Source organism: Anabrus simplex, chromosome 1 (assembly GCF_040414725.1).
Source record: "Anabrus simplex isolate iqAnaSimp1 chromosome 1, ASM4041472v1, whole genome shotgun sequence".
NCBI classification, from domain to species: domain Eukaryota; kingdom Metazoa; phylum Arthropoda; class Insecta; order Orthoptera; family Tettigoniidae; genus Anabrus; species Anabrus simplex.
Window position 1 is genome coordinate 329,610,873 of NC_090265.1, and position 72,089 is coordinate 329,682,961.

Below are 72,089 nucleotides of genomic sequence, written 5' to 3' on the forward strand. Positions count from 1 at the left end.
AAATTTGCTGGAGTTTTCGTCCCTGGTTCAATCCGGTGGTATCTGAATGTACTGTGTCGGTAGTTTACTGACACGATAAAGAAATCCTGCGAGACAAAATTCCGGCATCTCGGCTTCTCCGAAGTCCGTAAAAGTAGTTAGTGGGACTTAAAATCAATAACATTCTGATTGCCCAACTTTAATTCCTCTCGAAACAGTCATTTTTTATATTATTACTTGCGGTCTCAAGTTGGACTCACGCACTTATGCCAGGTGCCCTTGTTAGAATAGCTGCATATCCTTACTTCATAGTCTCTCACACTTCGAAGAAGGAAAGAGGCATTGTTTTCGGAGAAAATGTCGAAATCTATTATTTATTGAATAATAATGGCCGCCGGCGAGGCCTGATGCAGGTAATTTTTCTAGTAGACGGCCTATAAGCGACCTGTATGTCGGTGAGGATGGCGACCTACCTAAGATGATTACTAACGATAGAGACGGCACACACACCCATTCCCGACCCAGACGAATTAACCAATTAAGGTTAAAATCCTCAACACGTTCGGGAATCGAACCCGGTACATTCTGGACCAAAGGGGAGAACAGTAACCATTTAGACATGGAGCCGGACGTTTGTTGAATAACATTGTACCAGTGTAAATCAATGCCTGTAAGGACATGCGGGAAGAACCGAGAACGTGTTATCTCTTCTAGCAGCCGTAGGCGAGGTCATGGGTGGGTGGGGCTCCACAACACCTGCCAAGGTTGCCTGTCCACTTCTTGTAACCACTATCGAGTGTGCGTAGCCAGCAGAATGTGCTGTGTCACATCTTGTACGCAGATTCTCAGCCACAAACAGATTAAGAGCACCAAAAGAGTATCAAAATTTCAGCAGAATTTTTCTTTTACCTTGTATTGTCCTGCTCCATTGCTCAATGGTCCCTCGGTGCCTTGGATTCGATTCACAACTGGGTCGAAGGATTTGTATCTAGCAGAATAGATGTAGTGGTATGTGCAGTTGTACAACTCTCACAATAATATTTTCCACCACAATAACACGCCGCCCACCCTAATCGCAGGGTCTGCTATGAAGACTGCATATAGGCCGAGTTGGCTGTGCCGTTAGGGGCGCGCAGCTGTGAGCTTGCATCCGGGAGATAGTGGGTTCGCGTCCTACTGTCGGTAGCCCTGAAGATGGTTTTACGTAGTTTCCCATTTTCACACCAGGCAAAAAAAAATGCTGGATTAAGGCCACGGCCGCTTCCTTCCAACTCCTAGCCTTTTCCCAACTCATCGTCGCCATAAGAGCTATGTGTGTCGGTGCGACGTAAAGCCACTAGCAAAAAATCCACATAATTTAAAAATATTCTCCTTCTTCTGCTTTCTTTTGAATCCGTTTACCCTACAGGGTAGGTTTTTCTCTCGGACTTAGCGAAGGATCCCACCTCTACCGCCTCAAGGACAGTGTCCTGGAGCGTGAGACTTCGCGTAGTGGGGATACAACTGGGGACCAGTACCTCGCCCAGGCGGCTTCATCTGTTATGGGATCGGAAGATCGGAAGGGATGGAGAAGGAAGTGGCCGTGGCCTTAAGTTAGGTACTTTACAGAGTTGAATAGCTGCAATCACTTAATGTGGGGCCAGTATCCAGTATTCCGGAGATAGTGGGCACGAACTCCATTGTCGGCAGCCCTGAAGATGGTTTTCCGTGATTTCCCATTTTCACACCAAGCAAATGCTGGCTGGGGCTGTACCTGCATCTGGCGAGCCGAATTTGTCCCTCGGATACTTCCGGCACTAAAAGCCATACGCCATTTCATTTATTTACCATTCTTTCCACTTCCTCAAGTGTAATTTCACTAACATCATTGTCCTCCTCCCAACGAGCTCGGTTGTTCGCAATGTCAATGAGAAGATTTCCTTTCACGGCGAGAATTTTCAAAATATTCCTTCCATCCGCCCATTATTCACTAAGATCTACAACGAGGTGTGTAAGTGCCTAACTCCAAATAAAACTTTCCGTCATTCTCTGTTCTCCCTACTATCATTTTCGGCTGAAAGCCACTAATATCTCGTCCAGTATTGCCGATGAAAAGGCACTTAATTACGAGATTTAAATCACCAGAATAACACCAGAAATTAATATGTGGTATACCTGCTTGTCCAACATGCTAACAAAGAATTCTCAGAAACCAGTAGGAGTGGTATAAAGGTGAACGGAGAGTGCTCCTACAGAACAGTCCGTTTTGCAGATGGCATTGCTTTGCTGGGAAATGATGGAGAGATGCAAGCCGTACTATACCTTGTGAACAACATACTAAAGAATAGGCCTAAATGGCAAAAAACATGTTATGATTTCGTGGGCATATGTAGGTTAAAGAAGAACATCTTCAGACACTTCCCAGAATTACAAGAAAAAAAAACAAGGATTATATAACATGAAGGAGGTCCAGGTCGCACCAGTGGCGTATACAGAGGGCTACTAAGGCTATCAGTGAAGCCCTAACCTCACATGGGAACGATGGAAATCTAAAGCAAATTATAATGTAAGCATTTGACACATTGTTCCATTTACAAAACTGAACGTAATGAGATAAAACGTCGCTCATATTGCTGAGTGCAAGGCATTGGAGAAAGATATTGCAGCCCAGGCTCTACGTCCCTCTCCCCTCGACCTCCTCAGCCGGCTTGCTGCTGAATGAATTATAGGTGCGCGGATCGGGTGGATAGGTGTGGTAGGCTTCGGTCTGTCAGATCGCCACTGCTAACGAAGGAGAGATAGCTGAAAGACTCGAAGTTCTCCGGAAGTTTCCAAATTGACACATGCGTTCCTCATCCTATGTACTGTACTTCCTCACCTCATAATTCTGACTTAATTATACAGATAACAGAGTGCTGATATTTCACTCTCATTTGCTTCTACATACTTGTTGAAAGACACTGCAGGGCTACTCTTATAGGAGTAATATAGTTTTCCTTTTATAGGCAGAGCCCTGCACGGATGTGGATATCCGCGGATTTATCCGCGGTTATCATCGAAGTTAGTGTCTTCGCGGATACAAACTGTATGGCAGTGCGGGTAATTTTGCCGATAGTTTCTAAATAATGATGTTTATTGATTTTCACTCAGGTATGTTACTGTTTTTGCTTGTGGTTACGCGACCCTTGATGTTGGCATGGAAGAATAGTGATATACGTAGAGCCTTGAGACCATAAAGCCGTAAATCTGACCTAGGCCTAACTGTCTCCTGCTCCCAATTAATAGAAGGAAACAACAACGGTCAATACGTCAGTATTTGTCGCACGAGAAAATCCCTCGTAAATCGGTGACTGTAAGGGTTCTGGTGCCAGGTGTCAGGCCTATTGTAATATGTTAATAGATCTATCCGTTTCAATACCTTCAGTGTAATATACTGTATTTAAATATTTACAATATCCGCGGATAACCAATTTGCGGATGCGGAGGGGATGCGGATATAATTCTGTATATCCGCTCAGGGCTCTATTTATAGGTAGATCTGTTAAAACGGAATGCGATCTCCCAGGTTCGCTGTTCTCTTTGGTTGGGTAGGACACCACCACTGATCTCCCGAGGAAGCTAATAAACCAGTGAACGATTGGTACGACTGCCGGTGATGCTGTAAAATTCAAAATGTTAATTTAATAATAGTAATAATGGTTCAAGGCATCTGTATAGGCTTGGTGGTGACGTGATAAACACCCAGTCCCCAAGCCTGGGGGAGAAAAGAGTACGAGCGTTTCGAGTTTGAGAATTGAACAGGGCAAGCATTCTATCCACTTCGCCACAAAGCCGGACTTGAATTTCTGATCAGGTGTTGATTATTGCCAGTAGCAGAGGCCAGGGCAGTAGCTTGTGAAGCAGTCTTGACAACACAGCAAGTTACTCCGTTGGCTATTGCCTGCAGCTCATAACGCTTAAGGCTTGACATTCACTAAACCAACCATCGAAAAGGTGTAACCTATGCCTAGTGGTAGCCCACGTCTTGATCCCAGCATACGACACTGGTTCACACCGTGCTTTACAATAATATTCACCAGTCCTTTTTTCCAATAAGGAATGTTAAGTCCCCGATAGTTCGTTGTAATTCAAACACATTTATTGTAATTGCAACTCACCAAAGCAGGATCACCTAAGATACTGTTTCTAATTCGGGTAATTGTCCTCTTCCTTAAAACCTTAACTTTTTAAGGAAAGAGTCGATAATCCCTAATTATTCCACAGACGTCCGCCTCTGTGGTGTAGTGGTTAGTGTGATTAGCTCCCACCCCCGGAGGCCCGGGTTCGATTCCCGGCTCTGCCACGAAATTTGAAAAGTGGTACGACGGCTGGAACGGGGTCCACTCAGCCTCGGGAGGTCAACTGAGTAGTGGAGGGTTCGATTCCCTCCTCAGCCATCCTCGAAGTGGTTTTCTGTGGTTTCCCACTTCTGCTCCATGCAAATGCCGGGATGGTACCTTAAGACCACGGCCGCTTCCTTCCCTCTTTCCTGTCTATCCCTTCCAATCCCCCCCCCGCAAGGCCCCTGTTCAGAATAGCAGGTGAGGCCGCCTGGGCGAGGTATAGGTCCTCCTCCCCAGTCTTATCCCCCGACCCAAAGTCTCAAGCTCCAGGACACTACCCTTGAGGCGGTAGAGATGGGATCCCTCGCTGAGTCCGAGGGAAAAACCAACCTTGAGGATAAGCAGATTAAGCAGATTATTTCACAGACTCTATGTTGCATTTTAGCTGCAAGATTAATGTATCCACAAACGTTAAAACATTGCGATCATGTATCCTGGACGGTTATTCCCTTAATTTATGATATGCATGTTTAACTAGAATGTTTAGTCAGAAGGGAGGAGTTGAACGCCCTCTTCTTCCGGCTTAAATATATCTGCCTCTATGTTGAAATGAAATGGCGTATGGCTTTTAGTGCCGGGAGTGTCCGAGGACAAATTCGGCTCGCCAGATGCAGGTCTTTCGATTTGAAGCCCATAGCCGACCTGGCCGTCGTGACGAGGATGAAATGATGATGCAGACGACACATACACCCAGGCCCCGTGTCAGCGAAATTTACCAGTTACGGTTAAAATTCCCGACCCCTCCGGGAATCGAACCCGGGACTCCTGTGACCAATGCCCAACACGCTAACCATTTAGCCATGGAGCCGGACTGCATCTATGTTAACAAATAAGAATATCATGGAGTTACCTACGTTCATCTGTTTCTTAGTATATCGTCATTGCGCCTTCAAAAACGATGCTATTATGGCGAAATAGTTGTAATTAGACAGAGCATCATATTCTGTCGTATCATTTTAACTTAGTGTATATTTCTGTGCTTTTGGAATGGTGCTTATTTAAGAAAAAGCTGAAGTTTCCCCGGAGGAAGAGAAGAAACATATCCCACTATATTTTAATTGTATTTTAACGAGCAAATACATGATTTATAGTATTGAAAAGGTGGAATTTCTATCAAATATTTGAAAAAAATAATCACTGTCAATACGGGTCATTAATAATGAAATTTATTTCATGTAATTCATTTTCAATCAACCAGTGGTTCTGGTTCAATCCTGGTCAATGGAAATGTAATATTCAGACTGAAAAGTCATGCTCCAGTAATGCAGATTTCACATAAAACCGTAAGCCTCGTACCTTATGATAAAATATGAAGAGTTACAAACAATTCTTAGTTTTCGTTCCTCATCACTATTATTCCAAACGATCTACAGAATGTAATCTTGCAATTACTGAACACAGAGCATGTATACTTGGGGACAAAACATGACGGCCTCAGTTCGTGGAAGCCAGCTGGAAGTGAGAAATCAATAACACCCTCCACCCTGCTGAGTTCTAAGTGATACTTGTTTGGTTTGGAGAGGTTGCCAAACCACTTTCTTTCACGCTCTCTTCAACCTTTACCCTTTCTTCGTGTCGAGTGTAGTAGAAGTGTTGGCAACTCCGGCTACAGTAAACGCAGTAAATCCTATAAACCGCTAATAGACATTGGGCTGGCGCTGTAGGGTAGTGGTGTGAGAGGAGGTCATCATGTTTTGTCCCAAAGTATAACAGTCTCTAGAGCAGGGCCTCTCAAACGCCCAAAATCTCACGCGTGCAGATAGAGGCGCAAGAGCTCCGTGCACTGTGCATCGCTGCCGCTCGGCATGGCTCGGATCAACGCTTCGTCTCTGGGCTACTCGGCTAAGCTCGGCTCAACTCGCCTATACTCGGCTCAAGTCAGCCCGGATTTGGAGCGCTACGGCGCAAGTGGGGCAGAGGGAGACAGGCGGAGCGAGCGAGACAGGCGTGAGGAAAGAGAAAGTAAGCGCTATTGCTCCAGATCGAGGAGTGGGGGGTCTGCACTCTGGTCAACCAAGCCAAGTCGTCTTTTGCACCGTGCACAGTGCATGCACCACGCGCATAGCACCCTGAGAGGCCCTGCTCTAGAACTTAAATTACTGTCTACTCAAATTTATATTTTTGAGGTTCTTACAGAATATGTTAGTATATAATGTAACATATATACAATATATGACCGTAAAGGGCGATTAATAGTAACACATTTAAGGTATATTAAATTTGAATTTATAGTTAAAAAGGAAGTATAAAATTTGGAACTTTAAGTACTGTACATACAAGTTGTTATTCTATCGTCAGTATAAGAGTTTATAAAAATGTATAACTTAGAGCTAATTTAATACGTTATTAATTATGGAACAATTGTAGATTTATAGAGATTTAAATTGGTATGTTGGTAATTTATGTTATTTTGATTTTTTTACAAGTTGCTTTAACTTACGTCGCACCGACACACATAGGTCTTATGGCGACGAAAGGACAGAAAAGAGCTAGGACTGGGAAGGAAGCGGGTGTGGTCTTAATGAAGGTACAGTCCCAGCATTTGCCTGGTGTGAATATGGATAACCACAGGAAACTATCTTCAGGGCTGCCGACAGTGGGGTTCGAACCCACTATCTCCAGAATACTGGATACTTAAGTGAGTGCAGCTACCGAACTGGGTAATTAGAATAATGAAACTTTTTTTCGCTAGTTGCTTTACGTCGCACCGACACAGATATGTCTTATGGCGAAGATGGGACAGGGAAGGGCTAGGAGTGTGAAGGAAGCGGCCGTGGCATTAATTAAGGTACAGCACCAGCATTTGCCTGGTGTGAAAATGGGAAACCACGGAAAACCATCTTCAGGGCTGCCGACAATGGGGTTCAAACTTACTATCTCCCGAATACTGGAATAATGAAACTAGGTAAATAAAACATAATGCAGTATAAACGTTATATGATGAAGCAAGCTTCCTTCACTAACATCATTGAAGAACATCACGAAAAATGTATTTTAATGAGATGAACGAGAAAAGTTCGTTTGATAAATTTGAGAAAAACTTAAAAATGAAGAACATTTACTTAGCCGCGCGATAGCTGAGTGTCACCAGAACCAACTAGAGTCCATCATCATTCAAGAGTTGGTAATCTTACACCATGTGAGACGTACCTGTTGATTATTGAACCTCATAACTTAGAAAATGGTCATCTCCTGCTCTTCAATTGCCATACTTGCCTTGCAAATGAGCTCCACTTCTTTCTCTCCCTTGATCTTGCAATATTTTATTTTTATTTCTTTTAAATTCAGCCTGTCCTCGCCTGAATGTATCATGATTCTGATTACAACACAGTTTAATTACAAGGACTCACAAAAATGATATCTTAGTGAACTGTGTAATAAGGAATGCATGCTCATACCTGATGAACCCGTCTCGATTCGAGGTCTGAATACATAATGTTGTACGTACCACTGAAAGATCCACACATGTTTAATATGCAATATTAGTTGCTAATGGAAAATTTTATCAACGGGATTGCATTCGGGAGATAGCGGGCAACCCTCAAGATGGTTTTCAGTGCTTTCCCAGTTTCACAGCAGGCAAATGCTGAGGCTGTACCTAAATTACAGTCACGGCAGCTTCCTTCCCACTCCTAGCCCTTTCCTATACTATTGTCTCCATAAGACCTATATGTGTCGGTGCGACAAGAAGACGAGTTTCATTTAACTGGTGCAGTGTCAAAATATCCGAACAGGAAATTGACAGAAATCAGTATCAAAATAACCGCAAGAAATATGTAGCCGAAGTAAATAAGCTACTGTGTCTCAAAATATCTGAGAACTGCACGTAGCTGCACAGGCTTAAATGGACGGGTCAACAAGATCCTCCACTCAGTATTCGTCCTACACAGTATACCACTGATAACACTCTGCCACCGTAATCAGTTCCAACACATCCGCAACTATGTTAGTACATTTTCTTGCTTGTCTTACGTTGTTGGTTCCATCGTGCGAGCACTGGGGCGACCAGCTTGGCGGCAGCAGCTTATAGCTATCTGCCGAACTCTAACGACATGTCAATAATAATAATAATAATAATAATAATAATAATAATAATAATAATAATAATAATAATGTTATTGTTTCCAAGTCCCACTAACAACTTTAACGGTTTTAAGAGACGCCGAGATACCGGAATTTAGTCCCGCTGGAGTTCTTTTACGTGCCAGTAAATATACCAACATGAGGCTGACGTATTTGAACACCTTCAAATACCACTGGACTGAGCCAGGATCAAACCTGTCAAGTTGTGGTCAGAAGGCCAGCGCCTCAACCCTCTGGGCCACTCAGACCGGCAGACGACATGTCGAGTGCTATTTTGCACGCTCTGATTTTTCACTGGTGTATTTGTTTAGTATGCAGATGAAAACTGAGTTGGCTGCGTTGCCAACGGTATCGGTTCTATTTATTTGTTATAACCAGGAATACTTGCATTCTTATGATTTTTATCTAAATAAGTGACTCCCTAAATATTAGGATGGGAAAATAATGATTCCCTAAATCAGCGATGGCCAAAACTTGCACCCCTTACGTGCTATCGCGCTCCAGGAATATGACCATGTCTAACTATACTCCGGGCCACCTTTAGAACAGAATAAAGCGGAAGTAACGTCATTGCCCCGTCACACTCGCCTTGCTTGCCCGATGAACCGGGGCGCGATTGAAAGTTGTACTTCAACACTTCAACACCGCACAGCTCACCAGTTGAAACTTGAGCACATTTAAAGAATCGAGTAGAATCGAGTAATGTGCTAGAATCGGTATACTCGACTCCAGACTCGAGTCCAAGCTACTAGTGTCGCTATCTGTGAACATGTCTTAGAACTATAATCTATTGTACTGGATTCAGGGTCACTCTCAGAATATTTTTGTGATGTGGATTGCAATATGTTTGCTGCTGATGGTTGGTTTCATTGAGTCATCGGTCGTCAATAATTTGATTGTTACGATAATTATTATTATCATCATAGGCAAAATATTTATGACTTACTAACAATCCGTCAACTTGAAAGATAGACACGTAGGACCGAAGATGAGCGTGTGGTGGGGACCTTTTCTAATGTCGATAACGGCAGCGTCCTATTATTATTATTATTATTATTATTATTATTATTATTATTATTATTATTATTATTATTATTATTATTATTATTATTATTATTATTATTATTATTAACTTTATTACTGTGCAGCTTGAAAGTAACCACCAGGGATTTGTTGATAGCTATGAAATATTATTCCCGCGACGTCCTTGTAGGAAAACGTGTAATAATATTGCGCGAAATAATGACAATATTACTGCCAGATAATTTATTGCAAAGATACATGTGTAGGGCGTTCAGAAACATACATGTGCTGTAGTATCACTTATTGTTATTGTCCAACTCGTTGGCTGAATGGTCAGAGTACTAGCCTTCGGATCAGAGGGTCCCGGGTTCGATTCCCGGCCGGTTCGGGGGTTTTAATCGCTTCTGATTAATTCTCCTGGCTCGGGGACTTGGTGTTTGTGTCCGTCCCAACACTCTACTCTTCATATTCACACAACACACTACACTACAAATCACCACAGAAACACGCAGTTCGGTTAGGGGCGCGCGGCTGTGAGCTTGCATCCGGGAGATAGTGGATTCGAATCCCACTGTCGGCAGCCCTGAAGATGGCTTTCCGTGAGTTCCCATTTGCACACCAGGCAAATGCCGGGGCTATACCTTAATTAAGGCCACAGCCACTCCCTTCCACTTCCTACGCCTTTCCTATCATCGTCGCCGTAAGACGGTGTGTCGGTGCGACGTAAAGCAAATAGCAAAAGGAAAAAAAAAGCACTATTTACATCCCACCGCTAATCTTCGACCTTCGCCCAACTTCTAAAGACTACACTCGGTTTTGTTCCTTTGCACAGTCATGTGTTGCAATTATAAATGTCAAAACGGAGGGTGTATCTTGTTCATTGCGTTCATTGTTTAGCTAGAACAGAATGACGTTCTGTCTGATGATTTGCTTCATGTACATACATCACATTCCGGGCGCCTAATCTTAATACCCTACATTATATCTGCCGAAAGTATGATTAAGTATAAACTATTCACCTGTCCCCTCGGACGATTTTAGGCATACCGTGACAGTAAGAAAATGAAATGGCGTATGGCTTTTAGTGCCGGGAGATCCCAAGACGAGTTCGGCTCGCCAGGTGCAGGTCTTTTGATCTGACATCCATAGGTGACCTGCGCGTCGTGATGAGGATGAAATGATGATGAAGCAACACATACACCCAGCCCCCGTGCCGGGGAAATTAATCAATGATGGTTAAAATTCCTGACCCTGCCGGGAATCGAACCGGGACCCCTGTGATCATATCCAACACTCTAGCCATTTAGCTATGGAGCCGGACACCGTGACAGTGATTTTAAATAATAATAATAGTTATGAGTTGGATTCCTTCCTTTTTTCTCTCTGATTAGTGTTATATAGAGGATGGTTGCCTAGTTGTACTTCCTCTTTAAACAATAATCACCATCACCACCACTTTTGCGTCCAACTACGTATATTTTTATGGTTTTAGGAGATGCCGAGGTGACGGAACTTAGTCACCCAGGAGTTCTTTCATGTGCCAGCAATTCTACTGACACGAGGCTGACGTATCTGAGTACCTTGAAATACCACCGGACTAAACCAGTATCGAACATGCCAAGTTGGGCTGAAGGCCAGAGAAGCTATGCTATCATTATTAGAATATAGGGCATATTCAGTGGAGTGGGTGATAGACGCCGTGAATGGATATTTTCATATTTTATTATGCGTATATAGTTGTAGTATTATCTTTCGCAAGTCATCATCAAATTCAGATTATTTATTTTGCTCACTCGTTAAGAATATTTATATCGTACCAGTCTATCGCAGTCCCATAAAACCTCGGCGACCACTTGTACAAATGCTCCATCCATCCAAGAGCAGGCGAGAGAGCGAACGTGTGACGTCATGCTGTCATCGAGTCTTCGCAAGCGAAACGAGCCCGAGCCTGGACTCGAAAGAGTCGAGTACCGCGATTCCAGGCATCACTCGCGCACATCACTAGAATTAATGCATTAACGTGTTCGTATTAGTGGAGTTGCACACCGCCACTGCTGTTTTAAACATAATATGATAGTAACTGCACTCACGTGGTCAAGACGTATACTGAATAAGTATGGCAACTCCGCATTGGATACACCATTGCCGTAACTCGTGCTGACAGAAAGCATGAAAAGCGCACTCTCTTGCCCCTCTCCTACCACGTGACAACACCGTAGACGCAGCCCCTCTCACCCGTGTTTTCCCCTGTAATATACCCTCCCTTCCGTTTTAGTCTGCTCAAAAGGTGTCCCGGAGAAGAGCTCGCCGGCTCTCGCCCCCTCCCCGTTACCTCCTAAGTAAGATTAGATGAAAGTGTGTGAGAAAGACGCAAGTATGCTGATAGTCGCAACAGGCAGAACTAAGAGGATGGCATCTTCCGAATTCTGTGTTGTGAAATCGGAATGATGAAGCAAAACCAGTCTTAACAGCCTTCGTTACTAAAATATCATGACGACAATCTTTTTTTATAGTAACAACACTTTGCACATACGCGCATAGTATATTCACTCCTTTCAGCAAAACAGTCAACACTGTAACATGAGGTGGGACATTTGTTAGTTAATTTACATTACATTTTGATTACACAATACGTTCTCTGGTTGAAACAAGAGGTCGCGATGTACTGTAGTCAAACTCATTGAATTGCTCCAGTTAAAACCGCACGTTTCCAGGGCTTAGACAGTTTCATAGCAGAAACGAAAAAAAGCTCGCACACATAGAATGATGGAAGCGAATATTGATAGAACTTAGCAGTTTGTCTGTGCAGTCGAGGATATTGCTACTGAGGAAATATTTTGTAAAAATCGTACACATTTTAGAATTGCAGAAATATGGCTTTGATCCGGATGTTACGCGGATGATCTATCAGCTGTAGTTGGGAATAATGGGAGACATCCTCATCGAAAAGATAGAAAGGTCTGATAATAAATGGAAGTCAGTCTTGAGTCCTTCGAAGTTCTGGAACCTCTTTGTAAACGAACGGGCTGGCAGGCCGGCAAGGTGACTGAATGTTCTGCTGTTGCGCGACCAGACTGATGCATATGATGATGAAAAACCAGCCTTCACAGCCATCGTTATTAAAGATAACATGATGTCAAAGAAGCGCGGTTGAAAAGGGGGTTTCGCCAGGGTTGCCCTAAATGTTAAACCAGTAGATTAAGGGACTTCCGTAGTATTAACGTAAATAAATGACTCAGTTAACAGTAAGACAACAAAAGAAATGTCACATCTTTTAGGAATAAAACAGATAAACAAATATCTTCCTAAATGTTGAGGGAGGATGATAAGTGACTTTAAATATTGTGGCAGGAAATTAAATTACTCACTAAATGTTGAGGCAGGAAAGTAAAAATCATCTTAAAGGTTCAGGCAGGAATAAATATGACTCCTGAGATGTGAGACAGGAAAACAGCTCTCTAAATAAACCGGGAAATAAATAACCCCTTAAAATATTAAAGCGCCGGGCTGAGTGGCTCAGACGGTTGAGGCGCTAGCCTTCTGATCCCAACTTGGCAGGTTCGATCCTGGTTCAGTCCGGTGGTATTTGAAGGTGCTCAAATACGTCAGCCTCGTGTGGGTAGATTTACTGGCACCTAAAAGAACTCCTGCGGACTAAATTCCGGCATCTTGGCGTCTCCGAAAACCGTAAAAGTAGTTAGTGTGACGTAAAGCAAATAATAATATTATTATTTTTTAAATATTAAAACACGAAAAATAAATTCTTCAAAATTTTGACCTCATTTATGTAAATTCTTGACAATCTGCAGGAAAACTACACGTTTTGTGAAGACCTTGCATAACTTTCTTAGAACTCAACACGTCTTCCTTCCGAGAACGCGGCGCAAGGTCTTCGTGAATCGTTAATTTTTCCTGTTGTTTGTCCTATTTCACATACCATGAACTCTAAAAAGACCATCATGCATTGAAAATCCTTTTCTCTGCATCAGTGGTAGTGTGTTGACCTTCTGATCTCAAGATCAGGGGCTCAAACCCGGCAGATGCAGTGGGATTGATGAAGGATACAAGAAATCCATTCGGTACTCAGCCGTACATCGCCCAAGAGAGCTCCGATTTGTATGTAAAATGGAACATCGACACTGACCCGCAAGCATTCTAAATGGCATCAAATAAAGATGTCTGCAACACGGGAGCTGAGGCATTATTATTATTATTATTACATAGACTTACATCGACTATATTAAGGATACTCATTACATAATAATAATCTCCACTGAGAGAAAAGTAAGTAAGTTAGGGTGTATTCCGCCCGAAGGCAGGTGCGAACCTCCGCAGAGGTGTGCCTGAGCCGGAGTTTACGTGCGGTACGGTGACCAGTTCCTTTCCGCTCCTCCATTCCCGTATTCCCACCAACAGCGCGTGGCAACCCATCCAAATCTTGTCCACGCCCAATGTTGCTTAACTTCGGAGATCTCACGGGATCCGGTGTTTCAACACAGGAATTGAGCCAACGGCACGTGGTGTTCCTAAGCGGTCACCCATCCAAGTACTGACTACGCCCAATGTTGCTGAACTGCGGTGATCGGACGAGAACCGGTGTATTCAACACGGTATGGCCGTTGGCTCCACTGACAAGGGGGCATTCCCTACTCGTCACCACCGATATCGCTCAAATTTATAGAACACGCAGAGCTTGGCTAGAAATGAAAGTACCCGAAGTGGGAACTCCAGATGGCCAAGCGTATGGAAAATAAAAATAAAAATAAAAATGTTGACGCGGCTCTCGCACCGTATAAGCCACTTATGTTAGGGCGCACGACGAGCAGTTGTTGGCGTAGCGGTCAGAGCTTGGGCTAATAATTCGATGGTCGTGGGTTCGACTCCCCGTCTGGAGAATTTTTTTATGTCAACTTTTCTATTACTCACTTTCCAATAACGCAAAGAGGTGAATAATTCATTTTATTTATTTATATGCAAAAGGCATAGAAAAGGTAAAACATTGGGATTTCATTGTCAGACTTTTTTCTACCTGCGCCGTGAATCTATTGTTTGTGTACAGCCGTCAGGAGCAACCTTCACTTGTCAGGTGAAAATGAATCTTACAGCGAAACGGCTATTCACGTTTATGGCACATTCCCCAAGAAGGGGAGATGGCCAGTAACGGAGAAAAAAGAAGAATTTCTGTTTGAACACGTCGGGAAAGTTCGCAACTCCAAATTTTCTACAATTGTGCGCTCTTTATAAAAATGACGACCTATATGCCTATACATAAATATGAATAGAATGAATAATATAAAAATTGAGAAAAATATTCTCCACTCGGGGAGTCGAACCTACGACCATCGAAATACTTGCCCAAGCATTTGCCCCTACGCCAACTACCGCTCGGGGTGCGCTCTTACGTAAGTCGCTTATACGGTTCGAGAGCCGCGTCAACATTTTTATTTGTGTTTTTATTTTCTATGCGCTTGGCCGTCTGGAGTTCCCACCTCGGGTACTTTCATTTCTAGCCAAGCCCTGCGTGTTCTATAAATTTGAGCGAAATCGGTGCTGACGAGTAGGGAATGCCCCCTTGTGAGAAAACGTTGCCTAATATTCGTTGAGTGCATTCAGCGGGGATATCTTTAACGCAACAGTTGGTATATTCCTGAAAGTGTGTTACGATGACAGGGACGAAGCCGAAGGGGGGCTACAGGGGGCTAGAAACTTCCACCACCATGGATTTTTTACGAAAGAAAGTAAACAGAAACTGACAATAAACAAGTGAAAGTCGACTCAAAGAGTTGGCTCTTTTGATTATTCATAGAGACAAATTTGTAAAATCAACAGTTCTTGAATCTATTATCTAAGAAACTTTGAAAGTTGGATTTTAGATTGTAATATGAACATATCATTCGCCGTAAAACTATTTACTTTGATCATATTGTTCTTGTTCTTTATTTTAATGTAAGATTTTTTAATGTACCGGTACTGCAATCTGAACATAATTCACTTGTATCAGTGTCGTGCATGCGCGCACCAGACCCGCACAAGCACCTTCATTCTGTTCTATCATTATTTTGTAACAATCCCCCCCCCCCCCCTATCGGGCCACTGTACGTTGACTATCTAGCTCATCACCCCAATGACGAGTTCGGTATAAGATTACCAGGCACTTCAACAAATTAGCAGTTGTCTATTGCCACAATATTATTGTTTTCGGATTATCACACCTACGTGCACTTGTCTTCATTCAAATTCATCAGAATAATGCATCCTACTTTATAGCTCCTTTCCTCTAATATCGTGCTTCAGATGTCTTCAATAATATGGTACAGTGTTTTTCTGTTGAAGTCGGCAACCGACATATTTTGTAGTCTGCAACCCAAAGAGTTTAACTGCACAAAGTAAACAACTATATTTCCGCGCAGAAAGTGTTGTTCTCGATACAGGTTACTAGTACGCATCTATTTGATTTTCAAATAATAATAAAAATATCGTCGCCATAAGACCTACAGTATCTGTGTCGGTGCGACGTAAAGCCACTAGCAGAAACAAAAATTAATAATAATAATAATAATAATAATAACAATAATAATAACAATAATAATAATAATCACAGAGCTCGATAGCTGCAGTCGCTTAAGTGCCGCCACTATCCAGTATTCGGGAGATAGTGGGTTCGAACCACACTGTCGGCAGCCCTGAAGACGTTTTTCCGTGGTTTCCCATTTTCACACCAGTCAAATGCTGTGGCTGTACCTTAATTAAGGCCACGGCTGCTTCCTTCCCACTCCCAGCACTTTCCTATCCCATCGTCGCCATAAGACCTATCTGTGTCGGTGCGACGTAAAGCAAATAGTAAAATAATAATAATAATCATGTCCACCTCTGTGTTGTAGTGGTTAGTGTGATTCGCTGCCACCCCCGGAGGCTCGGGTTCCATATCTGGCTGTGCCACGAAATTTGAAAAAAGTTGTACCAGGGCTGGAACGGGATCCACTCAGCCTCAGGAGATCAACTGAGTAGAGGGGATTTCGATTCCCTCCTCAGCCACCCTCGAAGTGCCTTCCCATGGTTTCGCACTTCTCCGCGCAAATTCCGGGATGGTACCCCACTTAAGGCCACGGCCGCTTCCTTTCCTCTTCCTTGCTTATCCATTCTAATATTCCCATCCCCTCACAAGGCACCTGTTCAGCGTAGCAGGTGAGGCAGCCTGGGCGAGGTAGTGGTCTTTCTCCCTTGTTGTGTTCCCGGACCCAAATTCTCACGCTCCGGGACACTGCCCTTGAGGTGGTAGAGGTGGGATACCTCCCTCAAGCAGGCAACGGAAGCGGATGTGCTGAGTGGAGTGTGCAGGGTAATGATTGGAGGAGAACAGTATAGGGCCGCGATACGATGGTGGCAATGGCGAATGAAGATGAAAACAACTGAGAAAATGGAGTGTAAGGGAGATCTATGGACGATGGGAGAGATGGTTTTGGTGGCAGCTGTGGGAACGACGCTGATAGTTATTGGGGGCGTGGAACTATACCCCGCCCCAAATGCTAGTGGCAATATGAGCTGGCACGATATTGAGACTATTAAAGAGAAGGTGAAAGAGGCGGTGAAGGAAGTTTGCCCTATAGAGCAATTAATGGACCTGATCCAGAACCAGACCAAGGAATCTGAAGATATGAAGAGATGGATAAAAGATAAAACAGGAGAGACAATAGCAAAGATAGGAAGTAATGAAGCAGAAATAGTGAAATTGAAATATAAAGTTAACAATTTGGATGTGGAGGTGGAGAAATTGAAGAAAGTAGAGGCGAACTGCTGTCAGGAGCGTATGAAGAAAAGCATATTCTTATATGGAGTGAAGGATGATGTAAAAGAGGCTACAGTAGATCTCATATATAAGGCGATTGAAGTTATACAGAATAAGATGAAGATCAACTTCAGCGAAGTGGATATCGACGATGCTGAAAGGGTAGGACAAGTGAAAGGGAATAGGCCTGAGCCATGTATTTCATATTCCCTCCCCTCTTATACTATTTATTGTGCCTGTTTTAATGTTTTTCAATTTTTATGCATTATTGTGTTTTTCGCCCGTTGTCCCTTTGGGCAAATAATAATAATAAATTATTCCTAAAAGATGGTCCCAGGGTAAAGGAACCTTTTCCGCCCTGGGAACGGCCCGACCTGTGCTGCCTCCCCTTTGCTTTCCCTCCCGTACCCCTGCGGATGCGCCGAGCTCTTTCACGCAGCCTGTCCGTGTCGCCTTGCGTCACGTGGTCTCGCGTCACGGCTACTCTTGGCCAGGCCGTGCGGCCTGGCTGGGAGCAAGTGTCATTCTTGCCTCGCTCTCTGACTTGAGCATCTCACGCACCCGCCTTCGAACCCCGGACCGCTAGGGGTATGGGAGGTAAGCACCTAAAACTTGCTTAACAGTTACAGACGATGGGAGGACATTATTTGATTGTAAACCACTGAATAGGCGCTGGAGTTGTTTCAAGGTATTATAAAGCAGAGTTGCTTCCAAATCGTAAAGTATGTGTGAACCCCTTGGGACTGTTTATTGCAGTCTTACTGCAACTTAACTTATTGGGTGTTTGTGCCCTTAGTGGTTGAAAGTATATAGACGTATATGGTACCATGGTATGTCATGTTAAGGGAAATTTGCGCTCCTCCTTGAGCCACCTGAAGTGGCGCTTTATAAATAAGCCTTATCTAGAATTACCTTTTACACTGTTCTTTGGTGATGAACTGTGAACAGGGCTGGATCCCTGTAAATTACAATAGGGCACGTGTCGGAGGAACCTGAGTGATGTTGGTTTTTAAATATTTTAATCTTTTTTTACTTTTCTTGGTGTTTACCTATTTTGTTTAATAAACTTGTTAACCTGATTTCCTCGGGTATCTGTGTTCTTGCCCTCTGGGTGGTACTATATCCTCGCAAAGTCCAGATCCTATGGAGGCCGCACCTTCTGTAGGTTTTGCCAGTGATAATTCACGGTACAAGGCCAATCAGAGTGAAGTTGCTATCAACTTTGATGTCGGAGTTTATCGTGAGGAATGCGGACAATCTGCAAGGCGAAAACATACGGGTGAAAAGAGACGTGGGGAGTGAACGCAGTAAGGGCATTAACACTTAAGAAGGCATCTATGGAGAGCAAGACACCAAGGAATAAGACCGCGTATCAGGGGCCAACAGCTGAGTGTATCTAACGGCAGATGGGTGAGACGTTGGCCGATAGTGAAGCTGCAGCAGATTGATGAGAATCGAATCGAAAGCGAGAAGAACTTATGGAAACAAGGCAAGACGACAGGCGGGCTGCTGAGCATGCAGAGCGGGGCGGCGAGGCAAGAAGTAAAGTAAAGCTGTTGAGGATAAAGAGGGCAAGGTGCGCTCCAGAGTACAAAACAGGAAGAATTGGAAGTAGAAGAGGATAGGGCCACAATAAGGAGAAGCAAAAGTAGGGGAGAAAATGGGGAGGGGTGGCAGGGTAAGTTATAGACTGGAAGATAGGATTCATAAATATTGAAGGATTATTAAATAGGTAATGAGGAAGTTATAAAAACGGTGTGAAGTTTCGACATTGTGGCGTTCCTAGAAACGCGGCTTGAAAACGGGAAGGGGATAAAATGGGAAGGGTATGAGGTTAAGTATAAATCCAAAAGAAAATTGCACGGAAAGTGTAGAATAACGGGAAGAATAGTGTTATTAATAAAAGAAGAGATCAGTGAACTAATAGAGGGCATCGAAAATCAAATGGAAGAGGTACTCTGGATCAGGTTTGGTATGGGGAAGGTACAAGCGAGAGAAAAAAGATATGTTTGGCTTTTTCATATAGTCACTCCCAGAACTCTGCTTACGCTAACGAAAAATTCTTTAAGGAATTATTACTAGAAAGAAGTATCATAAAAGGGAAATTTGATGAAGATGGAATGTTGCTATTTGGGGAATGGAACGCTAGAATAGGAGAACTGTGCCCGGTATACAGCAAAGAAGACGAGATGACAATGAGGGTAGGAAGACGAAATGCAGATAAAGAAAGGAATGGTTATGAATCAAAGCAGTTGGAATTATCTGCCGCAGGGAAATTTTATATTTTGAATGGTTGTTGGGAAGGAGATAGGAGGTAAGCTGACATTCACTGCAGGACAAGGTGGGTGTGTGATGATTTCGAGAGACATGTTAGAGAAAATCAAAAAGATGGAGGTGGGTGACTGGGTGAAATCTCTTCATGCGCCGGTATGGGTGATGAACGAGGATGGGGAGGAAAGGAGGTGTATCGAGAAGGGCAAGAGTTATACTAAATACAGATGGACGAAAAAAGGCAAAACAGAAATTAGAAACACTCATAGAAAAAAGAGATGGATTTAATTAGGTGTGGGTGGGAAGAGGCCTTAAAAGAAGGTAATATTGACAGAGCGTTAGAATTAATTGAATACCCAATTAAAAGGGTAGCACAGGTGGATAGATTCACGAGGAGAAAGAAGAGGGGTGAAGAAGGTTGGTACAACAAAGAGTACAAAGAATTAAGGAAATTAGTTATGGAGGCAGTAAAATAATTTAGAAAGAATGGATGGAGTAAAGAAAGAATAGCGTTTTGTAACCTACGAAATGAATACAAGTTGAAAAGTGCCGAGGTGAAGAAAATTTGGATGAAAGAACAAGCCGAGTTAATAAATAGAGTGTAAGATGAATCAAACTGAGAAGGTATGAGACAGAGTAAATAAAATTAATAAGGGAGGGAAGAGGGTTGCCAAACCAAATATTGATTAATGATTACGACCACTGGCTAAACTGTTCCCGAGAATTATTAGGGTGAGAAGTCAAATGGAGTCAGAGGGAGAGGGAATTGGCCTTAGGGAGAATCATAAAGGTTCGAATTCAGGAACTTGATAAAGAGATTTCAAGAGGAACAGTGATAAGGGTGATGGGTAAACTTAGAAGTATAAGCGGGAGGAAGTAGTGGTATTAACCACGTTTTTTTGGAAGGAAATAGGCAAGTACGAACAGATGATAGAGGGCCTAGTTAACCTTTCTAACAGGATCTTCAAAGGGGGAAAGATATCCAGTATTCGGGAGATAGTATGTTCGAACCCCACTGTTGGCAGCCCTAAAGATGGTTTTCAGTTGTTTCCCATTTTCACACCAGGCAAATGCTGGGGCTGTACCTTAATTAAGGCCACGGCCGCTTCCTTCCCACTCCTAGCCCTTTCCTGTCCCATCGTCGACATAAGACTTATCCGTGTCGGTGCGACATAAAGCAACTAGCAAAAAAGGGGGAAAATACCCAAAAGAATGAGAAGTTGGGGTAATATGCCCAATATATAAAAAGAAAGGTAATAAACATTTATCAAGGAACTATAGAGGAATTACATTATTGGACTCAATGAGTAAGGTGTATGCAGGAGTATTAGCGAATAGGTTAAGAGACTGGGCCGAGGGGTAGTTGATATTGTTCATTTTTAAGGTGGTTTTAGGAGGGGCCGAAGGACAATAGGCAGTTTTGAGCCGTACCCAGTCGACTCATTTGGTACATTTAATTATATATTTAACGTGGACAGCAGTCTGATGGTTCAAACGTTGCGAGTTGGAGTCAAGACCGGAAGTCAAGCGGAGTGACAAGTGTGAGAGAGACCAGCCAGTAATTTCCCACAAGCCGCATGAAGCTACGATTTTGAAGCAAGCAAGTATCGGTACGCACGTATAAGGATATATCACACTACCAGTTAAATCTAGCCAATGAGAAGCTAGGGGTGTGGCTGAATTGAATGTTGGGAAGCACGAGGCGAAGAATCCAGAATGAACTTCATTTTGTTAGTGCTGTGATCGACGTAATGTGGTATTTAAATCCGTAATTTGTAGCTATTCCACAGGTGTGAGTGTAATAAATATCTGAGAGGAAATTATGAAATCCAACTGAGTATTTAAACTGAGCCATTGAGCGTTTTTGCTATTTATTTAATTGAAATACTGAGCCGTTAATCTAGGCTAGAGCTGATTGGTTATCTGTTCAAACGCTAGGAATAGAAAGGGGAATAGTAGACAGAGAGCGATTTTAGGGAGGGTAAAGGACATCCAAAAACAGCGTCAGATGGAAGAGTGCAGAGAGAAGGGTTCTCTCGGTCTTTATAATAAAGTTATACAAGTCGCAAGGTTAAGCCTCAATAACGTAGATAGATCAGAGAGAAGAGGTTTTTTATGGTGGTTTATGGGACTGTATAGAAATAAGGGATGGACAAGAAGTGCAGGCAAGTTACGGTATATATTATGTGGGAATGCGAACACTGACCTACACTTGGTTAATGAATGCATAGCATGAAAAATGTGAGAAGTAAGCTATTGAGTTTTAGGGAGCAAGAATTGCTTAAAAAGGGGGATGAACGGAAAATTATGGAATGGCTGACTAACGAATGGTTTAGGGATGGAAATTTGAATAAATATTTATGAGCAGTAAAAAAAAAAAAAAAAAAAAAAAATGTGTGATCAAAGTGGAAGGTGAGAATTGACAAGTAACTTGAGAATTCTAAAAAGAAGGCGAGTGTAGAATTATGTGTTGTTAAATAATAGTGAAACAGTGGAACATGATCTTTCAAAGTGGTAAGTTAGAGTATTGTAACTTAGGTAGGCACAACTCAGCAGACTGAAGAAACAATGTGTTTGTGGCAGCAGCCCGGGACAGAAGAGGAGGTCACGATTATGAGGAAGCAGACAGGTCAAGCATATTGTAACAGTGGCGTGACGTGAGAGGAGGAATAGAATAGACGGGTATTGCTGACACAACAGGATGGAGGGAAGGTTATGAACCTCCACATAGTGCCGGTGTGCTATTTTATTTTATTTTGTATTGCCGAAAGACATTTAATACTAATACTAATAATAATAATAATAATAATAATAATAATAATAATAATAGTAATAATAATAATAATAATAATAATAATAATAATAATAATAATAATAATAATAATAATAATTGTTACCGTTTTTTTTGTGGTAGGTAGAGGTGAAAGAAGGTGCGGTGGTGAACGGGTCTCCAACTACGAAATTAAAGTTAATGTAAAATTTAACAAGGTTATATTCTCTTTTCAAAATCAAGAAATAACAAGCATGGAAGGTACAGAGTAGCAAGGCAACAAAAGAGCAACAACAGTATTTACAGGCTTTGGGCTTCGAGCCCCGAACTCACAATTCTTGGGCAGTTAGCCCAAGCTTACATGTACATAAGGTTTAACAAAGGGGCAGAAAACCCCAATCACGCCCAGGAGCGCTTGCTCCAAATTACACAGTAAGACCTCCTAGAGGCACGCAGAAACAAATTTCAAAAGAGCGATCCGCTCTCAAAATTTTAAGCCTATCAAAAGGCCACACCTAACTCGACCTTCAAGTTGTCCTCTAAGGACATAGACACAGGGGTAAAATACCCAACCTACTGAGGCCTATTAAGTGAGGAAAAGGTTAATTACATGACCTCTAAAATAACAATTTGAGAGGAGGCGATCTGCACTCCTAATACATTTTGTTTAAAACCTAATCTGGCTCTAGGCCGCTAATGCAAGGGCTAATCCCATACTACGGAGGTGACTTTAGAAAAGAACAATTTACATTACATTAAGGAAGAATCGGTTGTGAGAAATAAGTTCACCTCAAAACAATATGAGTGGGAGCTCGAGAGGGTTAAGCACTCTCTATCCCAATACGTAGCTTAAAAGAGAATAGATACTAAGAGTCTTTACATTTTAGGGAAAGGTTACATGGTGAAAAAGCTTCGGACCCGCCCCGAAAGTTAAACTGCTGAGCTAGCAAGAAAAGAAGTTATTATACGGCCATTACCTGGTTGTTGAACTGCTGTCCGAAGAAAGAGGCACTTCCCGCCCCCTGCTATGTACTTTACACACTGAAAGATGGTAGAGAAGTGGCGCAGAGACCCTAAAATCAGCAGTTTATATACTCTCGCGGAAAGTTCGAGGCGTTTCAGGAAAGAAAACACCCGCCCACAATCATTTATTGGTTAGGGTTAAGCAGCATATCCAATTTGAAGAAGAAACCCCTTATTGGTCGTAAATTAATTAAAGAAATTCGGGATTGGCTAAATTCAAAACAAGGGGAAAGAAAGGGGAATACAGCCAACTTAAACAATACCAGAAAGAAATTTAACAAGAAACAAACTTTTGAAATAAAAATTTCTCCAAAAAACAGTTCTTTCACCTTGCACTAGGGTGCACTATTGTAGTTCTTCAGTAGTGTCCTCTAGAAGAGGAAGTTCACACTTCTTACTACAAGCAAAACAAAAATACGTCAAAAACGACCCCGTTCAGAAACTTCAAAATTTCCAAGTAGTGACATCTTCTGGGTAACTTGAAAATTAATACATTAGATAAAGTTTGGACTTCCTCCAGCAGAGGATTTTCAACTGGCGCAAAGTTTGAATTAGCGGCGTGGAGGTGTACCGCCCGGTACAGACCTCCCCCCCCAAAAGTCCCTCCAGGGGTGACACATGAAATTTGTTTGAAAATAAGGTCCAAGTTATGATGTTGATATGGAGATTAATTGCAGAAGCATTTATAAAATTTTCTAAATTTGGTTTGATCCAGTTTCAAAATTCTTGTAGTAACTGTTGAAGTAATGTCTTTATGTTTGTAGGAATTGAATTCAGAAGAAAAACTTTTAATACTTGAAAGTGAAGAAAAATTTCCTAAGTCCACCAAATATTGCAGTAGAATTCCCAAGTGTAGTAATTGCTGATAGTAAATGTCCATGTAGTTGATTAAATTGGATGGCCAGACCGACCGCTGCAGCTTGTGTCCAGAGGAGGCCGCTCGGACCCCTCAAGTACCCTGAGATCCCGCTCGCCCGCACTATGAGAGGAGTAGAGGTGTTGAAGCACGCCGCGCCCGCGGTGAACATATACAGGCTGCGGGCCGGTAGCAGATCGTGCGCCGCACATTAGCCTTGGCCGGGAGGATGGCTCCGGCTCGCCGTACACAGGTTGGCCTCACTGGGGAAGGGCGGGCCCATACCCTGCCTCAGGAACGGTACGGCGCCGCGCTGCTGCGGGGGCACTGAAACATTAAAGCTCGGTGGCAGAATTTTGTTTGACCAGAATGTTTTTTAGGGTACCGTCTCAGTGGAGGAGATGAGTGGCCAGCGGCGTGGAGATATTTATTTCATTCCTCTAAGCCACTGTGTGTTGTGGAGCAGGAGACGGGAGCGTGGTAATGGCCGTGGCAAGGACAGGATGGCAGTTTAACTGTGCGGGGAGGGTTTACAATAAATGCTTAAATATAAAAAAATATTATAGAAAGGGCAGAAGGCCTAAAAGTGAAAACCTCAAAAAAAAAAAAAAATATATAACCTTCATATTCCTTTCAAGATTATATGAAGCAAGTTAGCACAGAAATTATACAGGTTTCACCTGCGACAGGTGAACCCTAAATATCCTCTCGGTGGCTGGATTACTTAATAACAACGTAACCGGCGTAAGGAAATCGAGATTGACACACGGCCCATGAAATCTGGGGGTAAGCTTGCCCGCGGGAACAAAATTCTTGACCATCACTTGGTCGCCTACCTTCAAATTGGTGGGTCTCCGTCCACGATCATATCTTTCCCTAACCTTTTCATGAGACACTTTAAGATTGGCTTTAGCCTTCTTCCAAAGATCTTTAATGTTGTCCGGGTCTATTGTCTCCGGTAGAATGTCACTCAGAGACCAGAGGTTAGAGAGCGGCGTGTTGGGAACCAACTTGAACATCAAAGACGCTGGAGTAAATTTATGAGATTCATGAACCGCCGAATTCAAAGCGAAAGCTAACCAATGCAGGGACGTGTCCCACCTGGAATGATCTTCATGATGATAGGCAATAAGCGCGGACCTGAGATTACGATTAACCCGTTCAGCCAGAGATGGTTGAGGGTAATAAGCAGAAGTAGTTACATGAGAGATGGACAGGTCAAAACAGAATTTACGAAAAAGATTTGATGTGAAAGCCTTAGCATTATCAGACACAATATATTGACACGGACCAAAAGAAGCAAAGATAGAATTTAGACAAGTAATGGTGGACTGAGCGGTAGCCAGCTTAGTCGGAAATAACCAGGAAAATCTTGTAAAACCATCTACACATACAAGGATGAACTTGTTGGCATTTCCCTTTGACTGGGGGAAGGGTCCTACATAATCAATATACAGGCGTTCCATGGGGCGCGACGCTTGATGAGAAGACCTTGGTGGACATGGTTGGTTTACTAAGCAAACAGGATTTACAAGCCTTTACTAGTTCACGGATTTCACCGTCCATACCCTTCCAGATGAACCTTTCACGAATCTTTTCACGAGTTTTAAAGATACCAAGATGCCCGCCTAATGGGGTCTCATGATAGTACTTGAAGATCATAGGTACAAGAACAGCTGCAACGACAACCTTCATCATCTTATCATGCCTCGAAGGGCAACATAGAACACCATTCCTCAGCACATAAGGGACAACATGTTCCCCAGAAGAAAGGGTTTCCATTATCGGAGCCAGCGTCGGATCTTCACGTTGGTATTTCTCGATATCCCTAAAGAGCATGGGAGCATCTGTTAAGATGGCATTAACATCAGATAGTATGGACTCGGGAGGTGATGAACTGTCGACCGGTTCATGGGTCTCGACGTCGTTGGAAAACATACGGCTGAGTCCATCGGCAACAACATTTTCGGTCCCTCTGATATGCCTGACATTGAATTGGAAGGCAGAAATTCGGATGGCCCAACGGGCTATACGACCAGTACGACGCGGCCTACCTAAGACCCAGCTTACGGCTTGATTATCTGTCTCCAGGTCGAATTTGACATGTTCCAGATAGAGACGGAACTTTTCTAAGGTAAATAAGACTGCCAAACCTTCGAGCTCATAGATGGAATACTTGGCTTCTTGAGCCGATAGAGTCCTAGATGCATAGGCGATGGGTCGCCTCCCTAGTTCAGTCTCTTGAAGAAGGACTGCAGCTACCGCCGACGACGACGCGTCGGTTTGGACGATGAATTTCTTTGAGAAATCAGGCATAGCAAGGACAGGGGCATTACAGAGAGCTAATTTAAGATCTTCAAAAGCGGCTTGTTGAGAAGGTCCCCACTCGAATTTGATGCCTTTCCTACGAAGAAGGTTCAAGGGCGCCGCTCTATTAGCGAAGTTAGGAATACTCTTCCTGAAGAAATTCACCATACCAATGAACCTGGCGATACCTTTAATGTCCTTGGGAGGTTTAAAATCACGGATGGCCTGTGTTCTAGAATGATCGACGGCAACACCATCAGGTGACACAATATGCCCTAGGAATGACATAGAGGGCTTAGCAAAGGCAACCTTGGACAACTTGACAGTTAACCCAGCCTTACGAAGGCGATTGAGAACTTCTCGCAGATGATCTAGGTGTTCTTCAAAGGTCTCCGAAAATACGACGACATCATCCAAGTAGTGATACAAGTACTCAAATTTGATGTCGGAGAAGACCCTATCTAGCAGCCTAGTGAGTACAGCTGCTCCCGTGGGGAGCCCGAAAGGCACGCGGTTGTATTCATACAAATTCCAATCCGTGGCAAACGCTGTAAGATGTTTAGACTCTTCCGCTAGAGGAATTTGATTATAGGCCTGATTCAAGTCCAAGATAGTAAAGAACTTGGCCTTACGAAACCATGAAAAACAAGAATGAAGATCAGGAAGGGGCACAGATTGTAACACCACCTTCCGATTGAGAGCCCTATAATCAATGACAGGCCTGAAGCCCCCTTGGGGTTTCGGGACTAGAAAAATAGGCGAAGAATACGCCGACTTAGAGGGCCTAATAATACCATCCTTCAACATCTGATCGATAATTTCTTTCAGAGCCTTCATTTTTGGTGGAGATAGCCTATAAGGTGGAAAACGGACAGGAATCGAATCCGTGACCTCAATTTTGTATTCAATAAGGTCAGTAACACCAAGCGTATCAGAGAACACCTCTGGAAACGACTGATACAACTTACGAATACTATCAGCCTGCTCCTCAGGTAGATGTCTAAGGTCTAACAACATCTCATCCTGGGTAGGCGAAATAGATGAACATGATGCAGAATTACATTTTAACAAGGGGATTTTACAATTGGAAGCAAATTTGAATGTGCACGACTTACTCTGAAGATCGAGCACAAGACCAGTGTAAGAAATGAAGTCCGCTCCCAATATGATGGGGCAAGACAAGTGCTTAGCCACACACAATTTGATTTTCCATGTAAATTTAAAAATACGAATTTTGACCTGTAAAGAACCTATAATTTCTAATGGAGATGAATTAGCCGAAACATATTGGATCAAAGAGGAACAATAGTCAGGAAGTTTACAAACAGATTTCAATTTTGCATACCATTCAGCCGAAATAATAGAACAAACACTGCCTGAATCTAATAGAGCTGTTATAGGCTCATTATTTAACTCAATTTTGAGAAAGGGGACCGGTGCGGGGGTATCCGCCGCAATCCTAAGACACTCTTTGGGGCATTCAGAAGATGGATTTGCAGATTGAACGTTCCCTGAATTTTCGATCTGTTTACCAGGGGCTGAGCCTCGGAAAGATGGATTAGTCGACTCAGCCGAAGCCACTAGTCACTTTTTATTATTGGCATTGGTGGAATTTGCACCAGAAGTTGAGCAGGAGGGGGTGCTATTTGAATTTGGGCAATTCTTGGTGATATGTGAGAAAGCCCCACATTTAAAACAGCCTTGTGATGAGCCAGCTCCATTATTTGCCCTACTAGTTTTGACCAATGGACATTTATTGCGAAGATGGTCAGGCAACCCGCAAGCATAACATTTACGGGGTGTCACTGGTCGGCGAGGTGGAGACCGAGTATTACTAAACGAAAGAGGGGGTTCTTTCGCGACACGCAAGGAATCGGCGTATCTAACTCCTTCCGCTGAGACGGCCAATGCTTCAAGTTCAGAGAAGGTTTGCGGGCACGCCGCGAAACACAAATATGACCTATAAGATGGTGAAATGCCTTCCACAATAGCCTGTACAATCTGATCCCCAGGGAAGTGAAGAGCAAACACCCTAGTATAGAACTTAATGTCTTGTATGAAATCAGCCAGATTTTCATCCAATCTCTGTACTCGATAATAGTACTTCTGAATCAGAGATGACCTCGCGCGAGCAGGAATAAAATTTGCAAGCAGATGTGCATGAAAATCTTCAATAGATGACTGTTCGGCAATGGCTCTTACTATTTTATCTGAGAGAATACCAATTGCATAAGGATAAATTATCTGTAAAATTTGACACGGAGAAAGAGAAAAAACAAGGGCATGATCTTGAAATTCAACTAAAAACCTTAAGAATGAAATAACTTCACTGGTGGTATTAACAGAAAACTTAGAGATACCTCTGAGCAACATTGCTAATGGATGAGGCAAGCTGCTGAACCCAGGTGACATAGTAGGTAAAGGTTTCAGTGGCAAAGAAGTTAGTTCAGAACGTACATTATTCAACGACATACGGCGTTCAGAGTCGTTCTCCAATGGGGCAGAGATAGTTTGAGCTCCAACGGTTTTCCTATTGACTTCTCCCTTAGGAGGCTCTTCCTCGCTACCTACATTCACCGTAGCGGGTTGATCAGTTTTGGGAGGAACTTCCCCAGTTAACAATTGAGTGACCTTACTAGATAATTCAGAAATATTTTCAAGCACCGTACTAGCTTCCTTCCTCTGAACGTCATTCAACTTTAGAGACAACAGATCGTTAACTCTATTTGAAAAATGAAATAGCCTGGCTTGCACACGCTTAATTTGATTAGGAGAAGGATCATTTTCGTCAAAAAAACTAACTACAGATGCTAGCCCAGTAATATTCTCTATGATCGTGGAAAGAGAGTCGTCAATTTCTTTCTCTCCCAAAGTGGGGATGGAAATGGGCAAATCAAGGGACTCTCTAAGCTTGTTTGTGTCTACTGCAACCGTGCCTCCAGATTGCACATTTCTGATAGTTAACTCATAGATCAACTCCTCCTTGCGCAAATAGTTAAGATGGAGAACATCGCGAGGGCCGGGCATGATGACAGAACAATTTTGAAACAGGACAAATCAAAAATTCCAGCAACTGAGAAAATTGTTAGAGTTCGGATCAAAGCAATGTTTAGCCGTCAAAAGGGGCTAAATTGAGACCCATTCAACCACGCTCTGCTACCACTTGTTACCGTTTTTTTGTGGTAGGTAGAGGTGAAAGAAGGTGCGGTGGTGAACGGGTCTCCAACTACGAAATTAAAGTTAATGTAAAATTTAACAAGGTTATATTCTCTTTTCAAAATCAAGAAATAACAAGCATGGAAGGTACAGAGTAGCAAGGCAACAAAAGAGCAACAACAGTATTTACAGGCTTTGGGCTTCGAGCCCCGAACTCACAATTCTTGGGCAGTTAGCCCAAGCTTACATGTACATAAGGTTTAACAAAGGGACAGAAAACCCCAATCACGCCCAGGAGCGCTTGCTCCAAATTACACAGTAAGACCTCCTAGAGGCACGCAGAAACAAATTTCAAAAGAGCGATCCACTCTCAAAATTTTAAGCCTATCAAAAGGCCACACCTAACTCGACCTTCAAGTTGTCCTCTAAGGACATAGACACAGGGGTAAAATACCCAACCTACTGAGACCTATTAAGTGAGAAAAAGGTTAATTACATGACCTCTAAAATAACAATTTGAGAGGAGGCGATCTGCACTCCTAATACATTTTGTTTAAAACCTAATCTGGCTCTAGGCCGCTAATGCAAGGGCTAATCCCATACTACGGAGGTGACTTTAGAAAAGAACAATTTACATTACATTAAGGAAGAATCGGTTGTGAGAAATAAGTTCACCTCAAAACAATATGAGTGGGAGCTCGAGAGGGTTAAGCACTCTCTATCCCAATACGTAGCTTAAAAGAGAATAGATACTAAGAGTCTTTACATTTTAGGGAAAGGTTACATGGTGAAAAAGCTTCGGACCCGCCCCGAAAGTTAAACTGCTGAGCTAGCAAGAAAAGAAGTTATTATACGGCCATTACCTGGTTGTTGAACTGCTGTCCGAAGAAAGAGGCGCTTCCCGCCCCCTGCTATGTACTTTACACACTGAAAGATGGTAGAGAAGTGGCGCAGAGACCCTAAAATCAGCAGTTTATATACTCTCGCGGAAAGTTCGAGGCGTTTCAGGAAAGAAAACACCCGCCCACAATCATTTATTGGTTAGGGTTAAGCAGCATATCCAATTTGAAGAAGAAACCCCTTATTGGTCGTAAATTAATTAAAGAAATTCGGGATTGGCTAAATTCAAAACAAGGGGAAAGAAAGGGGAATACAGCCAACTTAAACAATACCAGAAAGAAATTTAACAAGAAACAAACTTTTGAAATAAAAATTTCTCCAAAAAACAGTTCTTTCACCTTGCACTAGGGTGCACTATTGTAGTTCTTCAGTAGTGTCCTCTAGAAGAGAAAGTTCACACTTCTTACTACAAGCAAAACAAAAATACGTCGAAAACGACCCCGTTCAGAAACTTCAAAATTTCCAAGTAGTGACATCTTCTGGGTAACTTGAAAATTAATACATTAGATAAAGTTCGGACTTCCTCCAGCAGAGGATTTTCAACTGGCGCAAAGTTTGAATTAGCGGCGTGGAGGTGTACCGCCCGGTACAACAACAATAATAATAATAATAATAATAATAATAATAATAATAATAATAATAATAATAATAATAATAATAATAATAATAATAATAATAATGTAATAATAATAATGTTCGCCTCTGAGATGTACTGGCTAGCGTGATTAGCTGTCACTCCCGGAGACCAGGGTCAGATTCCCGGCTCTGCCACGAAATTTGAAAAAAGTTCACTCAGCCTCGGGAAGTCAACTGAGTAGAGGGGGTTCGATTACAGGCTCAGCCATCCTGGAAGTGATTTTCCGTGGTTTCCCACTTCTCCTCCAGGCAAATGCCGGGATGGTACCTATCTTTAGGCCACGGCCGCTATCTATTCTCTTCCTTGTCAATCACTTCCGATCTTACCATTCGCCATAAAGGCCCCTGTTCAGCGTAGCAAGTCTCGCAGATTGAAACTCGAAAGAGAGGGAACTCGGAAGACCCTCTCTTGAAGAACGGTCCTTGACGTTGTCCCGAGTTCGGCTGTCACCCCGGGGATATTACCAAATACAGCGAGAGCTTTCTGCTGCCTCAATCTTATTAACGAACAGAGGAAGCTTTCGTACAAGTGATAGCCCCTCCCCGCTGTCACCCGTCGTGACCATCCACAGAGTTGTTTGACTTTGCCGTCCCCGAAATACTTTCGAACGCGCATTTACCTCGTGTACATGGTGACATCTCCGAACATTCAGTCGTTCCCGAGACTCGGTCGTAAATCTAACCTCGAAAGAGAGGGAACCCGTAAAACCCACTCCTGAATAACTATCCTTGACTTTGTACTGAGTTCGATTGTTACCCCGAGAATATTATCAAATACAGTAAGGGCTTCCTGCCGCCTTAACGTTATTAACTAACGCAGGAAACTTTCGTAGGTGTAACGCCCCCTCCCCGCCGTTAACCGTGGCGACCATCCAAAGAGTTGGTGTGCTTTTCCGCCCCCGGAATCCTTTCGCACGCGCACCTTATCTCGTCTATATGCTTACATCTCCGATACTCGGTCGCAGATTGAACATCGAAAGAAAGGGAACCCGTAGAAACCTCTCCTGAAGAACGGTCCTTGACGTCCCGAGTTCGTCTGTCACCCTGAGGATATTACCAAGTACAGCGAGGGCTTCCTGCTGTTATTAACTAACGCAGGAAGCTTTCGTAGAAGTGACAGCCCCTCCTCGCAGCGGGCGATCTAGTAGGTACGCTTTATCGTCCCCGGTACACTTTCGAACGCGTACTTTGAGAATAGTTTTCTTAACGTTTGTCTGATTTAGTGATGGTGATTGTTGTTTTAAGAAGATGTGTCACAAGGCGCTCATCCCGTCTGAACAACAATCATAAGGAAAATAGAAGGGGTCCGACACTTCGAAGAATGAAGTTATCGGCCGGCATTGTAAAGAGAAGAGCCATGGAGACACGGAAATGAAAGACTCGCTAGGTCTCGGGAATCTAATACTTACGAGATAGGAGTACAAGAGCTGACCAATGATGATAGAGAATAGCCTAACACATATGGAAGCAATGCCAGACTTAGCTAGGGGAGCCGTGGTCACCAACCCACGATCTCAAGGCGAGGGCCCAGAACGACCCCTCTCCCTCCCTTGAAAGGATAATTTTATTAAACACACTAAGTACGAGAAAATAAAATTAAACATTTAAAATTCACAAAAATTTTTGTCGTTTCCATAAAAACTCTTGGGCATGTTCTTTGGTGCAGTCTAGCAGGTAATGCAGGGGACAGTGCTGCCGAGACACTGAACAAATGTGGTTCATATTTTCCTCTACGACTTGCTTCTAGTATGGTGGAGGTTGTGCGACGACATCAGCTCTCCAAGGAATGAGGCTGTTCCATTAAGTCGTGGACTAAACTCGACGGACCGAATTTCGAAACTTTCAGGTCTCTTCGGAGATAGGCAGTCTTGACTCTGTTAAGTCTTGTCATACAGTAGGTCAGAAAAGGCCATATTGTCTAAATGGCATTTGAAGCAATGGGAAATAACGTTAGTATAAAAAGTGCACAGGCTGTTTCTAATGATAAATCCTCGAATTTCTATAGCCCATGTGGGTTTCCTGCTATTATCCCACTATATTCAATGTGGCGAGTAAATGTTTTGACTGTCACTTGGAAGGTAACCGCTAGATATTTGAAATGATTTACCGTTTCTAGGTTTCTTGACCGCATGTTAAGGAGTCTGTGTTAGTTCGACGTCCGTCTTTCCTGAATTTCATGCGTTATCTATAGTTAGCTTGTTACGCCTCACCCAAGTTTCAATTTTGTCTCCCTCTGATCCCCCGTTTGTTCGCCGTTTACAAGAGACAGGGGATTGCATGTAGAATATTTATTCTAATGCCTGCAACCACAGTGGATCTTATATTAAATGAATGCGGACTGCACTGTAAACGATATTTTCAACACTAATAAGAATCTGTATTATCTTAATGTTGACAATTTAACACCGAGTTTATTGTGACTTTAGCGTGTAGGTTTCTCGGAAGGCTATTATATCCAACCAGACCTTAATATTAAGCTACTCTGAGGATTAAATCTTAAGAAATAACGACTGAACTTTTCTCTGATATTGTTCTCTATCAGGGGATTGTCTGTTTGGGCAGTAAAGTTCTTTCCTTCCATCCCTGATATATGTATTATTCTAGAATATCTCATTGCAGCTGAGTCACCGAAATGAAATGTCGTATGGCTTTTAGTGCCGGGAAATCCCAGGACGGGTTCGGCTCGCCAGGTGCAGGTCTTTCTATTTGACACACGTAGGTGACCTGCGGTCGTAATGAGGATGAAATGATGATGAAGACAACACATACACCCAGCCCCCGTGCCATTGGAATTAACCAATTAAGGTTAAAATCCCCGACCCGGCCGGGAATCGAACCCGGGACCCTCTGAACCGAAGGCCAGTACGCTGACCGTTCAGCCAACGAGTCGGACAGCTGAGTCACTATAACACCATGTTCAATGAACCATGGTTACAATATGTCACAAGTATTACAAGTTTCGTTTCCCCACTCAGTGGCGGCAATAGGTCAATACGTTTCCTTAGAAACAGTTCTAACCTTTCAGGCTTGGTGAAAATGGCTAGTCTTCTGTGTACGTTCAGTCGTCAGCCCTAAGGCTGGTTGGATCCTCAACAGCTCCACCGTCAGCTGTCATAAATAGCCTAGGCATCACTGAAGAGGTACACTAGGGAAATGAAGAGTGAGATAGTTTCATGTTGCTTTCCTCACCGAGCCAGAAGTTGCTATTACATATCAGTCTGCCAAGCCCACTGAAATGCATGCACCAACCGACCCTATGAGCAACATTTTCACACCATTTATAGCAGGACTGGCAACATAAGGAATGGCATTACTAGCATCGCTCATACCTCAGTCACTTTCATATTGTCAAAGTTAAGGATAAGACTGAGACAGGTCAATAAAAGTGACGAAATTGCTCTAGCCTATACCATAAGACATAGTGCACTGTAAATACTAGGTCCTGCCAGCAAGAAATACTCAACCAAACTTTATATTTAGTATCCACCTATGCAAAGGTAGATTTAAGGTCCATACCATTTCAAAACCCCTGAAGTGACTGGGAGTTTATACGAAGACCGAAACAGTGATTTCACTCTCCCACAAAATATACAGGACCAACAAAGAATGGAAATCTACCAACCTTAATGGAAATCAATTTCTAAAACTTTTTTGTCATGTATACTTTTCGATAGGAGGATTAATAAGGGAGCTATCATTAACGGAATGTTTTACAGTCTGTGTCTTAGTAAACATAGCCCGAAAGCGGTTGCACGTAGAACAGATTTCTTATCTATATAAAAAATTGTAACGACCGAGTGTCTGTACATCGATTACCTAGGCGAAATTTTCTAGTAGTTCTCCGTTTCAGCTGTAATAGGCCTAATGATCATCTCATCATCATCATCATCATCTGTTTACCCTCCAGGTTCGGTTTTTCCCTCGGACTTAGCGAGGGATCCCACCTCTACCGCCTCAAGGTCAGTGTCCTGGAGCTTCAGACTCTTGGTCGGGGGATACAACTGGGGAGTATGACCAGTACCTCGCCCAGGCGGCCTCACCTGCTATGCTGAACAGGGGCCTTGTGGAGGGATGGGAAGATTGGAAGGGATAGGCAAGGAAGAGGGAAGGAAGCGGCCGTGGCCTTAAGTTAGGTACCATCCCGGCATTCGCCTGGAGGAGAAGTGGGAGACCACGGAAAACCACTTCCAGGATGGCTGAGGTGGGAATCGAACCCACCTCTACTCAGTTGACCTCCCGAGGCTGAGTGGACCCCGTTCCAGCCCTCGTACCACTTTTCAAATTTCGTGGCAGAGCCGGGAATCGAACCCGGGCCTCCGGGGGTGGCAGCTAATCACGCTAACCACTACACCACAGAGGCGGACCTAATGATCATCTACATATTTTTATCTTTGGTGTCTGTTCGTCTGTTTGTTCGTCGGTTTGTGTGTTTGAGTTCTTAAAACTGAAAACTACTGGATATATTTCAACAAATCTTCATATTTAAAATCCACTAGGACAAGTTCCCCACCAACCGCATTATTGATTTCATCATGTAAACCTCGGGTAGAACATCTACGTTGAATTACAGAAGACATCTGCAGTATTTTGGGGAAACTGCTGAATAGTGAGTGATTTGAAGGATCCATAAACCAAACCAAACCCCATCGCACTAAAGCCCTACAGGGCCTTGGCCTACCAAGCGACCGCTGCTCAGCCCGAAGGTCTGCAGATTACGAGGTGTCGTGTGGTCAGCACGACGAATCCTCTCGGCCGTTATTCTTGGCTTTCTAGACCGGGGCCGCCATCTCACCGTCAGATAGCTCCTCAATTCTAATCACGTAGGCTGAGTGGACCTCGAACCAGCCCTCAGGTCTAGGTAAAAATCCCTGACCTGGCCGGGAATTGAACCCGGGGCCTCCGGGTAAGAGGCAGGCACGCTACCCCTACACCACGGGGCCGGCTGAAGGATCCATAACGGGAAAAAATCAGAGGATGCATTTTATTCCACTACGCTTATATATATTGCATGCTCGGTTCGCCCGGAAGGACGTGGGTTCGAATCCCCGTCAGGAAGTCGTACAACGAGATTTCCACTTCCGGAGGTGGATATGGCCCTGAGGATCACTCAGCCTACACCAAAAATGAGTACCAGGTTAATTCCTGGGGGCAAAGGCGGCCGGGCGTAGAGCTAACCACTCTACCCCATCACGTGCCGAGGTTAACAATGGTGGAAGCCTTTACCTCCCACTCCTCCAAGGGCCTTCATGGCCTGTACGGAGGTGATTTTGCTTTGCTTATATATATTAATCCCACCTAATGTAACTGAACACCGAAGAGATATGAGAATGACTGGATGACGATGATAATTATCATCATAATCATCATTATCATCATCTACATGCATAAAGTCGTAACGCGCACGTGTCTGCACAATCATTATATGACCGAGCTCGATAGCTGTAGTCGCTTAAGTGCGGCCAGTATCCAGTATTCGGGAGATAGTAGGTTCGAACCCCACTGTCGGCAGCCCTGAAAATAATTTTCCGTGGTTTCCCATTTTCATACCAGACAAATGCTGTTGCTGTACCTTAATTAAGGCCACGGCCGCTTCCTTCCCACTCCTAGCCCTTTCCTGTCCCATCGTCGCCATAAGACCTATCTGTGTCGGTGCGACGTAAAACAACTAGCAAAAAAAAATAATTATATGAACTACATTTTCATACAATTATTTGTTTCATACGCGGCACTGATCGTCCAAACTACTTTTGCCTTTGGTGTCAACCTGTCCGGTTACTTATCCATCTGTCTTCCTAAAACTGGAAAACTGCTGGACATATTTGAACGAAACTGCGTGTGTGGAATATACTCATTCAGGACTGTGTTATCAGGCTCGTATGAAGTCAAACAGTTAGGGTGCATAGGAAGATTATACCCTAATATCTTCGTCAAATTAGGTATATCAAAGGACTGTATGACAACGGCCGTAGCCGTGGTGAAACACCGGATCCCGTGAGATCTCCGAGGTTAAGCAACATTGGGCGTGGTGAAGATTTGGATGGGTGACCACGCGCTGTTTGGGGGGTTAAGGGAATGGTGGAGCGAAAACAAACTGGCCACCCTACCGTGCTTAAACTGCGGCTTGGACACACCTCTGCGGAGGTTCGGACCTGCCTTCGGGCAGAATACACCCTTACCTTTAAAAAACTGTATATAAGAAACGTTTATGAATATGTCATTTCCGTTATTTTTATGCTGTGAACGTATTTATCTTCAGTCGTATAATGACGGATATGCTTAAGAAAAATTGGATATTTCGTCCAAGTCCCGTAGAACACTTGGTGTATGTGGTGACTTCAAGGTGAGTTAACGGGAAGACCTAAAGAGCCACTTTACTCTTTTCTATAGAGCAGTTAATAACGGAGGATTTCATGAGTTTTCAGTCACATCCACGCCAGTGGTCAGCGAACCAACAATTTGTAACTGAAAAGCAGGAAGAATTTCGCACAACTTCGGGCCGGAAACTGTACCGAAAAATAAATACTGAGATCGTCCTCATTTTGTCTCGACTTTGTTGAGCTTTATCGTACTTCACATTACCGTCACGTGCTTTTGGAGAAAAAGTTCGGTTTAACATGTGAATAGAGGCATGTAACTTCGCTTAAATTCAAGAAGAAAACATACCGAGCTCGATAGCTGCAGTCGCTTAATTGAGGCCAGTATCCAGTATTCGGGAGATAGTGGGTTCGAACCCCACTGTCGGCAGTCCTGAAGATGGTTTTCCGTGGTTTCCCATTTTCAGACCAGACAAATGCTGGGGCTGTACCTTAATTAAGGCCACGGCCGCTTCCTTCCCAGTCCTAGCGCTTTTCTGTCCCATCGTCACCATAAGACCTATCTGTGTCGGTGTGACGTAAAGCCAATAGAAAAAAAAAAAGGAAACATGTAATCCATTGCAAATTCCTGTGCGAAGAACGCCTACTAATGCTAGTTTCCTTACAATTCTTTACTTCAGTCATTATTTGGAAATTATGATTCCTTGTTATCGTTTTCTTACTGTTTTATTGTATGGCTTTTAGTGCCGGGTGTGACCGAGGATATGTTCAGCTCGCTAGGTTTGTAGTTGCTTTCCCAGTACGTCCCGCGGGAGTGAACTACATCTACCGCTGTATGAGGATGTAGGTGTAGTTGTACGGCAACGAATGCGAAGGAAGCGGCCGTGGCCTTGAGAAAGATACATCCTGGCATTTTCCTGGAGTTGAAATGGGAAATCACGGAAAACTATTTCGAGAATGGCCGATGGGGAATTCTAACCCACCTGTCTCCGGATTACAGAGCTAGCAGTCATAAATGGCTGTGCCGCAATGCACTGAGCTCATTTGTTTGGTTGTAGTTAATAATATTATTGTTTATAAGTCCTACTAACTATTTTAAAGTTGTCGGAGTCGCCGAGGTGCCGGAATTTTGTCCCTCAGAAGTTCTTTTACATCCCTGTAAATCTACCGACACGAGGCTGGCATATTTTAGCACCTTCAAATACCCAACGTCAACCCTATGGACATGTCCCTATGTGTAAAGTCTTTCAGCTCTTTTCTTCATAATGTAGGGACATAGGGACGGTCCAGCCACATGAGTCCAATCCAAGTGTCCTGATTTCGCATTCCGTCGACTTCGGGTGGGATTTTCACCAGGATCAGCGAATGGAGGGCCATTTCGACCCCCGACCAAGTAAATGAGTACATGGGAAGGTGGTGGTTGGAGGTCATCATCATCCTCGTCGTGAGGTACTCAATATTGCGACTTATTTGCTTTGCTATGGTTGGTTCAGTCTTGAGCAGTCCTACTGTATGTCCGGTTCCTTCGGTTTGATTTCCGGCCGTGCACGAGATTTAACCGAGTTTGGTTAATTTATGTGACTAGGGACGTGGGTTTCTGTGTTTGTCCCAATGCATTCCTCTTCATATGAACTAAAACTATCGAAGAGGCGATTTTACTCCCCATACGTAAGCTGCAGTATTGGAGGCGAGCGCATAGTTCTGGATTTGCTTGGTGTGAAAATGGGAAACCACCAAAAACCATCTTCAAGGCTGCTGATGGTGGGATTCGAACCCACTATCTCCTGAATGCAAGGTCACAGCTGAACAACCCTAACCGCATGGCCAACTCACTCGGCCTAGATGAGTCTCGTCGAAGTAATGGTTGCTGTTTTGAAGAAGTGAACAATATTTTAAACAAGTGGTGAAAGCAGATAGAGGTATAACGGTACAGTACAGTATAACAAAAAAAAAAAGGGATTCGAAACAGGATACATGTGTCGATAATGCAAGTTTGGGTATGTTACATAATCAGAGTGAAGGATGTCGGCATATAAATGTTCTCCGTTGTAGTCCAGCTGTATTTCCCATTAGAGGTCTGGAAACCACCCTGTTCGTTCGCTGAAGCTCATTCGAACCCCATACGGTGAACCGTCGACCTTAAGCGGGTTGGCTAGCAGAATGTAGTTTTTTGGGGGGGGGGTCATGTGAGGCGAATGGAGGAGGATAGGTTACCTAGGAGAATAATGGACTCTGCTATGGAGGGTAAGAGAAGTAGAGGTAGACCAAGACGACGATGGTTAGACTCGGTTTCTAACGATTTAAAGATAAGAGGTATAGAACTAAATGAGGCCACAACACTAGTTGCAAATCGAGGATTGTGGCGACGTTTAGTAAATTCACAGAGGCTTGCAGACTGAACGATGAAAGGCATAACAGTCTATAATGATAATGTATGTATGTAATGTTTTAGCTACTTGCTTTACGTCGCACCGACACAGACAGGTCTTATGGTGACAATGGGATAAGGAAGGCCTAGGAGTGGGAAGGAAGCGGCCGTATCCTTAATTAAGGTACAACCGCAACATTTACCTGGTGTGAAAATGGGAAAGCACGGAAAACTATCTTCAGGGCTGCCCGCAGTGGGGTTCGAATCCACTATCTCCCGGATGCAAGCTCACAGCTGCGCGCCCCTAACCGCACGGTCAAATCGCCCGGTGAATGTAGTTTAAGATAAGGCGGCTGATGCTCTTACGGCCAATATCAACGGAGTTACAACGAGCAAACCTAAAACGAGCGAGGAAAGGAGAGTGGCTGACTGTAAAATATTGGACACCATGGTCATATTTCAACGAAATGTGTAATGAAGTAATGTAATTACAAACTTACTATAAACACTGTGAGATCATCTTGTCACATTGGTAGACACAGAACATTAACTTATACTGTCTTTCACAACCATTCATCATTATTATGTCGTCTGTTTTACTACACAATTAATCAAGAGAGCATCATTTATTAATCTTGATAAAGCTCCTTTTGCCACTAATTAAGTTACCAGCTGAACTTAAATTTCTTTCACTTGCCATATTAGAGACTGGAATAGACAATATTTTCTTCGTCAGCAGAGCAAGTCTTGGATCTGCGCTGTTATTTCTCCACTATGCAAGGGGATCGTCATCAGAAAGGAGATCTTTTCTTTCTTTCTTTCTTAATATGTTTACCCTCCAGGGTTGGTTTTCCCTCGCACTCAGCGAGGGATCCACGGGTCTACTGCCGCAAGGGCAGTGTCCTGGAGCGTGAGGCATAGGGGTCAGGGGATACAACTAGGGAGGATGGCCAGTACCTCGCCCAGGCGGCCTCACCTGCTATGCTGAACAGGGGCCTTGTGCGGGGATGGGAAGATTGGAAGGGGTAGACAAGGAAGAGGGAAGAAGCGCCCGTGGCCTTAAGTTAAGTACCATCCCGGCATTTGCCTTGAGGAGAAGTGAGAAACCACGGAAAACCACTTCCAGGGTGGCCCTCTACTCATTTGACTTCCCGAGGCTGAGTGGAGCCCGTTCCAGCTCTCGTACCACTTTTCAAATTTCGTGGCAGAGCCGGGAATCGGGGGTGGCAGCTAATCACACTAACCACTACACCACAGAGGCGGACTGTCTCGGAGTTTTTAGATACAATTCCAACTGGAGGTCTACTGGAATTTGAACCTCGACATTGCAGGTAGAAATCTAACAGTTAACGGCGTAACTAAACTAGAGAATATTCCTCCAGACTGCATGTAAACGAAAGTATTATAGTAGTAGGGCCTACGCATTTTAACCCAACTTCCGGATAAATGTGCAATCTGCCACATAAATTTAAACCGCACATTTATCTGGCTGTCGTAGTAGAACTCCGCGATATCAGGAAGGGAATCCAGCCTTAAAACCCTCGGTCATCATCCAAAATGAACCAGGGTGGTTTCAACGAACGCACACATACCTGGGATAAACTGAAGAAATTTCTTTTGGAAGGGAACTTGGTTGATGTTTTAAATACACAGAATACTCTAATGGAATCCTTTGATGTCTGGTATATTTCGAGAATCATATTTTCAGCCTTTCCAGAGTCACACGTACCCGTCAAATTGACGGCGCGAAAGGGTCATGCGTTAGCCTTAGCTTGAATTCAGTCATCTCAACGTCTTCCTGCCGCGGGCTACGCTCCACACGATAAGTGGAATATACTGCATTAGCGCTATCTAGCCGCTAGCGCATGGAATGTACTATTCTTAGCTCACGCCAGCAGCGCCACACAAGGCGCTCACCTAACTCAAGCGTGCGATGTGCTGTTGGGAGACTTCGATAACGTTTGTCTGATATCAGGGGGCGTAGCTCAGATGGTAGAGCGCTCGCTTAGCATGCGAGAGGTACCGGGATCGATACCCGGCGCCTCCAGTAAATTTTAAATTACAAATTAGTAAAATCACGCCTTAGGAATCGCAAAATATAATCGTGACATGAAGCATGACTTAATTCGTCAAGCAGTATTTTACTAAACAGACCACAGTTACCGTTCAAGATGTCGACGCACCACGCAACACACTTTGAGAGTAATGTATGGTCTAGGAAACATCTGGGTGAACTGTAACTACAGAACTTATGAATTGGAATAATTTCTAAAGAAAGAAGATCCAAGATGATGACCACAAAGATATTATTATTCTTTCTTTCTTTCTTTCTTTCTTTCTTAATCGGTTAACCCTCCAGAGTCGGTTTTTCCCTTCGGACTCAGCGCGGGATCCCACCTCTACCGCCTCAAGGGCAGTGTCCTGGAGCATGAGACTTTCGATCGGGAGGATACAACTAGGAACCTTGCACAGGCGGCCTCACCTTCTATTCTGAACAGGGGCCTTGTGGAGGGATCGGAAGATTGGAGGGGACAAGCAAGGAAGAGGGAAGGAAGCGGCCGTGGCCTTTAGTTAGGGGACCATCCCGGCACTTTCGTAGAAGAGAAGTTGGAAACCACGGAAAGCCACTTCGAGGATGGTTGAGGTGGGAAGCGAACCGACCTCTATTCAGTTGACCTCCCGACGCTGAGTGGACCTAGTTCCAGCTCTCCTACCACTTTTAAAATTTCGTGGCAGAGCCGGGAAGCCATCTCGAGCCTCCGGGGGGTGGCAGCTAATCACGCTAACCACTACACCACAGAGGCGGACATTATTATTATTATTATTATTATTATTATTATTATTATTATTATTATTATTATTATTATTGCTAGTTGCTTTACGTCGCACCGACACAGATAGGTCTTATGGCGACGATGGGACGGGGAAGGGCTAGGAAAGGGAAGGAAGCGGCCGTGGCCTTAATTAAGGTACAGCCCCAGCATTTGCCTGGTGTGAAAATGGGAAACCACGGAAAACCATTTTCAGGGCTGCCGACAGTGGGGTTCGAACCTACTATCTCCCGAATACTGGATACTGGCCGCACTTTAGTGACTGCAGCTATCGAGCTCGGTATTATTATAATTATAATTATATAATTAATAATATAATTATATTATATTATTATTATTGAGTATTTTACGCCATGTAGCTGTTAGCCTGCATTCGGTAAATGATTGGTTGGAAACCTATTATAGCCAGCCATGAAGGTGCTTTTCAGTGGTTTCTCATGTTCACATCACGCAAACGCTGGTGCTGTACCTCAGTTATGGCTACGTTCAATCCTTTCCTTTTCTGTTCTCTAATTTCCTAAGTAGGCCTATGCGCTACAATAAATAACTGGCAAATAATAATAATAATAATAATAATAATAATAATAATAATAATAATAATAATAATAATAATAATAATAATAATAATAATAATAATAATACAAACTAGAGTTAGTATATCGACTGAACAAGAATATTTACAACAAGAAATGTCTTTGTCGTAACACCAACGAGCTAGAAAAAAGGCTATAGAGTGGCTAACATGGCTGCTACAGCGCTCTGGGTGGCACCAAGGGGAAATAGCGACTCCATAATTTAAGCGCCATCCATATAATTTCTTCCACTTATAGTGCGTAATATTTAATAGATTAGATCGAATTATTCTCTCTACTTGTGCGACATGCATTTGCATAAATTGTAGAGAAAACAGGAAGGATATATCATATTTCAAATAAGTTTTCTTTTTCTACTAAAGTACACAATTTTGGGTGATTAACAGAATTACGTTGCCTGTGTAGCACAATCCAGCACGTGTAGAGTAGGCCTACTTTTATTTTCTTATAGGATCTGACCAAACACGATAAACGGTATCCTGCCTGGCTGAGTGGCTCAGATGGTAGAGCGGTAGCTTCCTGGGCCAAAGTCGGTATATTTGGTGTTTGAAGGTGCTCAGATACTTCACCCTTGTGTCAGTAGGTTTATCAGCCCGTAAAGGAACTCTGGAGGGACAAAACAACGGCACCTCAGCTTCTCCGAAAACCGTACAAGGTAGTTGGTAGGAAGAAAAGCCAATAACAGTATTTATTATTAAATGATATCCTACGGAGCAGAGTTCCCCGACATTTTGAAAATAAATATAATGAGAACAACGACGATACAACACGCTTACTGTCCAACGCCACACCTACAGTGTTTTGAATTTCCCAGTCACCTCATCGCCTGTGCCAACGATACGGAGTAATATGAGGACTTTCAGTCCTACATCACCACTACTACTGAGCGAGTTGGCTACGTGGTTCGCGGCATGTAGTTCTTAGCTTGCATTCTGGATATAGTGAATTCTAATCTCACTGCCGACAGCTCTGATAGCTGGTTTTCCGTGGTTCCCACTTTCACATCAGGCAAATACGGGGGCTGCTCTGCCTTAATTTCTTTTTTTGCTAGGGGCTTTACGTCGCACCGACACTGATAGGTCTTATGGCGACGATGGGATAGGAAAGGCCTAGGAGTTGGAAGGAAGCGGCCGTGGCCTTAATTAAGGTACAGCCCCAGCATTTGCCTGGTGTGAAAATGGGAAACCACGGAAAACCATCTTCAGGGCTGCCGATAGTGGGATTCGAACCTACTATCTCCCGGATGCAAGCTCACAGCCGCGCGCCTCTACGCGCATGGCCAACTCGTCCGGTGTGTGCCTTAATTAATGCCACTGCCACTTCCTTCGCAGTCCTAGCCTTGTCCTGTCCCATCGTAGCGATAAAACGTGCCTCAGTGGGTGCAACATAAGGCAAATAAAGAAAATCGGCATTACCATAATCTTCGTCCAAAAATATCGAAGCGAATTATTCAGGGTCCGCCTCTGTGGTCTAGTGGTTAGTGTGATTAGCTGCCACCCCCGGAGGCCCGGGTTCGATTTCCGGCTCCGCCACGAAATTTGAAAAGTGGTACGAGGGCTGGAACGGGGTCCACTCAGCCTCGGGAGGTCAACTGAGTAGAGGTGGGTTCGATTCCCACCTCAGCCATCCTTGGTTTTCCGTGGTTTCCCACTTCTCCTCCAGGCGAATGCCGGGATGGTACCTAACTTACGGCCACGGCCGCTTCCTTCCCTCTTCCTTGCCTATCTCTTCCAATCTTCCCATCCACCCGCAAGGCCCCTGTTCAGCATAGCAAGTGACGCCGGTTGGGCGAGGTACTGGTCATCCTCCCCAGTTTTATCCACCGATCCAGAGTCTGAAGCTCCAGGACACTGCCCTTGTGGCGGTTGAGGTGGGATCTATCGCTGAGTCTGAGGGAAAAACCGACCCTGGAGGGTGAATAGAAGAAGAAGAAGAAGATGAAGAAGAATGATTATTCAGGCCAGTAAACTTATGTGATTTAAGAACATTAACACAAGAAGGACTGTCCTCTTTTAAAACAATTATTTCTAATTATTTATCCTACAACTTCTTGTTCTGTTTTTTAATAATAATAATAATAATAATAATAATAATAATAATAATAATAATAATAATAATAATAATAACTGGGTAGTCGACAGTTAATTCCTCCGGATCGAAGACTGGATAACCTTCTTCATCCACACACAGCAGAATATACTAAAAATCACAACAATAATAATAATAATAATAATAATAATAATAATTATTATTATTATTATTATTATTATTATTATGGGGTACTATATTACACTATTGTTCACTCAAACCTTGTACTCCACGGCTCCAGAATACTTATTTTTCGTGAAATATTATTAGTTTTACGTCCTACCAGCTCCTTTTTCGGATATGCCGAAGTGCCGGGATTTTGTTCTTTTACTTGCCAGTAAATCTACTGACACGAGGCTGACGGATTTGAGAATCTTCAAATACCACCGGACTGAGCCAGGATAGAACCTGGCAACTTGCTTAGAGTCCGGCTCATTGGCTGGATGATCAGCGTGGAGGCCTTCGGTTTAGAGGGCCCCGGATTCGACCGGGTTGAGAATTTTAACTGGGTAGTCGACAGTTAATTCCTCCGGATCGAAGACTGGATAACCTTTTTCATCCACACACAGCAGAATATACTAAAAATCACCACAGAGAAACGCAATAGTAAATACATCACTCCACCTAGGGTTTGTAAGGAAGGGCATCCGGCCGTAAAATTGGGCTGAATTTATACAAAATGCCAAATTCAGGTAACTGGGACAAGACCAGGAATTATTATTATTATTATTATTATTATTATTATTATTATTATTATTATTATTATTATTATTCGATGTTGTTATATTATTTTGTTAAAGGTTTGCTGATCTATAGGCTATATTAATTCTGTGTAAGCAGGGCTAAATTTATTTAATGGCAATGTATTGTGATTTATTTTGTAATAACTTGAAATGCGTTTTGTACCTTTATACAATATGTAAGTTTGAAGCCTGTATCCTGTATCTTGTATTTGTAATGTCCTTTTAAACGGACATTAAGCCTATGCATCTTTGAGTGCTGCGCCAATTAACAAAACTGTGAAATTCCCTAATTAAGAAAACTGTTCAACGGTATTTATTCCCGCAGCCTCTATACTTGCTTCGTCACCACGCCCACTGGATTTGATCGCTTACAATATGACGGACGCGGCGTTCAAGTAGATTCAAATATGGTGGTCCAGTAGCTACTCTATAGTCCTCTTTCTAGCTCGTTGCGTAACACCAAATTGAGGCATCACCAAAGTTATCCGCCCGAAAGCCCTATAGGCTCCGTGCGAATAGCAATGTGCTGCTTCGGGTGGAAATTACGAGAACTACTTACAAGGGGAGGTCACGACGTCCGCATCACCGATGTTGTTCAAACTTTGTAGGTTGATGGTACTAAATCACAAAAACACAAGGGCAAAGTAGTAGCGCGCAACTCTAAAAAAATAAAAAAAAAGCTATTTTGAAAATGTCGAGAAAAGTTATGAGAGGTTTAGCATGCCAGGTACTATCAAGCGAGTGACTGTGGCGCGGTGGTCGAGTGGTTAAGGTTCTCCGCTTCAGTTATGGTACCTGTGCCCGAGTGCACCAAGCTCGGTAATTATCAGCCTTTACGAAACCGTGGTAAAACTTTTACCGTGGTATTGTCGTAAAAGCAGTGCACCATTACTATCGCCCGGTTTCGTTACCGCGGTTTCTTGACGCTTGATTTTCTCGCTATTATTCCCCTCGGAAGAAATTCCAAGTAGTATTCAGGAAGCAGTGATCATTTCGATAGTCACTTGTCTTTAGTTTATCCAGCCGGCAGTGATCGTTTCGACAGACACTTGTCCCTCGTGTTTACATTTTGTGACAGCGCAAGCAAGTTATCGACTCCTTTAAAATGGAAAATACTGTTCGACATGTTTTGAATGTTACATCGAAGTCCTAAAAGACATGGAAGGGGACCTCCTTTTCCACACACAATATTGTCTCTCGACAACATTCCTTGTGGCAATATGGGCTCTGTTATATCGTTGTTCTGCTGGGGAGGTGGGATTCTGAACAGGTGTAAGGAGGAAGGATTTACATGGGTAACCTCCATCACCCAAAAGATAGCCATTAGCTATTTCTCTCGTCTCGAGACGCGCTCTCAGCCGAGAATTGTGAAATATTGTGCTATCATGAGTCAACCCTGGCCATCTTGCTACAGTATCTCGTTCGAATCGCTCACAGTTTGCACGTTTAGCGAGAAATAACCTTTCCTATTTCTAAATACCTCCCCATTTTCACCTCCGGGAGACTGTATTCGCACATGAGTGCAGTCCAGCGCACCCAATACACCAAGGAACCCAGTTATTGTATGAAACCCTTCCATAACCTCTCTTTGTTCCCGCTGCGTAAGTGGAAGTTGAATGAACTGTGGCGATAACGACGCAAGTAGCCTAGATCAGAAACCTTGTGTATTATGCGGCATACAGTTGTTCTGCCAACATCACAGACGTCACCGATCACTCCTTGAAATGTTCCAGTTGCATAGAACTGCAGCGCCATTAAAAGACGATTTCTAGGCGATATAGGACAGTTTCTCCCAGTCGGGCATTCCAATTGTTCACCATTTAAATCTAAAATGTAATTCACTGTTTCCTTACGCAATCTAAATCTTCTCTGGAACGAAACATCGCTTAATTCTTCAAATAAATCGCGTCTCTCTTCTATAATTCTCCCTTCATTTCTTTCAAACTGTTGTTAAGCTCCATCTTGGAATCTTTAACCACAGAGCACAAATACAACTTTACCGCGGTTTTCTTAGTTAACCGCTCGCTCACGGACGGTAAACATTATACCGCGGTAAAATGTCGGTAAACTCGAAACCGAGCTTGGTGCAACAGAATTACGACTTTACCCTGGTAAAATTGTGAAGTTTACCGCGGTATTCTCTTTACCGAGGTTGGTGCACTCGGGCACTGGTATGCTAAACCTCTCGTGACTTTCTTCGACATTTTCAAATTCGCTTTTTTCGAAAATGTTTGAGAGTTGCGCGCTACTCCTTTGCCAGTGTATTTTTGTGATGTAGTACTACCAACCTAAAAAGTCTGATCAAACTCGGTAATGCGGACATCGCGACGTCCCCTTCTTAGAGACACCTTCATCAACAGCTGATCATAAGAAGCTGGAAAATGTGCGATGTTTACCTGTATTTATTCAATCATTTTACAGTGCTGTCCTAGCTGCCTCTGTGGACAAATACAGTAAAGACAATACGCGAAACTTACGGATTTAGCCTTGTTAAAATGGGAGACAATTCGACGGTGGCGCTCCTAGTGACTTGACCTGAAAGTCGCGCTAAATTCAAATATCAATGGAAATGCATATACGAAAATGGATAAATAAAATACGTCTAGAAAGAATTATTGAGATATTAACTTCGAAGCTGCTAAAGCAATTCTGGATAAATGAATGAAGAATTTTTTAAAAGGTCATTTGACTGAAATTAGACATATAAACAAGATGTGAAATGGAATGCTGTGAAATGGGTTGATCTTTCATTTATGCATTACTTGTTTTGCTTTAGCATTCCTGCCTGAACTTTTACGGTTAGATTTGTCTTTTTTCACATTTAAAAAACATTGTATCATCACATTAAGACACTTGTCAATAAAAATATCGGCACATTCCGTACACACATGATGCAATGAATTAACATTTGAAAGCTGGACAATTTTCCTCTTAACATGAAGCCTACTAACAGAAAGAAAATCTATAAAATCCCGGCTTTAATCTGAGAAGAGGGATAAAAGAAAGAAAAGTATGAACATGTCGATAGTGATGCTTTGAGGAATATTTACGTACAGTTAGAGTAAAAATGTAACATACCCTTGGCTATATAGTCGAGGATTTTTAAAGTCGCTGGCCTAGAAATTATTTGAACAGATCTTATAATTCTTATATAAGCGTAACGTCCCTTCTTTCTTGTACACCTTGTCCAAATCACTTCTGTGACATTTCAAAACACACAGATCACACCTACAACAACACATCGGTATTGAAGTTTAACTGCTGCACTATACAATAAAATATGCGTATTATATTTTAAGCCAGTTAAAATACGGGTCGAGCAGGTCAGGAGACTATGAAGTACTATAAAAATCTCCTTGTCACTGGAGGAATATATATGCAAACACAATATTACTTACATTTTCTTGTCACGAGGGCAGCGAAGGAAAGACCGCGCATTCTTCTCTCCTTCATAGTTACTGCAGCCAAACACAGCACATACCTTTCCCCTCATGTTGAGAGGAGATATCAAGGAACGACACACGCTACTGTTTAATTATGTTAACTCACTGAAAACGCATAAATAACACCAAAAACTTCGCACACAAATACAGGTGCTCTTATGACAGAATCAGTAGTTCGCAAGTCTACCCGCTAGAGAGAGCTCTAATAGCTGTCCCTCGATATCGCGCTGAGTGTCGCGTATTGTCTCTCCTGTATTTGCTGTGGATCAGTGATAAAGTGTCGGCCTCCGGATCCCAAGATAGCGGGTTTAATCCCGACAGAGGTAGTCGGATTTGTGAAGGGCGGGAGAAAGTCCGATCGACACTCCACGCCGTACGATGTCGGCATGTAAAAGATCTCTGGTGACACATCTGGTGTATACCCGACAAAATTCATTAAAATTCAGCCATAGACGCCCGAGAGAGTTTCGGTTTACTCGGTCTGCCATCTAGTAGGTGTAGAGTAAAACAGAACGTCGAAGTTGACGAGCAGACAGACAGATGGCGTCAAATTGAAATGTCTGCACTCAGTAGCTGAGGCCATACGATTATTATTATTACAGTGCCGTCTTCAGATTATTATTTTTTAATGTAACTCATAACGTCCTGGCAGAACTATGTGCTTGTTATTGGCTGCATTAATAGATAGCCTACTCTAATACAGAGCTTTCCTTCACGACTTCACGAAAGGGATTTGAAAAGATGGTGGATCTTAGCAGTAAACTGCAAGAAATTATTAGGGATTTATACATTTTAATTAACACAAAATAACACTTTACAAAATGTGTTTCAACTATTTTACAAATAGGTTTACTACAAAAATGATTGCAATGTTATATTTGTAAAGTAAGCTGTAGCAGACCATTTGTCTTAAAGCACACACATCATAATAGATACATATTGTTTTCTATTACCATAGTCTTAATGATAGCAATAATAATAATAATAATAATAATAATAATAATAATAATAATAATAATAATAATAATAATAATAATAATAATAATAATAATAATAATAATAATAATAATAATTGTAGCGGTTGGTACACCTATACGCCGCACATTTTAATTTTCCGCCTTAAAATACTCCTCTACAGCTGAAACTCTGAACTTTAAAACTGAATTAATTCAACCGTTTATCTGAAGATGTCACTGCATTAATTTCGAATTGTTTTTGTTTACTAATTATCAAGAAGTGTGGACATTCTCTCACAGATGTCTCTACCAAAAACTATGATCATGCACCCTGGTGCGAAGTTAAGAACTTTTCTTGAAGATATTTTGTATTCATAAGTTGTTGTCTTTACAAAATTTCGTTCTTACGTTGGTGGGTTGGCAATATTAATCCTTTCTTTCCGACTGTTTTGAATTTACCCAATCAGTAATTTCTGTAATTAATTTCCCTCCAATCACAGGTTTCTTCTTCATTTTTGACTTGTAACTTTTAGCCAACCAATAAACGCATGTGGGTGTGTCTTAATTATTCATGAAAAGTCTCGAATCTTCCACGAGGGTATAAAAGCTGCTAATTTTCTGGTCTCTCGGTCACTCGTACAACATCTAGCTTTGTGTATGGAAGAATATCAGGAGGCGGGAAGCGCCTCTTTCATCAGTCAGCAGCCCTTCAGAAAGGTAATGGGCGTTTAACATTTTTAAATTCTTGCTAGCTCAGTAGTTTAATCTTCGGGGAAGGTCCGAAACCGTTTTGATGTAACCTATACCATTTCGATGTAACATTTTCATGTTACTTTAACTGTAAATCGGGGATAGAGAGTGCCTTACCCTCTTGAGCTCCCCTTCATTTTGATCTGAGGTGACTACGTTTTCATAAACGATTTTCTTCTCTTTCCTAATGTATTAAAATTTTCTTATACGAGTCACCTACCTAGTGTGGGAATAGCCCCTGTTGAATTGGCCTAGCGCCACTTAGGTTTTAACTAGTTTCATGTAGGAGTGTAAGTTCTCGCCTCCATTCCTTTTGTATTTAGGGCCGTTCAAATTAACCTTTTTTAAAAAAATTGAAGGTCCAGTAGAATGGGTACAAGGTACCCCTGTTCATTTGTAAGTGTGCCTTGAGAGGCAGGCAATGCGAAAGTTGTTGTGGCCTTTAATAGGCTTGAAAGATTGAGAGCGGTCAGCTCTTTAGGGTGTTTTGAAAGGTGTCTCTAGGAGGCTTGACATTACTAGATGGGAGCAAGTGCTCCATGTAATGAGGGATTTTCTGCCCTTGTGGTTGTGAGCTGAGAGCTCAGAGATTGTAAAAGGTGGGGCTTGAAGCCCAGATCATTAATTTGTCTCTAAATCCTTGCTTTTCTGGTCTTGTACCTGATTATTGGATAGCTGTTGACTTGTTGTACTCGTTAAGTTTTCAAATTCTATGTAAAAATTTATTAAATTTTGTTGTCTATTGAAAATATAACCTTTATTTAAATTTTTAAATTCATCTTTCGGACTTGTAGTTAGACCCATTCCAGCCCGCACCTTCTTTCACATCTGCTGTTCCACAGATACCTCGGAACGATAGTAATAATAATAATAATAATAATAATAATAATAATAATAATAATAATAATAATAATAATAATAATAATAATAATAATATAGAAGATGATAAGAACTCCGCCATTGCCGGTCCCAAGCCCGGGGCCTCATCTTGCAAGTGATGGGGAAGGAGGAGGGGGAGGAGTAACAACCTCGTAAAAAAAACTGGGTCCATCTGGCTCCGGATGGTAGCACCCTGTAAGGGCCCCTGCCTAGGGTTACAGGTGAAACCTGGTCAACGATCTTGAAGGCGGATGAGGAATTTAATATCCCAACGGCGGAGAGAGCGGAAGAACCTAGTGGAGAAAAGCACGAATAAAAAATAATTTCGGACTAACAATCCGATCTTGGAATTAATTTCCTACCTTGTACAATGTACAATTTCAATTGCAGAATGGAAAGTCCGCTGAATGAAAGCACTACCCCAGGTGGTAGCTCGGAAGAGAAATCCACCATTGCGTTATGCAATGCATCAGAACCTAGGGTTCTGGGGAGTTCCAACTTCTGCAATAAGGGTGAGTCGGAGCATCCTTGGAATCCTTTCAGACTTAAATTTAAGGGGAAATTCTTTTCAGGCACTCCTAATGTAAATTCCTTGCTAAAAACTGGCAAACAGAAAGAACTGGAAATTTTCTTAGATAACATGAAATCCAGATCTTAGCAGCTCAAGAGACACGGTTTATGGATGAGAATGTAACAGAAACCAAACATTATAGAATCTTTAAGGGTAAACCAGCAATCAAAATTAAAAAAGCAATGCCACTATTAGGTGCCGCCTTTTATGTCCATAAAGCAATAGTTGATAATGTTATGGAATTCAAATCTAGTTCAGAGAGGTTATCTCTTCTCACACTTAAATGCAAGGACAAAAAGTATACATTTGTTAACTGTCATGCACCAATAAATGAAGATAATAACAAGAACCCGAGAAAAACTGAAGAATTCTGGAGTCTTCTAGATGATGAAATGTCAAAAATTCCAAAATCAAATGTTATTATTCTACTAGGTGATTTTAATGCACGAAAATCTAGAAGCTGATTCACCTCCAACAGCGGAAGAAATTAAGGAAGCATTAAAAAATCTTAAAAATAACAAAGCTAGTGGGGAAGACTACATAACAGCTGAACTTTTAAAATGGGCTGAAACAAAAATTATAGATCTACAAATAATCTTTGAAGAAATTTGGGAAACAGAGAAGATCACAGAGGAGTGGAAAGTGGCTCTAATACACCCATTACACAAGAAGGGTAACAAGCAGGATGTCAACAACTACAGAGGTATATCGCTCTTGCCAGTTGCTTACAAGATATTTTCAACAATACTACTAAACAGAGTAAAATCGACACTGGACAGTCAATTGGGTGAATATCAAGGTGGATTTAGAGAGGGAAGATCCTGCTCTGAACAGATTTTCAACCTGAAATCTATAATTCGACACAGATTAATAAACTCCAAAGACATAGTTGTAACATTTATTGACTTTAGAAAAGCTTTTGAATCTGTTGATACGGAAACCCTAGATAAAGTAATCCGGGAATTTGGAGTTAAAACTAAATTGGCAAACCTAATTCGTGAAACACTTACAGACACTATCTCGAAAGTAAAATTTATGGGTGAAATATCTCGACCTTTCAAAATAAATACAGGTGTCAGGCAGGGCGATAGTCTATCTCCACTCCTTTTCAATTGTGTCATGGAGAAAATTGTAAGAATTTGGAATGGAAAACTGAAAGAATCCAAAATATTGCCACTCATGCTGGGGAAGAAGAACAAAGGTGTTGCAATAAATTGCCTATCATTTGCAGATGACTTTGCCATACTTTCAGAAAGCCTTACAGATGCAGCAATGAAAGTCAATCTCCTTGAAAAGACAGCCAACATGACAGGCTTGAGAATCTCTGTCACGAAAACAAAATTTTTGACGAATATAAAAAGTGCCCCAAAGTTTTTAGTAACGGATATTGGTCAAATAGAAAAGGTAAAGAAATTCAAATATTTGGGTGAGACAATTCAAGAAAATGGTTTAGAAAAATCTGCTATAGAGGAGATGATACACAAGATGGAAAGAGCTTACGGTATAACTAAGAATACTTATAACAAAAAGTGCTTATCAAGAAAACTTAAAATAAAGCACTACAACACAGTAGTGAAACCAGAATGCCTTTATGCCAGCGAATGTCTAGCACTGAACTACAAGATCGATAAATTAGAAATATTAGAAAGAAGAATTATAAGGAAAATGTTAGGTCCTCTAAGAATTGCAGAGTTTTGGAAATTAAGAACAATGAAATTTACCTGAACATAGAAAACATACCAGAAACAATAAGAAAAAGGAGATTGCTATTTCTTGGACACATTTACAGAATGGAGGATAATAGACTAACTAAACGAATCTTTAAGTACCTTTGAGAAAAGAAATCAACTACCACCTGGATTCAAGAAGTCAAGAAAGACCTGGAAAGGAACAATATACGAGAAGAAGAATTATTGTAAAGAAAGATTTTTAGGAAGAAAGTCTTACAAATGGAAGGATTTCAAGGGAGGAAGGAAAAGAGAACAGGCACAAAGTGGACTGAAGACGGGAAAAAGAAGCACAGTGAAACAATGAAAGAATACTGGAAGAAAAGGAAAGAACTAAGGAGGAAGAATTGAAATTGTACCGTGGTCCTTAGAAGGCCGGAACGCAAGAAGAAGAAGAAGAAGAAGAAGAATGAAGATAATGATATAATACCGTACTGTACTATAGAGCAAAGTGTGAAATTTTATATTATTCCGTCACAACCTCATGGAGTGGATTTGAAAAGGCAGTAGACAAATGTAATGATAATTACAAAAATAGGCCTCATTAGGCATTATCAATAGCTCACAGAAATACTGTCCTCGTCTCGTGGTGGTGCAACTATTTGAAACGCACCCCTAATGAAAATGTACCGCTTAAACCACATAGCAGTCTTTATGCCAATAAATAAGTTTCTGACAGTATCGGGAATGAAGCCCGGTCCCCCGAGGAAAGCAGCTATTAGCGCTAACCGTTACATTACAGCGGTGAAGTACTTCATATTATAAATACAGACACATAATTAATCATTTATTAGCAACTTTAAAGTGATTCCAATTTTTTTCCTCATGCAAAATTTTTTTGTGTACATGCGGTTTCAAAATCAGGAATTTCAATTGATCCAACATCAAGCCTGTGCCTATTTTGTCAGAAAACTTTCCTCTAATCTCTTCCCCTTGTTATATTTCCCTTTCCCTGCGTCTGTGATGCGAGTTCGCAACCATTCAAAATGTTCATCATTAAGCGAGGTGACATGTTCTGAGTGAACTGCATAAATAACTGCTGAAATAGGCTTTCATTTACCGGAAACAGTTATTCGACTTCATGAAATAATAGAAATTGTTACAAAAGCCTTACTTAGAAAATGTGATTTTGTTTAAAATTCATTAAAATTAAAAATTATTCTCCCTAGCAGCATTAACCTATGTTAAAATTATATTGTATTAGAACATACATACATTATCATTATAGACCGTTATGCCTTTCAGCGTTCAGTCTGCAAGCCTCTGTGAATTTACTAAACGTCGCCACAGTCCTCTATTTGAAACTAGTGCTGTGGCCTCATTTAGTTCTATACCTCTTATCTTTAAATCGTTAGAAACTGAGTCTAACCATCGTCGTCTCGGTCTCCCTCTACTTCTCTTACCCTCCATAACAGAGTCCATTATTCTCCTAGATAACCTATCATCCTCCATTCGCCTCACATAACTCCACCACCAAATCCGGTTTATGCGTACACCTTCATCCATCGAATTTATTCCTAAATTAGCATTTATTTCCTCATTCCGAGTACCCTCCTGCCATTGTTCCCACCTGTTTGCACCAGCAATAATTCTCGCTACTTTCATGTCTGTTACTTCTAACTTATGAATAAGATATCCTGAGTCCACCCAGATTTCGCTCCCGTAAAGCAAAGTTGGTGTGAAAACATACCGATGTAAAGGTAGTTTCGTCTGGGAGCTGAGGCAGTTTCTAAAAAGTAACTATGATCGGTGGAAAACGGTAAATAAAAATGTAAACAGACTCTGGGATGGGTTTAAAGAAATTGTTGAGGAATACGAAAACAGGTTTGTACCTTTAAGGGTGGTAAGGAATGGTAAATACCCACCTTATTATAATAGAGAAATAAAGAGACTAAGAAGGAGGTGCAGACTGGAAAGAAATAGAGTTAGAAATGGCTATGGAAGTAAGGAGAAATTGAAGGAACTTAGTAGAAAATTGAATCTAGCAAAGAAGGCAGCTAAGGATAACATGATGGCAAGCATAATTGGCAGTCATACAAAATTTTGGTGAAAAATGGAAGGGTATGTATAGGTATTTTAAGGCAGAAACAGGTTCCAAGAAGGACATTCCAGGAATAATTAATGAACAAGGGGAGTGTATATGTGAGGATCTTCAAAAGGCAGAAGTATTCAGTCATCAGTATGTAAAGATTGTTGGTTACAAGGATAATGTCGAGATAGAGGAAGAGACTAAGGCCAAAGAAGTAATAAAATTTACATATGATAACAATGACATTTACAATAAGATACAAAAGTTGAAAACTAGAAAAGCGGCTGGAATTGATCAGATTTCTGGGGATATACTAAAGACAATGGGTTGGAATGTAGTACCATACCTGAAGTACTTATCTGATTATTGTTTGGTCGAAGGAGCTATACCAGATGAAGGGAGAGTTGCTATAGTAGCCCCTGTGTATAAAGGAAAGGGTGATAGACATAAAGCTGAAAATTACAGGCCAGTAAGTTTGACATGCATTGTATGTAAGCTTTGGGAAGGCATTCTTTCTGATTATATTAGACATGTTTGTGAAATTAATAACTGGTTCGATAGAAGGCAATTCGGTTTTAGGAAAGGTTATTCCACTGAAGCTCAACTTGTAGGATTCCAGCAAGATATAGCAGATATCTTGGATTCTGGAGGTCAAATGGACTGTATCGCGATTGACATGTCTAAAGCATTTGATAGGGTGGATCATGGGAGACTACTGGCAAAAATGAATGCAATTGGACTAGACAAAAGAGTGACTGAATGGGTTGCTATATTTCTAGAAAATAGATCTCAGAGAGTTAGAGTAGGTGAAGCTTTGTCTGACTTTGTAATAGTTGAGAGGGGAGTTCCTCAGGGCAGTGTTATCGGACATTTATGTTTTCTTATATATATAAATGATATGAGTAAAGGAGTGGAATCGGAGGTAAGGCTTTTTGCGGATGATGTTATTCTCTATAGAGTGATAAATAAGTTACAAGATTGTGAGCAACTGCAACGTGACATCGAAAATGTTGTGAGATGGACAGTAGGCAATGGTATGTTGATAAACGGGGCTAAAAGTCAGGTTGTGAGTTTCACAAATAGGAAAAGTCCTCTCAGTTTTAATTACTGCGTTGATGGGGTGAAAGTTCCTTTTGGGGATCATTGTAAGTATCTAGGTGTTAATATAAGGAAAGATCTTCACTGGGGTAATCACATAAATGGGATTGTAAATAAAGGGTACCGATCTCTACACATGGTTATGAGGGTGTTTAGGGGTTGTAGTAAGGATGTAAAGGAGAGTGCATATAAGTCTCTGGTAAGACCCCAACTAGAGTATGGTTCCAGTGTATGGGACCCTCACCAGGATTACCTGATTCAAGAACTGGAATAAATCCAAAGAAAAGCAGCTCGATTTGTTCTGGGTGATTTCCGACAAAAGGGTAGCGTTACAAAAATGTTGCAATGTTTGGGTTGGGAATAATTGAGAGAAAGAAGAAGAGCTGCTCGATTAAGTGGTATGTTCCGAGCTGTCAGCGGAGAGATGGCGTGGAATGACATTAGTAGACGAATAGGTTTTGAATGGCGTTTATAAAAGTAGGAAAGATCACGATATGAAGATAAAGTTGGAATTCAAGAGGACAAACTGGGGCAAATATTCATTTATAGGAAGGGGAGTTAGGGATTGGAATAACTTACCGAGGGAGATGTTCAATAAATTTCCAATTTCTTTGAAATCATTTCGGAAAAGGCTAGGAAAGCAACAGATAGGGAATCTGCCACCTGGCCGACTGCCCTAAATGCAGATCAGTATTGATTGATTGATTGACTTCTTACAGACTATAGTTGATCGCAACTGCGAGCTCACTGCATTAGCTTTACTACACCTTGATTCAATCTCACTTACTATATTACCATCATGGGGGAACACACAACCTAAATACTTGAAATTATTTAGCTGTTCTAGCTTTGTATCACCAATCTAACATTCAATTCTGTTGAATTACCTACTGACATCAATTTTGTCTTCGAAAGGCTAATTTTCATACCATACTCATTGCACCTATTTTCAAGTTGCAAGATATAAGACTGCAGGCTTTCGGCACAATCTGCCATTAAGACCAAGTCATCAGCATAGACCAGACTGCGTACTAAATTTCCACCTAACTGAATCCGTCCCTGCCATTTTATACCTTTCAGCAGATGATCCATTTAAACTACGAACAGCAAAGGTGAAAGATTACAGACTTGTCTTACCCCTGCAAGTATCCTGAACAAAGAACTCATTCTACCATCAATTCTCACTGAAGCCCAATTGTTAAAATAAATGAATTTGATTGATTTTAATAATCTACCTTTAATTCCATAGTCCCCCAGTGTTGCAAACATCTTTTCCCTCGGTACCCTGTCATATGCTTTCTCTATATCTATGACACATAAACACAGCTGCCTATTCCTCTCGTAGCTTTTTTCAGTTACCTGGCGCATACTGAAAATCTGATCCTGACAGCCCCTCTGTGGTCTGAAACCACACTGGTTTTCATCCAACTTCCTCTCAACTAATGATCGCACCCTCCCTTCCAAGATGCCAGTGAATACTTTGCCTGATATACTAATCAATGAGATACCTCGATAGCTGTTACAATCCTTCCTGTTCCCTTGCTTATAGATAGGTGCAATTACTGCTTTTGTCCAGTCTGAAGGTACCTTACCAACACTCCATGCTAATCTTATTACTCTATGAAGCCATTTCATCCCTGCCTTCCCAATATACTTCACCATTTCATGTCTAATTTAATCTATTCCTACTACTTTATGACAATGGAGTTTATTTACCATCCTTTCCACTTCCTCCAGCGTAAATTCACCAACATCATTTTCCTCCTTCCCATGAGCTTGGCTGTTCGCAACACCACTAGGAAGATTTAATTTTACGTTGAGAAGATGTTCAAAATATTCCCTCCACCTCTCCAGTGATTCCCTGGGATCTATTATGAGTTCACCCGAATTACTCAAAACACTATTCATTTCCTTTTTCCCTCCCTTCCCAAGATTCTTTATTACTGTTCAGAAAGGTTTCCCTGCTGCTTGACCTAGCCTTTCCAGGTTATTACCAAAATCCTCCCACGACTTCTTTTTGGATTCAACAACCATTTGTTTCGCTCTGTTTCTTTCATCTACGTACAATTCCTTGTCTGCCTCTGCCCTTGTTTGGAGCCATTTCTGATAAGCCTTCTTTTTATGTTTACAAGCTGCTATCATTTCATCATTCCACCAAGATGTTCGCCTTTTCCCATCTTTACACGCAGTTGTTCCTAGGCATTCCCTTGCTGTTTCTACTACAGCATCCCTGTATGCCACCCATTCACTTTCTATATCCTGAACCTGCTTACTGTCTACTGTTCGAAACTTCTCACTAATCATATCCATGTACTTCTGTCTAATTTCCTCGTCCTGGAGATTTTCTACCCTTACTCGTTTGCATACAGATTTCAATTTCTCTATCCTAGGCCTAGAAATACCTAGTTCACTACAGATAAGATAGTGGTCTGTATTATCAAAAAATCCCCGGATAACTCGTACAAGATAGTGGTCTGTATTATCAAAAAAATCCCCGGATAACTCGTACATTCCTAACAGATTTCTTGAATTCGAAGTCTGTTAAGATATAGTGTATTATGGATCTGGTACTCCTAGCCTCCCATGTGTAGCGGTGAATAGCCTTATACCTGAAGAATGTATTCGTAACAGCTAAACCCATACTAGCACAGAAGTCCAGCAAACGCTTCCCATTCGCATTAGTTTCTTCCCCACATTTACCAATGTCCCTTTCATATCCTACAGTTCTATTTCCAACTCTCGCATTGAAATCACCCATTAGCACTATCCTATCCTTGCTGTTGACCCTGACCACAATGTCACTCAATGCTTCATAAAACTTGTCAACTTCATCCTCATCTGCACCCTCACATGGTGAATGCAGTGAGACAATTCTCGTCCTAATTCCTCCAACAGCCAAATCTACCCACATCATTCGCTCATTTACATGCCTAACAGTGACTATGTTGCGTGCAGTGATATTCCTGATAAACAGTCCTAGCACATACTCTGCCCTTCCCTTTCTAACACCCGTCAAGTACACTTTATAATCTCCTATCTCTTCCTCGTTATCTCGCCTTATCCGAATAACACTTACTCCTAGCACATCCAGATGCATCCTTTTTGCTGACTCAAGCAGTTCTATTTTCTTTCTTCCATAAGCCCCTTTAATATTGATAGCTCCCCATCGAATTCCATTTCGTTCGCCAAGTTGTTTCCAACGAGTCCCTCGCCCGTTAAGTGGGAGTGGGACTCCGTTACTCCCATGTCCGTGGCTTGCTTAAAATATTCTGAGCTCGGTAAATTCATGAAGCAGGATGCTACCCTACTTACAATTAATCCAAGTGAGGATCTCTCCTTTAACGGTGTATGGACCACCGGTGGATTGTATAGTCCTAGCCGCCTGAGCACAAGGAGGGCAATGACTCAGAATATGTCCGAGATGCCCACTCCCATTCCACAGCAACTGGTATCCCGACTCTCAGGACCATTTACTAGGCCACTCAGCCGTTGCCCATGGTTCACGAACTAGGACGTGACTACGGTAACCCACACCATGAAATATCAAATAGGGAGATATATTTTTCTAAGACAGCATTGTTGAATGTGTACATGAACGTTAATCTCGTTATCGCCACTATTAATTGATAAATTACCACGTTGCCTCAATCGTCAAATGGTAGGGTATCTAGTGAACCAACGTTTCTCTTGTATCACATTTGCTGTTATTGCTTTGTTGCTATTTCCTGCGAACTGTTTTTCTTGTAAATTTAAAATTTATTACATGGCCACTTTCTACAAGTTTGGAATACTTTTGCCGATTGTTGTAGCATGCAACTCGGGGCGAGACGACAACAGATATGTGCACGGTGAAACGCATTAACATACAATTGTCGCCACTCACAGTGCATTTCTCCCTTTAGCGCACGGAGCCTATACGTCACAGAATGCTTGATACTGATCAGGAGAGCATTGTTGAACAAACTGGAGGTCCAGGAGAAGAAGATCTTGAGAAAGATACTACGACCGATCAAAGTAGGTAGGGAGTTCAGAAGGCGACCGAACCAGAAGCTATACAGTCATACTGAAAAAATCACAGACGTAGCCAAGAAGAGGCGTCTGACTTTTTATCTACATATTACCAGCTTCTCAACTACTGGAAGAACAGGAAAATAGGGACACCATGGCTAACATAAGTGGAGAAAGACATACAGGAACTGGGAGTAACTGAAAATATCAGAAACGGAGTACCTCTCAGAAGACTAATCAAACAGGTTTCAGGACAGATCACCCTTAAGAAAACAAGTACCCTCTGGACAAAACAAAGAGGGGAAAAGCATAGCCAGAGAAAACGCGAGTACTAGGAAAACATCAAGTCCCTCTCTAAGCGAAAAAGTTGAATATCGTGTTCCTCAAATGGCCCATTCGAAATAATAATAATAGAGAAAGAATTTTACATTCCGCGTGTGACCGAACCAAGAGTTTTGATGAAAGCTGGAAAAAGACTTAAGATCAATGAAGAGTAGAATGGATTTATATAGATTTGTCAAAATAATGTAACTAGAAATGATAGCAAATACGATTTGGGCCTTCCAGGAAAATAGAAATAGACAAGTTTTATGGGTGAAAGAAGTCCTTCAACGTCTTGACAAGTTTTATGGGTGAAAGAAGTCCTACAACATCTTGAAAAGTGTGGGGTCAAGGTAGAAGACATAGCAAACAGAGAAGATTGTCATAAGGAGAATTGTGGCAGTAAAGGAAGGATCCGTCCTAAGGGAAGCCAAGGAGAACAAACAGGGTGTTACGAATAAGCCTTTGACTGTTTTATTTGATCTAGGATGACCCAATCAGTACTGTACTTGACAATGAATGACAACACTTCATAATGGGCATTTATAAAATTATCTTGTCCTACAGCGGGTCTTCAACTGAAATGGGCGATCCTTCCGAAATCTTGATTAACAACCTCTCCTTTCATTTGGCTTTGCACGCACCAGTCACTTCACTCAACAGCTCCACGCAGACAGGCACTAACACTCACACAACTACTGTATACTTGACTCGACTCCATACAAGACTGATAACTCACACACCCAACTTAGGTGATCGCTCCACATACTGAACTACTCAGCTGATAACAGTCAAAAAAGCACGCGGCATTGCCCCAACCCCCCCACCGAGCTAATCGTCTGGATTAGTTATCTTCTCGAGCTGTTCCTCGGCAAGGCGCAAATCCGTCTAGATGCATCACCTTCATCTTGCATTTTGGATTTCCATGTATGCGATACATGTCATGTCGTTGGCTTGGAAGAAGACCTACAACTCAAAAAACGTTAATTTTCAGGAGAAACATTTGAAATTAGTGCATACTTAAAATCTAGGTATCTCAAAGCCAAGGAACTCGATGAGTGAAATTTAGGTATTATCCTCAATATTTCTTTTTTTTTCATGGGGCTTCTAAATATTAGTTCCTAATTAGCGTCGACCTCTAAGATATTTTGCTACTGAAAAGATCCTCAATATTTAGTTATAATAGTCTTATACCCAACCTTATGATTCCCCCCAAATCACCCCTAATTTCGATTTGTGACAATCTTTCCCAAAAACGGTTATTAATGTTAATAATAATAATGTTACTGGCTTTACGCCCCACTAACTACTTTCAGCGGTTTTCGGAGTTGCCGAAGTGCCGGAATATTGTCCCGCAGGAATTCTTTTTCGTGCCAGTAAATCTACTGACACGAGGCTGACATATTTGGGCACCTTCACATATCACCGGACTGAGACAGGATCGAACCTGCCAAGTTGAGGTCAGAAGGCCAGAGCCTCAACCATCTGAGCCACTCAACCCGGCTTTACTAACGTTTGTCGGTAAGTTATGGAACAAATAGAACGCAATAACCAAAAGACTGTAATGTTCAGTTTATTTGATGAAAAATGCATCAGAAATGAACAGGTGCAGTAACCGCAAGGCCACATTAACTATACATTTTTATAAAAGTCATAGTAGTATCTTGTTACAACGATTTTTAAATTTAATAAGGAGAGCAAATCTGCCTTTTGGGCTCTGTAATTCCTTCTTTCATGTCTGTAAGCTTTATTGAGTTTCACAGAAGAGATAGAGGTTTGTTGGTCTTCGTCTTTTTCAACCGGGCGAGTAGGCCGTGCGGTTAGGGGCGCGTGGCTGTGAGCTTGCATCCGGGAGATAGTGGGTTTGAATCCCACTGTCGGCAGCCCTGAAGGTGGTTTCCCGTGATTTCCCATTTTAACACCAGGCAAATGCTGGGGCTGTACCTTAATTAAGGCCACGGCTGCTTCCTTCCAACTCCTAGGCCTTTCCTATCCCATCGTCGCCATAAGTCCTATCTGTGTCGGTGCGACGTAAAGCCACTAGCGTCTTTGTCAAATGTACCAGCAATCATTTCGTCTAATGTTTGTTATTTCCAACTTATGAATATGATGTCCTGAGTCCACCTAGATTCTACTCCCGTACATCAAAGTCAGTCTGAAAACAGACCTATGTAAAGATAGTTTTGTCCGGGAGCTGGTTTCTTTCTTATAGAATACCGTTGATCGCTACTGCGAGCACACTGCAATAGCTTCGCTGCACCTCGATTCAGTCTGACTTAGTATTCTATACTGTAGTTCAGAAGCCACCAAGCTCGATAGCTGCAGTCGCTTAAGTGCGGCCAGTGTGCAGATTTCGGGAGGTAGTAGGTTCGAATCTCACTGTCGGCAGCCCTGGAGATGGTTTTCGGTGGTTTCTCATTTTCACACCAGGCAAATTAAGGCCACGGACGCTTCCTTCCCAGTCCTAGCCCTTTCCTGTCCCATCGTCGCCATAAGACATATCTGTGTCGGTGAGACGTAAAGCCACTAGCAAAAGAAAAGTTCAGAAGCGTATAACCATATCATATAGAAGATAAAGTTTGACACTAATTTCAGCGCCCGTATCCTTGTCATTGTCTGCCGTAGGTACCGCGGTGATTGGCCAAAACTGTGGCGTGGCTGTTGCTAACTGATTTTGTTATGTAGTACCTCATGTTACGCGCCCCAATTTCAATTTATTTTTTAGTATTCTTGAATCTGCGGGTGTTCCAGTGTCGTCAGAAAAGGTATTCTTGTGAGTAGTTTATTATTGCTGTGACGGAGACATGGATTATTGCTTTGTAACATGTTGTAGGTCGGATTACAAGGGCAATAATGAGGTAAGACATTTCTTTTTTGCCACCCAAAAATAGCGCCAGGTTTTTGAAGTTGAGAAATACACACTCGCGGGCTAAAAAGCGAAACACTACGTGTTTCAGACAATATTTAACGTCAGTCCATTTGAAACACGGTAAAAATTAAATGTTATGACATTACAACATGGCAATGTATCACAAGTTAATTAGCCCATTTGAGAAGTTTCAGCGCAATAATTGGTATAGATTGTTGATCGTGACAATCACATATCTGTATCCAACACCAACACGAATTTGGAAATGTCGAAACCTGAAGCTGTGCACAGTTTTGTATGCAGTCCATTTGTTTCAACACAGTAACGGGTATTGCCACCTCTAGCCTCAGTTACAGCTGTGATTCGATCAGGCATGCTCAGGATGCAATCTCGAATGTACTCTTGTGGTATGTGCTCCCATTTTGCCTGGAGCTCAGCCCGAAGTTGAGTCAGTGTGTCAGGGGAATGGCACCTAGCACGTCTTCCAAGCATATCGCGGACGCGCTATATCGGGTTTAGGTCGGTACTACCAGCAGGCCACACCGTGTGCTCAATTCCGACTTCAACCAGGTACTCGCGACTCGCGTACACGAACAGCAACGTGTGGGTGAGTAGTGCCATGCATCAGGATAAAGTTCTCGCCAATGACAGGTGCAAAAGGCACCACGTGATCCACTAAAATCTCCTCGATGTATCGGTAGGCTGCCATGCTTCCATTCTCGACGAACACAAGCTCTGCGCGCGCATCAGTGGTAATCTCAGCCCAGATCATCAGAGAGACTCCATTGAACGGCTCCTTGCAGAGAATGTACAGCAGGGCCTCTCATACGCCCAAAATCTCACGCGTGCAAATCGAGGCGCACGAGCTCCGTGCACTGTGCATCTTTCCCGCTCGGCTCGACTCGGACCAACGCTTCGTCTCTGGGCTACTCGGCTGAGCTCGCCTAAGCTCGGCTCTACTCGGCGCAACTAAGCTCGGATTTGGAGCGCGACATAGCAAGTGTGGAAGAGGGAGACAGGGGGAGCGAACGAGATAGGCGTGAGGAAAGAGAGAGTAAGCGCTATTGCTCCAAATCGAGGAGTGGGGGTCTGCACTCTGGTCAACCAAGCCAAGTCGTCTTTTGCACCGTGCACAGTGCATGCACCAGGTGCATGCACTCTGAGAGGCGCTGATGTACAGGTTCAATAACGTTCCCTGGACCTTCTCCATACTCTCTCTCTTGCATTCGGTGCCCTCAAACAGAATCTGGATTTATACGTGAACTGCACTGCGTTCCACCGTTCCACAGTGCAGTTTCGATGGGCGTTGGCGAATTGCATTCGAGAAGCGCGGTGTTCACGTGTAAGCAGAGGTGCGGTGGCGGGCCTCTTGGATTTTAAATCAGCTTCACACAACCTTCTTACTACCCTTTTGCTTATGTTCGTGCCCAGTACTTGATGCACACGATTTCTGGCCTTCACAGGTGTTGTGTGTCGATCACAAAGAACTTGCATTACGAGAAAGCGATCATCGCGCTCAGTAGTGCTTCTCCTACGACCAGACCCGGGAATCCTGGTGAAGATATTGTCCTTTTAACAGTACTGTACACTTTAGAACAAGACGTGCCTATAACATGTGCTACATAGCGTATATTGCGCCCATCCTCCACTAATACTACGGCCCTTACTGCGTTTTCAGATGAAAGAGTCATTATCAACTGATTTAGAAGCGAGACTAACTGTTGTAGACAAGCCGTAATATCCACAAAAATAAGCGGCACGAGAATTCACAGCAATAAACCTTAAGACAGCTGTTTGTGGTTGTCCTTGTCAAAAGGCGGGAAACGGCAGTGTTGGTGTTGTGATTGTCACGATCAGTAACGTTTATCAATCATAGCGCTGAAACTTATCAAATGGGCTAATTAACTTACATTAAATTGCTATACTGTTGTAATGCCATAACATTAAATTTATACAAGGTTTCAAATGGATTAACATTAAATTTTGTCGGAAATAAGTAGAGTTTAGTTTTTTTTTGTTTTTTTTTTTTTTGCCGGTGAGTGTATTTCCCGCAAGGATAAAAATCTCACTGCGAAATCCAATGTGTGTGCTGTCCAGCTTCATGAAATGAAATGGTGTATGGCTTTTAGTACCGGGAGTGTCCGAAGACAAGTTCGGCTCGCCACGTGCAGGTCTTTCTATTCGACACCCGTAGGTGACCTGCGCGTCGTGATGGGGATGAAAAGATGATGAAGACAGCACATACACCCAGCCCCCGTGCCATTGGAATTAACCAATTAAGGTTAAAATCCCCGACCCGGCCGGGTATCGAACCCGGGACCCTCTGAACCGAAGGCCAGTACGCTGACCGTTCAGCCAACGAGTCGGACTTCCAGCTTCATGATAAATACATATTTCTCCTTCATATACCGCCTTTTCCACACCTTGTTTAGGAACAGTGTTGCACATGTGGATTTGGCCCTCTTTTACGGCTGGATGCCCTTCCTGACCCAATCCCTGTTTGAAGCGATGCAATCACTATTGTGTGTTTCTGTGGTGGTTGACAATGTGGTGTGTTGTTTGAATATGAAGAAGAGAGTGGTGGGACAAACAACAGCCAAAAGAAATTATCATACGCGATTAAAATCCCTGATCCGGACGGGAAAAGGATCCGGACCCACTGAACCGAAGGCCTCAGCGCTGACCATTCAGTCAAAGAGTAAGATGTAATAAATACATATTTAAGGCTGATACATTTGTGATTAACAGCGATTCAGCAATTGAGATGCAGTACCGCACATTTTCCCAAATCTACCGAAATATTATTTTAACATCACAGGTTCGGAGAAGGAAACCCCGTGTGGAAAGAAACCAATGCATGACGAATAACAACACTCATAAGTACCGACTAAAGAAGTTGATAGGCCTGTCCCTGAAACCTCTGAGTCAACCCTCTCAACGAAGAGAGGATGGTTGCCTAGTTGTACTTCCCCTTAAAACAATAATCACCACCACCACCACCTCTCAACGAGTTACGGCAGTCTCAGTTCCATTTCCACTTCCAATTTACCTAACAGAAATGAAGAGGCGATTAAAAAAATAGTTTTTGAATATTTTACTAGAGCAAATAATTTATTCGCAACCAAGGCCACCATAAATGAACTGGAAGGACAGTCATAAACAAAAATACGAGTAATGGAGGGAAATTCTCAAGCAAAATACCTTAGCGAAAAGCAGAAACTGATTGTAGATACTATGATCAAGAAAAGTCAAGTGAATGGTCCGAAAGAATGGTACGACAATGCTATCTTAGACAGCCATTCTGAGGATTAAATCCCCCTAAAGGTTATATAAATTGTTTAAAATACGGTTTGTTGTCTCTTCCTTCAGAAGTTCATTTGACACGTTTACTGAAGGTGCTGCAATGGTAATGCGATGAGCTCGCAGTTGCGATCAAATGTATTCTCTAATAAAGAAGTCGGCTTGCATACGAAACTATCTTTACACCAGATCAATTTTGTTGAACGGGAGTGAAAACTGTGTTGACCCGGGATATCGTATTCATAATGTTACGTACCAGCTTTGTGGGAGCCCCTGTCAGTACTTCCTGGAAGGGGCTAGTGAGCCAGACGACCGGACAGCTCCCAGCGGGCCTGTGGGGCGCGGCTGGCCTTCCCGTGTATTGCTCTCGCCGCCTGGCTTACCCATGAGTTTCTGGGAGATGCAGTGAGAATGACCGGCCTCTAGCCACGTCACGAATATTCTGGTTCACATCACCTGAGCTATAAAAAGGGAGACTAGCCACGGACAGTCGATCAATGTTGGACTGCGTGATGGAGTCAGTGTTAAAGTCGATGTGAGACTCAGTGTGTTGGGGTTCGGTGGCTGGGCTGAGGGCGACAAAGGTGTTGGTTGTCGCAAGTGCCCCACCGAGGTCTGAACGAGGAGTTGTGGTTGTGGCGAACGTCGGAGTGTCGACTGAGTAGCTGAACTGAAGACGGCGTTTGGGGCAGACGACTGTGTACTGCCTTAGAGTACTGTGTGTGTATACTTTTGTGCACTGCTGTTTAGCACTCTTGAACTGTTATTGTTTAGTTGTTCACTGCGTGTGACTGTGTAAATCACTATTGTCGCGGCCACGAAATTAGGCGGGTCAGAAAAATTACGCTGTTGCCAAGGTTATGTAGCAACAGGCGAAGAAATGTCTAACTGAACACATTATTTCGGAGCGCGAGGCAAGTTGTTCTCTCTCAAGCTCCTGGTGTTACTTCATATAATGTTTCAAAACAAATTATACTACAACCTTCAGAAAAGACTGCTGATTTCAGTGGTATAACTACTTTCCATATAAACCACTTCAAATAATTATTAAAAATAAAATATTGAACGAGTAAATTTAAATCCGTAGAATCATGTATTGAAAATTTCAGTAAGCGACCAAGTTTTTATTTCTTCAGCCAATAAAATTTTGTCTGCGGGAAAAATGTACAAAATTGCCTGACTTATATTCTTTATCTGAAACATTTTTCCGTTAGTCTTGTAATTTTCCTGGAAAATGGCCCGGAAAGCGATCATGTAAATGTCCCTGGCTGAGGCAGTTCGGGGCGCGCGCGCCAGCACAGGCTGCAGGATGCCGTCAATATTTTCGAATTACATATTAATCCGTATCAGTTTTATTACATTATAACTTTAAATATTTGAGTACTGCATATTGTACTGAGTAATATGGAAGAAGAAATACTTTAAAGAATAGGTTAACATTAATTTACAATGAATTAAGAATCGGTTTCTAGCTTCGAGGCAGTCTAAGATTTCTTAGTCACTGTCATCACACATCTCACTATCTGTCGAGTCGTCATTTACACTGATGAATGGCTCCATTCTTTCGTCCCTTACTATTTCCTTGGCCCAATCGTCTGTTTGAAGATTTTACGCGCGATTGAAGCACTTTTCCCAATCTGCAGCAGTCACACGGTCGATTGCTTCTGACGTGAGTTTTTCTACGTCCTTTATTTTGAATGTCTTGGTCCTCTCTGCCACTTCTCTCTTGACTTGAGCCCAAATCAATTCGCATTCACTACCCATTTAACTGCACTTACGGTGCGAGCTCAACAGCTGCATGACAGGGAATGACTCGGGTAAGGTGGCCCGAAGCGGATGTGCTTCAACTAGACAGCACTGCACGATCAGCGTTGCCAGTCCGTGCTCGGAGGTAAGCGACTCTCGACCATCTGTCGCTTTGCCGTTCCCATATCTGACGACAGCGCAGTTTTCCTCACCCGCCTAATTTGGTGGCCGCGACAATAGAGTCGGACTAAGGAACAGTCATCGTGTGCTGTGTGGCGAGTAGCCTTGTGTTCAAATCTGTCTGAACGCAGTTGCTGTGTGGGGTGACTAGACTTGGAGAACTGAAAGTAAGTTGAGACTGTGAGTAGGATTATAGCCCTCTCAGGTAATTCCAATGAGCTGGGACTCCCTGCTATGTGTAAAGAACGGAGACGTGTAAATAGGCAGCAACTGATAAGTGTAGCTACTCATGGTTGAATATAATTGCGTGTGTTTTTATATGTGCATTTATTGGCTCATCCCGAAATAAACTAGAACAATAAAACGGACGGTGTTTTATTCGTAAGAGTAAGTTAGAAGTGACAAATATGAAAGCAGCGAGAGTGATTGTTGGTACAAACAGGTTGGAATAATGGCGGAAGGGTTCTCGGAGTGAAGAGGTAAAGGCTAATTTGGGAATAAACTTGACAGATAAGGCTGTGCGAATAAATCGGCTTCGGTGGTGGGGTCATGTGGGACGAATGGAGGAGGGTAGGTTACCTAGGAAAATACTGGACTCGATCGTAGAGACTAATAGAAACACAGGGAGACCAAGGAGACGATGGTTAGACTCAGTTGTTTAATTATTGAGGTATAGAACTAAATAAGGAGCCTCCGTGGCTCAGACGGCAGCGCGTGGGCCTCTCACCACTGGATACCGCGGTTCAAATCCCGGTTACTCCATGTGAGATTTGTGCTGGACAAAGCGGAGGCGGAACAGGTTTTTCTCCGGGTACTCCGGTTTCCCCTGCCATCTTTCATTCCAGCAACACTCTCCATTATGATTTCATAGCATTTATCAGTCATTAATGAATCACTTTGGGTGTGGCGACCCCATTGTAATACATTACATCCCTGACCCGGTCAAAGACTGGAAAACAGGTTGTAGGTTTTCATTTTCAGAACTAAATGAGTTTACAGAGCCAGTTACAAATATAGGATTGTAGAGGTGTTCAGTTAGTTCACAAAATGAGCAACATGAGCGCTGTACGACACAACAGTCTATAATAAAAATGTTTATCACTGTGATTATTTTTTAAGAGGAAGTACAACTAGGCAACCATCCTCTATATAACACTAATCAGAGAGAAAAATGGAAGGGATCCGACACTTCGAAAAATAAAGGTATCGGCCAAAGAAAGACAAGGGTCACGAAGGGCGTAAAAATGACTCCCTAGGCTTCGAATGCTCTAATACTGTTGGAGTCGGAAAAGAACAAGAGTTGGCCAAGAGAGGTCGGATAGGACAGATGAAAGTTAGGAGCCTGGGACAATTAAGTGGAAACAATTCCAGGACTCAGCTAGGGGCCCCGTGCTCACAAACCCAAGATCTGAAGTTAAGAGCCCCTAAGGCCCCTTTTAGTCGCCTCTTACCATAGGCATGGGATACCGTGGATGTTATTCTACCGTCCCACCCAGAGAGTTTTCTATAATATTTAAGTATGACAGCAAGGACCAAAATATTAATTAAAAGAGATGTTTAATGGGACTATACAAGAATGAAACCATATGAAAACAAAATTAGGAAAATCAATCCATGCACGCAGTAAAAATATGGCATTAGCACTTGACTTCAAATCAAAATCTCTTTATTTGCAAATGAGGTGTCTACCTCGGTGGCAAATGGTACACTAAAATACATTATTGGCAAGCACTAAATTTTAAATTAACAGGAGACGAAGGAATTTTTCCTAGAATACAATATTATACAATTTACGCTAATAATTTTTTCTATTAAACACACACATCATCCTTAATAAATTTATATTGTTTACAAAATTCTACTTATAATATCTTACAAACATAGTCAACTCATATACAGTACGGTATGTGAAATTACTTCTAATAATACTATACAACTGGTATAAGATTAAAATTAACATTCAATTTATTTACATATTTATATTTTACCCATTTTGGAACCTAAGTTGCAAACAATGAAAGAATAAGATAGTAATAATAATAAGAAGAAGAATGTTATTTGCTCTACGTCCTACTAACTACTTTTAAGATTTTCGGAGACGCCGAGATGCCGGAATTTTACATC

The 72,089-nt window shown here is 42.4% G+C and overlaps 2 non-coding genes across 2 annotated transcripts; one reads left to right on the forward strand and one right to left on the reverse strand.

Annotated features, from left to right (window-relative positions):
• Positions 1-13,951: 13,951 nt before the first annotated feature.
• LOC136859451 (5S ribosomal RNA) lies at positions 13,952-14,070 on the reverse strand. Its single transcript, XR_010859014.2, has one exon. It is a non-coding gene; the product is annotated as a 5S ribosomal RNA (ribosomal RNA).
• A 27,737-nt stretch (positions 14,071-41,807) lies between these two features.
• TRNAA-AGC (transfer RNA alanine (anticodon AGC)) lies at positions 41,808-41,880 on the forward strand. The gene has a single exon. It is a non-coding gene; the product is annotated as a tRNA-Ala (tRNA).
• Positions 41,881-72,089: the final 30,209 nt, after the last annotated feature.